At 32.1% G+C, this 69,883-nt stretch overlaps 8 protein-coding genes and 1 long non-coding RNA gene across 16 annotated transcripts; 1 reads left to right on the forward strand and 8 right to left on the reverse strand.

Annotated features, from left to right (window-relative positions):
• Window positions 1–2,719: 2,719 nt before the first annotated feature.
• LOC107932708 (transcription initiation factor TFIID subunit 6) lies at window positions 2,720–6,360 on the reverse strand. Of its 3 annotated transcripts, none has more exons than XM_041110696.1 (12): window positions 6,113–6,360; window positions 5,948–6,034; window positions 5,536–5,637; window positions 5,332–5,440; window positions 5,090–5,184; window positions 4,865–5,002; window positions 4,671–4,766; window positions 4,448–4,572; window positions 3,938–4,070; window positions 3,561–3,617; window positions 3,364–3,466; window positions 2,720–3,276 (listed from the first exon to the last, which is right to left on the reverse strand). In XM_041110696.1, the coding sequence occupies exons 1-12, from the start codon at window positions 6,236–6,238 to the stop codon at window positions 2,909–2,911; spliced, it is 1,539 nt and encodes a 512-aa protein (XP_040966630.1). In that variant the 5' UTR covers window positions 6,239–6,360; the 3' UTR covers window positions 2,720–2,908. The 3 variants fall into 3 exon arrangements, with proteins under 3 accessions (XP_040966630.1, XP_016720277.1, XP_016720278.1); XM_016864788.2 differs by having other exon boundaries at window positions 3,561–3,659; XM_016864789.2 differs by lacking the exon at window positions 4,865–5,002 and having other exon boundaries at window positions 3,561–3,659.
• A 1,526-nt stretch (window positions 6,361–7,886) lies between these two features.
• On the reverse strand, window positions 7,887–10,717 carry LOC107932720 (V-type proton ATPase subunit e1). 2 transcript variants are annotated; one of them, XM_016864807.2, is made up of 4 exons: window positions 10,592–10,717; window positions 10,267–10,394; window positions 8,893–8,940; window positions 7,887–8,167 (listed from the first exon to the last, which is right to left on the reverse strand). In XM_016864807.2, exons 2-4 carry the CDS (start codon window positions 10,362–10,364, stop codon window positions 8,101–8,103), a joined length of 213 nt encoding a protein of 70 aa, XP_016720296.1. In that variant the 5' UTR covers window positions 10,365–10,394; window positions 10,592–10,717; the 3' UTR covers window positions 7,887–8,100. The 2 variants fall into 2 exon arrangements, with proteins under 2 accessions (XP_016720296.1, XP_016720295.1); XM_016864806.2 differs by having other exon boundaries at window positions 10,496–10,634.
• Window positions 10,718–11,089: 372 nt separating this feature from the next.
• LOC107932709 (serine/threonine-protein phosphatase PP-X isozyme 2) lies at window positions 11,090–14,025 on the forward strand. 3 transcript variants are annotated; one of them, XM_016864791.2, is made up of 9 exons: window positions 11,112–11,379; window positions 11,587–11,698; window positions 11,936–12,088; window positions 12,166–12,228; window positions 12,306–12,333; window positions 12,439–12,608; window positions 12,689–12,957; window positions 13,034–13,112; window positions 13,676–14,025. In XM_016864791.2, exons 2-9 carry the CDS (start codon window positions 11,621–11,623, stop codon window positions 13,724–13,726), a joined length of 891 nt encoding a protein of 296 aa, XP_016720280.1. In that variant the 5' UTR covers window positions 11,112–11,379; window positions 11,587–11,620; the 3' UTR covers window positions 13,727–14,025. The 3 variants fall into 3 exon arrangements, with proteins under 3 accessions (XP_016720282.2, XP_016720284.2, XP_016720280.1); XM_016864793.2 differs by lacking the exon at window positions 11,587–11,698 and having other exon boundaries at window positions 11,090–11,379; XM_016864795.2 differs by lacking the exon at window positions 11,587–11,698 and having other exon boundaries at window positions 11,091–11,379; window positions 12,306–12,391; window positions 12,533–12,608.
• Window positions 14,026–16,468: 2,443 nt separating this feature from the next.
• Window positions 16,469–19,459, reverse strand: LOC107932718 (uncharacterized). Its single transcript, XR_001693476.2, has 3 exons — window positions 19,345–19,459; window positions 18,799–18,872; window positions 16,469–17,634 (listed from the first exon to the last, which is right to left on the reverse strand). It is a non-coding gene; the product is annotated as an uncharacterized lncRNA (long non-coding RNA).
• Window positions 19,460–23,711: 4,252 nt separating this feature from the next.
• LOC107932776 (protein HOMOLOG OF MAMMALIAN LYST-INTERACTING PROTEIN 5) lies at window positions 23,712–27,619 on the reverse strand. The gene is made up of 6 exons (XM_016864872.2): window positions 27,444–27,619; window positions 27,248–27,348; window positions 25,331–25,440; window positions 24,987–25,062; window positions 24,732–24,872; window positions 23,712–24,628 (listed from the first exon to the last, which is right to left on the reverse strand). Exons 1-6 carry the CDS (start codon window positions 27,535–27,537, stop codon window positions 23,861–23,863), a joined length of 1,290 nt encoding a protein of 429 aa, XP_016720361.1. The 5' UTR covers window positions 27,538–27,619; the 3' UTR covers window positions 23,712–23,860.
• Window positions 27,620–29,206: 1,587 nt separating this feature from the next.
• LOC107932768 (65-kDa microtubule-associated protein 1) lies at window positions 29,207–34,520 on the reverse strand. Of its 2 annotated transcripts, XM_041110698.1 has the most exons (11): window positions 34,366–34,503; window positions 33,510–33,561; window positions 33,320–33,390; window positions 33,010–33,213; window positions 32,605–32,856; window positions 31,949–32,164; window positions 31,716–31,871; window positions 31,322–31,633; window positions 30,909–30,996; window positions 30,430–30,578; window positions 29,207–29,686 (listed from the first exon to the last, which is right to left on the reverse strand). In XM_041110698.1, exons 3-11 carry the CDS (start codon window positions 33,383–33,385, stop codon window positions 29,384–29,386), a joined length of 1,746 nt encoding a protein of 581 aa, XP_040966632.1. In that variant the 5' UTR covers window positions 33,386–33,390; window positions 33,510–33,561; window positions 34,366–34,503; the 3' UTR covers window positions 29,207–29,383. The 2 variants fall into 2 exon arrangements, with proteins under 2 accessions (XP_040966632.1, XP_040966631.1); XM_041110697.1 differs by lacking the exon at window positions 33,510–33,561 and having other exon boundaries at window positions 34,366–34,520.
• Window positions 34,521–37,028: 2,508 nt separating this feature from the next.
• LOC107932773 (grpE protein homolog 2, mitochondrial) lies at window positions 37,029–40,166 on the reverse strand. Of its 2 annotated transcripts, XM_016864870.2 has the most exons (6): window positions 39,753–40,166; window positions 38,743–38,941; window positions 38,462–38,655; window positions 38,213–38,380; window positions 37,592–37,720; window positions 37,029–37,415 (listed from the first exon to the last, which is right to left on the reverse strand). In XM_016864870.2, the coding sequence occupies exons 1-6, from the start codon at window positions 39,888–39,890 to the stop codon at window positions 37,302–37,304; spliced, it is 942 nt and encodes a 313-aa protein (XP_016720359.1). In that variant the 5' UTR covers window positions 39,891–40,166; the 3' UTR covers window positions 37,029–37,301. The 2 variants fall into 2 exon arrangements, with proteins under 2 accessions (XP_016720359.1, XP_016720358.1); XM_016864869.2 differs by having other exon boundaries at window positions 38,462–38,941; window positions 39,753–40,053.
• A 1,105-nt stretch (window positions 40,167–41,271) lies between these two features.
• LOC107932714 (uncharacterized) lies at window positions 41,272–44,580 on the reverse strand. Its single transcript, XM_016864801.2, has 4 exons — window positions 43,965–44,580; window positions 42,990–43,439; window positions 42,595–42,910; window positions 41,272–41,662 (listed from the first exon to the last, which is right to left on the reverse strand). The coding sequence occupies exons 1-4, from the start codon at window positions 44,367–44,369 to the stop codon at window positions 41,526–41,528; spliced, it is 1,308 nt and encodes a 435-aa protein (XP_016720290.2). The 5' UTR covers window positions 44,370–44,580; the 3' UTR covers window positions 41,272–41,525.
• An 11,265-nt stretch (window positions 44,581–55,845) lies between these two features.
• LOC107932783 (ethylene-responsive transcription factor 3) lies at window positions 55,846–57,145 on the reverse strand. Its single transcript, XM_016864879.2, has one exon. It carries the CDS (start codon window positions 56,698–56,700, stop codon window positions 56,083–56,085), a length of 618 nt encoding a protein of 205 aa, XP_016720368.1. The 5' UTR covers window positions 56,701–57,145; the 3' UTR covers window positions 55,846–56,082.
• Between the last annotated feature and the right edge of the window lie 12,738 nt (window positions 57,146–69,883).

Genomic DNA, 69,883 nt, shown 5'->3' on the forward strand with positions numbered 1-69,883 from the left:
GTTTTATGCATGTCGTGAATGTATGGAATTTGCTTTCAATTATTACTTTCATGTCTGAAAAAAGCTTGTTACTTTTTATTTGGTTTTCTATGATTTTCTCTTTATATAATTTCATTTCATGCTTTTTAATTAGGTGGTTCCGATTGATTTTAGGTGGTGTGAATTTGGGTCGGATCAAATTTAATTTAAAAATTTTCGGGTTATTTCGAGTTTATATTATATAAAATTTGGGTTATTTTAGAATAAAATTATTTTGGGTTTGAGTCGGTGTAAGTTTTTTTTTCCTAGAATTAGAACTAAATTGATAGTTTTTATAAATATTGAGGGCTAAATTTATTGAAGTTTTTAGAATTTGAACTAAAATGATAAATTTTGTAAACATTCAGGGCTAAATTTGTTGATTTTTTTTATATTTAGGATCAAATTGATAGAATATGTAAACATTTGAGGGCTAAATTTGTTATTAACCTAATAAAAAAAGCCCACATCAACTTTCCTTCATTAAAATATTTAGTTTTGAAAAGGTTAACAACTAAATCAAAAAAATTAATAGTTGAGTAAACTTGTTCATGGGTCGGGCTACCTACCTAAGCCCAAAGGCCCGCCTGAAATTTGAGAGGGTTTGAGTAAAAATATTAGGCCCAAAAATTGGGCTTGGGCAAAAAAATTAGGCCCGCTTAAAATATGGGTTGGGCTCTGTCTTTAACATTCAAAGCCCGAGCCTAACTGGCCCGTTTTTAAGTGTATAATACTTTATAGCATGTAATTTAGAACAGATTAAAAAAATAAACTTATACTAAATATATAATACTACTCTAATGTAAATATTAAAATAATATTAAGATGACGATATAAAAAATTTCAATAAATAAAAAATGTATAAAATTATTAAATATTAAAATAATATAATATAAATATTTTTTTAAAAACGTTAAAAAATAATATGGGCATGCTTAAAATGAACTTGGTTTAGTTTTTTGTAAATATGGACGGGTTTGAGCGAAATTTTAAGTTCAAATTTTGGGTCGGGTCAGGCTTGGGCAAGCATAAAATACGTTAATATCATGCTTAGGCCCGCCCTATGAGCACCTCTATAGTTGAGTGAATAGAATAGAGCCAAAGGAATAGTTTAGTGACTATTTTTGTAATTGACCCATATGAAATTTAGGTTACTTCCTGCTATTAGTCCTTGTACTTTGCAAAAGTTGTGGACTTAATCTCTATACTTTAATTTGGTCATTTTTAGTTCCTGTACTTTTCAAAATTTTAAAATTTTAGTCATCGCTAAACAATAACTATTAAAGTTATTAAGTTCTGTTATTTTCAAAAAATGATGCGGCAAATATATTAGGCTTAACTCATAAATTGGTACCTAAACTATACTCTTTTTTCCCATGTTGGCATCTAAACTTATTTTTTGTCACAAGTGGTACCTAAACTACTTTTTTTTTCCCAAGCTACTACCTCCATTAGCCAAACCGTTAAAAGTCTATTTTAGAAATAAGCTTAACCCATAAATTGGTACCTAGACTATGTCATTTTTCCCATTTTGGTACCTAAATATTTTTTTGGTCACAAGTAGAACCTAAACTATTTTTTTCTCCAAGTTGGTACCTCTGTTGTTAGTCAAACCGTTAAGTCTATATAAAAAAATTAACCAATTAAAAATTGACATGTAGCAAAACAAGACAATATTATTTTCTTTATATATAAAAAATAGAGAGAAATAGTTCAACCAATTTTTTTAGCTTGGTTCAACCGATTTGTTTTGGTTCGTAAGTCAATCAATTCAACCCCCATCTCTGGACCGATTCTCAGTTCAATCGACTAAATCAATTTGTTTTGAAAACACTAGTTTTGATCGATGAAAGAACTTTTTCGATCCCATCAGGTCAAACAAGTAGGCGGTGAAATTAGAAACTAAAATTATTCGCCAACATTTCAACTTCAAGCGGGCCAATTTCGAACATTGTTGACATTGTCAAACATCATAAAGGAATAAAAAAGAAAATTTAAAAAAAATAAATGGATTAGTAATTATTTTTAAAAGTTTATACAACATACAATCTATTATTTGTTGGAATCTTTTTAGCGGATATAACATTTTGTTAAATGGAAAAGGAAAGAATAGTTTTGGTACAACCCGTGACAAAAAAAAGTTTAGTATTGTTTAGGTACTAATTTGTTGTTAATTAGGCTTAACAGTTTAATTAATGAAAATACCAATTTGAGGGGAAAAAAAGTAGTTTTACCACTTATAACTCGGAAAAAAAATTTAGATCCCAAAATAGAAAAAATGACAGTTTAAATACCAATTTGTAGGTTAAATCAATATATTATTATAAGTATAACGACACATCTGCTTGTTATTTTAGCACATACTTGCTAAAAAAATCAATTAATGAATAGCAACTCATTATTGAGATTTCAAAATTTAAACAGTATAAAGACTTAGAATGAGCCAATTGAAAAACATAAAAACTTAGAATGACCCAATTGAAAATTATGGATTAAATATATAATAGGCTACATAATACAAAACTAATAATTGAATTTAAACAAACATATTTAATTGTTATTATTTGGTTCAGGACTAAAATTTTAAATTTCAAAAAAGAAAAGGATTAAAATTGACAAATTCAAAAATTACAATGACTAAAATTGATCAAATTAAAGTATAAAGAATAAATCCACCATTTTCGTGAAGTACAGAGACTAATTGCAGAATTTAACCTAAAATTTAATATAAATAAAATCCAAAGTAGAATATATTTTTTGATAACTACATAATACATTTATGAGCAAGGAAAAAAGAAGACTTATAAAGATAAACACAGAAAGACTGAAAAAACTATGGAGATAATTTACACATTCCTTCAAAACCATAGCTTTTAGAGGTAAAATTTAATCAAAGGAAGAATGAAAGCTCAGGTTTGGGGGTAAATGATAACATACTCTCACCAAAAAGTTCAAATAATGATGCTAACAAGTTCCCTGGGTCTGTGTCTTCCTTCCAGGCCTGAGCTAGAACAGTTGATGTCTTTGAAACTCGACCCCCGACCTCCCTTCCTAGCATGTTATCGTTTGATAACGGCCGTGACATTGATGATACACCAATATTGGAACCTCCTACGGTGGTAGAAAAGCCGCTAACTGCCCCTTGTAAATCAGTTTGCATGGAATTTATTGGCATCATACCTATTGCACTCTCAGTTGCTATTTTCTTGGCAGGTGGTTGCTGCTGCATCAAGGTGTCCGTGCTTGCTTTTCGTTTATCTTGATTGATCAGAAAAAGGAATATCGTAAAGGGGGAGAAGAGACTTGTGGATTAAGTGTAAATATGATGGTTCGAAGAAATCATACTAGTCGCAACTTTGTTGTTGCTTTTCCAGACGGGACGAGTTGGGGGTGCTAGCAAACTGGGGAACATTTTAAGCCGATCATACATGCACAGTCCAGCTGCACGCTGTTAGTGGAAATTTTATGCAGTGTTGTTAATTCTACAGCAAATAAATGAACCGATGCTCATAAACTGGTACCAAATTTGATGTTAAACTTACCAGCAGAGCCCCATAAACACACCAGGCCTCGTGTCTTTTTATTTCAGGTTCAAGAAGCTGCAAATACGCTTCAAGATTTGGTAGTATAAGTAAACGAACCTACATATGGAAGAAGCAGCGTTAACCAAACATATGAAAGACAACTTTACAGATGCCATAATAAAGATATCTATAGAGAAACCGCATATTTACACTTTTGGACTATAGATTTCCAAGTTCTTTCTTTCTTCGGATCTTGCAGAAAAGAGTGACAAAACAGTTTTCTGAAAGAAATGAGCTTAAAAAGATAGCTATCATTGCAATTATCTTTGACCAATTGATCCCATAAACAAGTATCTTACTGTGTTGCTAGTAAATATTTGAGATTAGAATTATACCACACTGGGTCCAAGGGCTGCTAACCCTTGAATTGCTCCGTAATGCTGGGGAAATGTTTTCGTTGGGTCCAAAAAAGCGTGGAGCAGTGTCCTTGTCACACGTGGCTGAAGATTGTGATAAACATGCCCAAATCTATAAAATATTGACTTGTAAGAAATGCATGTAAAAATCTGCATATCCAAGACAAATAATTATGCTGGAAATTAAGTTCTAATCTTTTCCGCATTCAACCTAAAAGCAAAGTATATCGAAAATTGGATCATGTAAAAAAAAGTAGCCACACACAATGATCAAACATAGGCATGCTTAATGATCCACATGTAATTAATCTATGTATTCTGCATATAACATGCACGCTCGCACCATTTGTTTTGTATGTGTGAAATAGCATAAAAATGATATACGCATGATTTGAAGAATAGATCCAAGTTTATAACCAAAAAATCTGACACCTGAAATTCATAAAATCAAATATGCATGTATAAGTCCAAAAGAAAAGAAATCTTCACCTTTTGCAAATTGATGCCACTAGCTTTGCTGCGAAGTTTCTAAGTTCCCAATGATTTTCGGTGAATTTATTTCCTAACCTTTTTGCAACGAGGCATGTAATAATAGATGGCATCAACTGGTGTAACTGAAGAAAATTTTAAAAAATCAGATAGGTGGAAAATAAACCACTAGCATATTTGCATTAGTTCGTGTACTTCTAAACGATTGAAATAATAAACTCACGTAAGGTTCTATGTGCAAGTGTTCATTCTGGAGAAGACTCCGGGCAACACGCATCAAACAAAACATGAGAGGGAAATTGTTCAAATTCCGTGCAACCTGAGATAAATGTGGCAAAAATGTAAGCTTGAGATAACCAACCAAAAGTTCTTTGCAACACACATATATAATGAGGTATGAAAGATCTTTAAGACAACCTCATCAGCAATGAAACATGTAAAATAAGGAACTAAAGGATGTAATCCTGAGTCTGTTGCCAAACTCAGTAATGCTTGTTTAAAGAGAATCGAGACTGATTTATTCATGGTAATGTCCACGATCTTGTCAAAGTAAAGCTGCATAACAACCAAATTAGTCTTTTAATATCATTCTGTGCAAAAAGTAATTTAACATAAAAATGTTGCTGAAGATGTACAACATACTTGAAGTTCTCTAGATAATACATGCTTAATAGGTAATTTGACATCAACGGAAAGCCCATCTTCTTTGTATTCAGCCTTTTTACCATCAGAGGGTGCTGCATGGAAAGCAAAATACCAATTCCATGTAGAAATGAAGATAAGTAGTATTAGATTAAAGTGACAAAACCAGAAAAGAACATGAACCATGAGAGTCTTCAACACAAATAGCTTCGAGAGAATATTTAGGTTAGCTAAGACGGTACCTTCAATTGAAGCATTTTCTGGAATTGCTGGTTGAATGCCTTCAATCGCAAGCCAGTGGGATGTAACAGATGTATCAAGTGGTGCTTTTGGCAAAGGTGACTCAAGAACCTACATACATAAGGCAACATAGAAGAATTTAAGTGAAGACTTCTTTAATAAGGCAACATACAACAGAACCTCGAATATTGTTGATAAGTTCTTACTTCTTTAAACTCCACATCTTTGTCATCAATGTAGAACAAATCCTTATGCCCAGCGGCTTTCTTGAATCGTAGTGCATCACGAGAGGCAAATCCACATATCGGCTGATGCCAGAGAAACACATAACACAAGCCAATTAACCAAAATGCATAATCTAAAGCAGGAGGTTAAACTTAATATTCAAACTTCCAAAACTAAGTTATCAAAATTCCACTTTTGATAAATTTTATGGATTAATACACATGAAGTAGAAATTTTCACATTAGTCCAACAAATCAAGATATAGTACATCATTAAAAATTCATAAGATGCTAACAAAATTATACTAACAAATAACATTAATTAGCACTAGTTTCAACTAAAAAGGAAAAAAAAATACAATAAACAGAAAATTTTCGAAACTTGAAAATGTACCTCCACGTTTCTCAGATTAAGAGCACTGTCAACGTCATCAGTTGTCAGAACCGTCCGCCGTGAGTGGCGCATGCATTTAATTGCCTCCTACACTATGACTTGAATTAGAAAAATAATCCAAACATTTGAATTTATACAAAGACAAAAGGCAAAATTGAAAATTACCTGCATGATTTCTCGAACGCGATATTCAACATCAGGAGCCAAAGCAAGGGCGACATCTGGGGACAAATTGGTAATGCCAATGCTCTGTGCTATCACTTCAATGGCTTCTTTTGGAACGTTACTCATTCTTTCTTTCTTTTTTTACTTCAAATTTAATCGTGATTCTAACTTCAAATTTGGGGAAAAGGTGAGAGATGAATTGGGATTTTTAGGGCTAATTGATGAAGGGGATTTACGACAACGGTGCTTCTTTTTTTGGGCCTAAATTAGGCTCTAACTTAAGCCCATACGAATTCATAAAGGGTAAACTACCCCCTTAGTCACTTAACTAAAAACAATTACAATTTAGTCATTAATGTTTTTGAAACTGTTTTTTGGGTAAACTACAAAAATAATCACTAAACTACACCTTTGGTTCTATTTTAGTCTCTCAACTATTAATTTCTTCAATTTAATCACTAAACTTTTTGAAATTAAATATTTTAGTCACTCTCCCATTAACGAGTGATGCAAGGTTGACATGAACTTTTTTATTGGTCTAACAACAAATTTAATCCTCTAATAGTTACACATTCTATTAATTTGATCTTAAATATAAAAAAATTAATAAATTTATCCCTAAATATTTAAAAATTTATTATTTTAATTCTAATTCTAATTCTAAAAAATTAACAAATTTAACCTTTAACATTTACAAAAAATTATCCATTTAATTTTAATACTAAAACTTTTAAAAATATATTTTTAGCCCTTTTATCTTACACTTCGATTTTTTGGGTGAGCTAAAGTAAAAATCAAAGCTGCCGTCAAAATCAAAGCTGGCAACATGTCACCGAGGAATTCATATATTTTCTTCTCTAAGTTCAGGTAATTTCACCATTTTTTTTTTTACTTCAAGTTTTGTATGCACCTGAATTTTTTTTAATCTCGCTCTTAATTTGTTTTTTCCTTTAAAATTATCATTAGATTCAAGTCATTTCTGCTAATTTTTCTTGTGTAAAGAAATTTCATTTACGATCTAATTTATTATTCTTTTAATTTTTTAAATAATTTTTAAGTACTATGTGTTAATTGACATCTTTGAGGTAAAGGCGATGCTGCAACTACAGATTTATCGTCGGTGGTGTCGTACGTACCGCCCCAAATTCATTCTCCAAGTAGCTAGAGCCTGTTTATGTTCGAATTAGGAAAAAAGAACAAAAAAAGTGCTTCCGATGCTAAAATATCAAAAGGTGAGTTTAAAAGGCAAAAAATTATTATTTTTAATATATATCTTTTTAATTTTTAAAATTAGAACTAAATTGATAAATTTTGTAAATATTGAAGGTTAAACTCTTTGATTTTTTTTTATATTTAACATCAAATTAATAAAATCTATAAACAATAAAGGACTAAATTTATTATCAAACTAATAAAAAACCCATAACTAAAATATTTAATGTCAAAAATTTTAGTGACTAAATTAAAAAAAGTTAATAATTGGATGACCAAAATAGAACAAAATGCATAATTAGATGACTATTTTGTAATTTACCCGGTTCATATTTACATTTCTTCTTTTAGATACTAATTACCAATCACAGATTTTGTGCTTATATATAATATATATATATATATCTCTGTCTGTGAGTGTGCATTATTTGGGGGTGAAAAAGCAACAATTAACAAGAGATGCCATATATTTTATTTCAAGCAATTATTATTTTATCAAAATTACACACATAATTGATAGAATAACATTAAAATTTATAAAAATTTAATAAAATCATAAAAATATAACAAATGAGAAACTAATAACATCAAAGAACCAACACAATTCCAATTCAAAGCACATACAAAATCAACATATGAGAACACACTGAATCATCCATTCCATTAAACAATGGAATTCAGGTATTCCCTCAATGGCCAAAATCCATAATTGCTGATTTACTGATAATCTTCCAAATGATTTTTGTGCAATATATATATACACACACACACACTCTTCACTCTCCTTCACTTAAAATGGGGACAATGAGTGGTTTCATTTGTGCTAGGTATACAATTGCCCACCTATCAAAAGCAAATGAAATTTAACATCACAAAACTAGCAAGACAATGAAATAATAAGACATGTGATGCATTATGTTACACAAAACTCCTATGTGAGTGTCAGATGCAAGTATGTTTAGTTTTTTCAGAGATTTTCGTGTATTTGGAGAGTTCTTGAAGGATCATCTCCAGTAAAAATACCATGGAGGCCCTTGTACTAGGTCTTAGATTGCATTTTGCTTCCTCTACTAAAAAAAGGGGCAAATTAGCTCCTGTACATTAGATCAAAGAGCAAACTAATCCTTTCTGTTAAAAAATTCTTCCATTTCTACTGTCAAAAACTGGTATGGCTGACAGAATAATCAAACAATGACACATGGCAAGCCGGGTGTACCTTATACCAGTTTTTTACGGTAGAAATTGTTGAATTTTTTATTTACTTGAATTTTGAAATATGAGAAGTAGAGACTAAATTAGAATTCGGTTTTTAGGGGATCGAAACTTAGTAATATGCCACAATGCAGAACTAGAATTAGAATATATCCTAAGACAAAAAAGTAGTTTGTCACAGCAGAAATACGTAGAAAAGGCACTGCCATTATATTCTTCATCCAACAAAAGTTGAAATGACAACATAGCCAAAAGATGCCCTCTAATACATATGTATGTGTTTGTGTGTATATATATATGTATAAACAGTATGTATGTGTTTGTGCATACATATATGAAACTAAACATAAACTTACATCATCCAACAACAGACGGTTGCTGTAATGACCAATGTTAGATGTAACCTGTATGATAAAACAAGGAAAAACCGGTTTGTTCAATGAGAGCAAAGAAAATATAGGGAATCATGGCAGGAGATGATAATCAAACAAAAGTGAACTTCCCTAGTCTCTAGATAACAAACCAAGCTATACTAAATCATGATGAAAATCCGGGAATATCGGTTTCCGAGGATCACCAATCTCCTATCCAAATCAATAAGGTTCATTCAAGTTCGGAGTATACAACCATGGCAGGAGATGATAATCAAACAAAAGTTAACTTCCCTAATCTCTAGATGACAAACCAAACTATACTAAATCGCGATGAAAATCCAGGAATATCTGAAGATCACCGTTCTCCCATCCAGACCACTAAGGTTCATTCAAGTTCAGAGTAAACAACAATGGCAAGAGATAACAATCAAACAAAAGTGAACTTCCTAGTCTCTAGAAGACAAACGAAGCTACACTAAATCACGATGAGAAATCAGGAATATCTGTTTCCAAGGATCACTGATCTCCTATCCAAATTGAAAGGTTCATTCAAGCTTAGAGTAAACAACCATGGCAGGATATGACAATCAAACAAAAGTGAATTTCCCTAGCCTCTAGATGACAAACCAAGCTATACTAAATCACGATAAAATCCGGGAATATCGGTTTCCGAGGATCACCAATCTCCTATCAAAATCGATAAGGTTTATTCAAGTTCAGTGTAAACAACCATGGCAGGAGATGACAATCAAACAAAAGTGAACTTCCCTGGTCTCTAGATGATAAACCAAGCTATACTAACTCAAGATGAAAATATGGGAATATTGGTTTCTGAGGATCACCAATCCAAATCGATAAGGTTCATTCAAGTTCAGAGTAAACAACCATGGCAGGAGATCACAATCAAACAAAAGTGGACTTCCTTAGTCTCTAGATGATAAACCAAGCTATACTAAATCACGATGAAAATCCAGGAATATTGGTTTCCGAGGAACACTAATCTCCTATCAAAATCAATAAGGTTCATTCAACTTCAGAGTAAACGACAATGGGAGGAGATGACAATCAAACAAAAGTGAACTTCCTTAGTCTCGAGATGAAAAACCAAGCTATACTAAATCACGATGAAAATCCGAGAACATCGGTTTCCGAGGAACACCGATCTCCTAACCAAATAGATAAGGTTCATTCCAGTTCAGAGTAAACAACCATAGCACAAAAAATTTTCAGTAATTGGTTCACAATGCTAACTATTCAATCTAAAATACCTACTTATGCAGTATACCAACTTAAACATATATCAATCACAATACAACAGATTGTACAAAGGGGAGAAATTTTTAAAAGGGTACTTACAGATTAGCAGAGGGACCTCTGTTACAACAGATTCTGGTACAAAGTGATGCAATTACCGCAATCACAGAAAAAATTAGGGTTGTTACTAAGAAACCCATATTTCAGATCTCGATTTTACACAAAATTTCCTGCCAAAGAAAAATGAGAAGAGTTCTTTAAAATAAAAAAGGACCAATTTGAGTTCAGCAAAGCCAAATAGTAAATTCGGATCATATATAATTTCGCTTACCTTCTGTTTGGTTTATGAGAAAATGCAAGAAAATCTATTCACGTGTATAAATTAAATACAATCTAACTTTTACAATGACCTTCCCGATAATTTTACCTTTCGAGTAGTTTTGGTGCGATGATATGCAAGGAGACATATCATTGCATAAATCAATTTCTTTTAATATAAATACGAAGTTTTGTTTTTGAAGTTATAACTTATAACATTATGATTACATTTAATTATTACAAACATTTAATTAAATAATTAATTTAATAACTGAATTGAATAATTAAGTAACTAACTAACTATAATTAATTTAGAGAATTTACACATTTTACGAACGTTTTTTAAAATAGATAAGTGGTCGAATTAGTCAGACTATCAATTCTTAGTTCAACCAATTTTAATTATTCAAAACAAATAAATTTAAAAAATAAATTTCATATCTCTCACTAAACCGAAACCTTCAACCAAATTAATTATTATAAAACATAAATCTAAGATTTGGATATGGTGTCATCATTAAAAAGAAATTTGAAAGGGGGAAATTGAAAAATTGACAAGAAATTTGGGGTCAAATTTGAAATTTTCTTTAAATACAACACGTAAACAGGCAAAATACCAAAGCAGCAGTGACACCCAAAAAACGAAACTGACTTACCCAGTTAACAAAATCATCCCGAGATTCTCAGATTTTGGGGTTTAGGGTTTTAGCCTTTGAAATCTCGGCTTTATACGATTTCTAGGCTTCCCAAAACAAAATGTCAGACCTAGACAGGCAAATAGAGCAGCTAAAGAAGTGTGAGCCTTTGAAAGAATCCGAAGTGAAAGCTCTTTGCCTTAAAGCCATGGAAATCCTCGTTGAAGAAAGTAATGTTCAAAGAGTCGATGCCCCTGTTACTGTAAGTATATTAATTAAATGGGTTTTTGTTAATTTGTTATGATTATGATTTGTTTCTGGCTATTAGGGGTTTGATTTATTGAAAGTAAAGCGTTTTTTTAGGTTATTATGAATCCATTGATTCGTCAATGGGTTTTTAGCTTTTTTTATTTCTGTTATTTTTGTGTATTTGTATTTTGGGAACAAGAAATGTAATGGAATTGATTAGGGTTTTGAAGGTGAATTAATTGAAGAATTTAACAATGGTGGAAGGGTCATTCAAATTTTGGTCAAATTTGGATTCTTTATTGAATGGAACAGTGTTGCCGATCGCATTTCAGGTTCTAAACTGATGCTATCTTTTCCTTTATTATAACTTAGAGCTTGTAGGATGTCGTGCTCGACTAGTGTAAGTCCTAGGCATAAACGTTAGTGCATCTTTTCTGGTTGTTTCGAAAACTTGAGCAGGGAATAAAGCTAACTCGAAATAGTTTATCGAAGCTTTGACGACGTTTTTAATTTAGATGAATGCCTATGCGCTTTGGAATACTTACAATTCTTTGATTGTTTTTCCGTAGATATCCGGCGATATCCACGGGCAGTTCTATGATATGAAAGAGCTTTTTAAAGTAGGAGGCGATTGCCCTAAGACAAATTATTTGTTTCTCGGAGATTTTGTCGATAGAGGGTTTTACTCGGTGGAAACCTTTCTACTTATGCTAGCTTTGAAGGTAATCTATATATATACATGTGTGTATTCGAAAGGTGCGTTGAAAGTTTCTTCTTTTGATAATTTGAGGATCATCAGGTGAGATATCCGGATCGCATAACACTCATTAGAGGGAACCATGAAAGTCGTCAAATCACACAGGTTAAACAATTTTATTTGGTTACACTGTTGAATTATCGTGTTTTACGGAGTACTGAATCACTGTTGTATCTTATCAGGTATACGGATTCTATGATGAGTGCCTGCGTAAGTATGGCTCGGTGAATGTTTGGAGATATTGTACTGACATATTTGATTATTTAAGGTTTGCCTATTTCCATTATTAGAAAATATAATCAGCGGCATCTGTAGGTTGGAGGGCGAGTAATGTTTCCGATTGTCAAGGGCGAGTTTTAAGTACCATAGCTGATGATATTTTATGTTGTCATCGATTATTGTATGTTAGTCTTTCAGCCCTTATCGAGAACAAAATTTTTAGCGTCCATGGTGGTCTCTCTCCTGTAATATCAACTTTGGATCAGGTCAAAGAAGTACTATCTTAAATTATTCAGTTATTATCTGAAGCTTTATATGGGCGGTACTAATATGTTATTTCTTCCAGATTCGGATAATTGATCGGAAGCAAGAAGTACCTCATGATGGTGCCATGTGTGATCTGTTGTGGTCAGACCCAGAGGAGAATGTCGACGGTTGGGGTTTGAGTCCCCGTGGTGCAGGCTTCCTCTTCGGCAGCAGTGTCGTTACTTCGTTCAACCACACAAACAATATTGACTATATATGCCGTGCGCATCAGTTGGTTATGGAAGGGTACAAATGGATGTTCAATAACCAGATAGTCACGGTCTGGTCCGCTCCCAATTACTGTTACAGGTAAATGATCAACTCGAGATTTTTTTTCTCTTCCATTGTGCCGTGGCTTAATGGTTGGTTCTTGCTCGTGTTACAGATGTGGTAATGTTGCTGCAATCCTTGAGCTGGATGAGAATCTTAACAAGCAATTCCGGGTTTTTGATGCAGCACCACAGGTTTGTACATAAAATACTTACAACCGACTGCCAAATGCAAAAATCACATGAAACAATAACTAGTTCAATGTTTTTTGCATTAGAAATATGCTACAATCAGTAAAAGTATCATGGAGACCCTTGTATTAGGAGTTGGATTGCATTTTGCTTTCTCTACTAAAAAAATGACAAATCAGTCCCTATGAGTAAATTGGTCTTTCTGTTAAAAATTTATCCATTTCTACCATTAAAAACTGGTCTCTTTATGTTAACATGAGGTACACATGGCACGCCACATGTCACTATTTGGTTATTCAGACAATTATGCGAGGTTTTAACAGTAGGAATAGATGACAGTTCACTCTTTGATCTAATGTAGAGGGATTAATTTGCCCATTTTTTTAGTACAGGGGGAAAATGCAATCTCCTCCATGGTATGTTTACCGTTACAATTTAATGTCTGAACCATATTTTCCTCCTACCGAACAGCGTATCCTCAAAAGTTCATGAGCCATTCACTTTCATTTAAATAGGTTACATCATACAGTTTATTGGACTTACCCAATGTTTATTATCAAATGTAGGATTCAAGAGGTACTCCGGCCAAACGACCTGCACCCGATTACTTTCTATGAACCAGATGTGAAATCCTACCTTTAGTAGTCTGCTCCACTTAAATCGATCGAGAGGATATAGTCACTTTGTGCATATACATTCTCCTACGAAAGTAGAAAAAAATCAACGACAATGATGAACAGGATTTGTGATGAGATTGTTTCAATCAGCTTGCCGTTGTTTTTCGATTGATATGTGCTTTTTATTTTTTCAATTGTTGGTATAGAGAATGATTCTTAAACTAGAGATTGTATAGGAACAACACAGGCTGAATTGTCAAAACTACAATTCTTAAAAGGTCTAATTTTGGTTTTGGTCCCTTCACCATCCATAAACCCTGTTCAAACTCCTAAATTGGAGGATATTATGCGCATAATTACGTTCTACTTTTATAATTTAGTTTTATTAAACTGCTAACATGGAGTTTTTTTCTTTTCCTGACACAAAAAATCTCTTAGGAAGATGAATTGGAATGGATGCTTTTCTTAATATTAGAAATTCCATTTATTATTAAGTGGAATATCGCAAATTTGAGCATGATAGAGGGATAAAATTATAATTTGACCATTTCTCAAGTTGGTTTTTTGCAACTGATTTTTTCTGGGGGGATTAATAATAAGAAATGTTTTAATTAAGAAAATGAGGTGCTTTGTAGATTATTTTTGAAAATGTATCGTTTTAAACAGAAAAAATTAATGTCATGTTGTCAAGCGACACTGTTCCAAAAGTACATTTATCATTACTAAATGATTCTAATTAAAAAAATATTTTAACTGATGTCTTGATCCTATACAACACCTAAAAATTATTGAAATACGAGAATTTTAATAAATACAAAAAATAGTACGATATATTGATGTCGTTTAATTAAATAGCGACATCAATTTAAAATTTTAAAAAAAAAATTATGTAGTGTATTAGGGGAGGAACTGTTGTGTCTGATTGATCACATTGACGGCAAAGGGCCAAGTTAATGTTGCCTGAATGTGACCAATCGGCCAAAGCAGCCCCTGCCCCAATACACATATCTTCTTCTTCTTCTTCTTCTTTTTTTCCTCAAACCAATATTTAAACATTAGTCCCTTCCCCTCCTCCCACACATATATTCAGCATGAGCAATGGTAAAAAAAAATTTCTCACAAGTTCGGAGTTTTGGACATTTTATCAAATTGGCAATGGTCAATTTTCTTCTGTTTGTGATAATTTACTTATTATATGTTTATGTTTATATTTATTTTTAATGTTTAGATTTAGGGTTTAAGGTTATATTATATGTTTATAATTTATTTATTGGAGTTTTGGGCAATTTGTGAAATTGTTTGTTAGAAGTTTTTGGTTTTTTTTAATTTTCATAGTTGTAATTTATATATTAATTAATTATGTTTATATTTTATTTATAGTGTTTTTGTTTTAGAAGTCAACTTATGAATCAGTGTGTAATTGAAGTTTTTGTTTTTATTATTTTTTATGTTTTTAATTTATATTTTTTAATAGATTTGTTATGTTTATATATATATTTAATAAAGATATTTATATTTTAATATTTATTTGTGCAGAATAGGAATATTTAGTTGGTGATTAATATTATTATGTAGATATTTTATTTAAAAAATATGAAAAAAATATTCACGAAAATAGATTAAGATAAAATTTATTTACTTATTAAAATAGGTTGAGTTGAGAATTATTTACGAGAATGTTGTTATTATTTAGGGTTATTAATCTAAAAAATACTAAATACCGAAAAAGGGTGGGAAAAATTGTTTACTAGGATGTTTGGAAGAGTTACATTGTATGTGCTTATACATTGAAATGACTTCATTGATAAGACCAATTGATCATACTGCTTTGATAATTAATGTTACTTGTTATTTATTTAAATAGGAATGTTATTTATTTAAACAAAAAACTATGATTGATTATTAATATTTTAATTGGCATATTTAAGTAATATAATAATTGGTTATGGGCAAGGTGAGCATAGTGTCTTGGGAGTGTGTGTCACGCTCCGAGCTACGAGCTGGACAATCGTATTTTCTCGTATTTGAATGTTGTGAGATTTAGGAGTGCACCATCACTTTAGAAGATGTTGTATTGCAACTTTGACTCCCAGTTGACAAACTTGTGGTCACGAGTTCAAGTAAAGTAACCGATGTTGTGTCGCTTTGCTATCAGTTGCTTGGACGATCACCGACTGATGGTGCTACTAGATTTAACACTTTAAAATTTTGATGGCTCAAGCAAAATTTCGAAACTTTATCGGATGATGCCTCTGAATCAGAGAAAATGTGCATTGCTCGGGCGTTTATATTGGGGGACTCATCTAATAATAGTCCACTTGATGTACTTGCCTCTGTTTATAGATTTTTAAATTTTCGATTCGTACAGTTGGGGTTCAGTAATATTAGCTAAGTTATATTGTTATTGAACTCGTTTCTAAAAGTCTATGCAAAATTTTAATCCCATTAATTTGTGCACGAAACATATACTCACTCATATTTGACTATTTGGGGATAAATAGGTGGCCTCTAGTATTACTGAGCTCTTAGGTTCCTATGAACATTGTAACATCTCTTAGCCGTATCTGATGCTGGGACAGGATACGAGGCATTATCGGATTTATAACTCAAACCAGAACAGTAAGACTTTAACTTATCAATCGTCAACATCATTCAACACTAATCCAACATATCATGCTTAAAACAATTATATAAGCTTATACTAAAGTGACCATTCTATGTAGTCACATATATACAAGCATCTAAATACCACTTACAAATTAATCACATTTCAACATTCTTATCAACTCATCCATAATTACATATCATTCAAACCAAAATACCAATTATAAATTTTAACACTAAATGCACACATCATATAATGCTTTCGTATCAAACCAACTTTTCTCATATCAAGTTATATCACATAGCTTGATCATAATACTCAAAATTCATCTCACATTCATATAAACAAGTGACCATGTAATCAATTTATTAACTAGCCTATACATGCCATATTACCCAATTTCAAAGAGTTTAGGAATACCAATTGCCTCCTGGATAGTGTGATGAAATCTTCAATGACTTCCAACCTGATTGAGCATTCGAATAACTGTAAAATACAGAGAATAGACAGAGTAAGCTAATAAGCTTAGTAGCTCACATAATTATCAGCACTGTATAAAAGATTTAACATTAAGCTTGTCATTTTAAGCAATAAGATTGCTTTTAAACCAGCCTCATCTAATTCAATATTTATTTCCTTAACAGTCATGTAATTCATGTGTAATTTATCACATCTACTCACGTGTCATATAAATTTATCAATGTCACTTGCTTGTCAAGTGTACCATGTATACCTGTACTGATTTGTATCATCATTTCTATTCTCGCAGCATCATAATTACAGTTGAACCCTTGAGACCAACATCAAAAACCCTGTATCTTGCATACTAAATGCCATAAATGTGACTAAACCATTTATATCACATATCACCAATACAATATTAATATCATAGAATTCATATAGCATTAGGTCGATTTATTTCATTACGTATAACCTATAACACCTTTATATAACCGATAGTAGAATTATACCCGTATAAATATTAACTCATCAGTAACATCAATAATTCATAATTTGTAACAAATAATCATTTTACTTACTTACCTAATTTTGAATAACAAATAAATTAGGTCATATCTGACCATCCAACTCGTCTTACACATTCCGTACCACATTGGCACCCGGTGTAAACCTGCTAGGAATAAGCCTGATAAAACTCACCGACTCAAGGCCTGCTAGGCTTTTAGCCTGAATCATTCACCGGCACAAGGCCTGCTAGACCCAAGGTCTGATATTTATCCACCGGCAATAAGCCTACTAGGCACGAAGCCCGATCAAATTCTCCGACACATAGCCTGCTAGGCTAGAAACCCGAATATCATTTATTCACAATCAACTCAAGCACACTTTCATTCATAAGAAAATTCGATTATCATACATTTTCCATTCAATTTCTCAATATCAATACTTAATCAAAACAACTCAAACATTCCCATTCTATCCTTACTACATTCGGCTATTATTCATTTAGCCATAAATCCAAAATTAACATTTTAAACAAATTGTTTTATTCAAACAAGAACATTTAAATTTCTTATAGACTTGCTACATGGTATCGCATATAGATATATATAATCATATCATTTTACTCATCCAATTTGTACATCTATCATGCAACCTTCTTTACCATTATCAATCACACAGCTTTACGATCTATAATATTAACCCTATAGGTTTGATAACCTGCTCAAATTCAAATTTATAACTCATAAATACTTCTCAAGAAATTCAAGGAAAAAAATACTTTCAATCATTCCCAATTACTCGAAAAGTCGCACACTTAGTGCCAATAGTTATTCAACATTATATATCGAATTCGCACACTTAGTGCTAGATACTTAAGCTTGCACACTTAGTGCTCAATTATCAGACCCGCACACTTAGTGCAATTTTTACATCTATATCCTTTTATACTCGCACCCTCTGTGTCGAAATTCGATTACTCACTATTCATCAATTCAAATTTATCAACTTTATTTGCATTCGGCAACCTCAATTTTTTTTTATATATATACATTTCAATTTGGCACATATGTGTATATATAGTATTTAATTTAATCAACAACAAATATTTCCTTCGTAACTTACCACATACAAGGCATTTAATTTATCATATATTAAAGCTCAATTAACTCCAATATACATTTACTCAACCACATAGTACTTCATTACTTTCAGACACAAGATCGAATATATATTATGGCATCCCATCATCATGTAAATTAATATAATCAAGTACAAAGCCATTTAACATATCTACCATTACATACTTAAATTTGGCAGATTATCCATCATCTCTTATATCATATAATTTTTTTATCAATTTAATCATATAATTCAATGACTGCAACATATTCATAGAGCCGATAAATTTTAGTTATTTATTCATTCTGTAAACAATTAACATCAATTAAAAACAATTTTAGTAGCTAATAATTCGATTTTTTTTTTAACCATACGAACTTACCTCGTGTATCCGTCGACTATTCGTCTACTTTCCGATTTTTCCTCGATCAAAATCTTGAATTCGTTTGGCTTGATCTAATTTAACCAAATTTAACTCAATTATTCACTAACATAATCAATTAAATACATATACAAGTATTTTGGCCATTTTGCAAAATAACCCTTAAATTTTCATACTTTAACAATTTAGTCCTTAATGCATAATTATGCAAAAATACACAAAACCCCAATATACATGTATTTAGCCGAATTTCTATAATATTTAAACAGCCATAATTTCATTTTATTCACATTTCTAACCACAAAAATTCTATCTTTTTCAATTTAATCCCAAATACTCAATTTCATCAAAAATCTCTTTATAAAACTTGTATATCTATAAACAACCATCAATAATTTAACAAGAAATATTAAAACAAACATGCACTCATCAATGGCACATTTCAAAAACACAACCAATTTCAGAAATTGAGGTACGGGTCAGTTAAACCGAGCTACAACGAGCTCAAAAACATAGAAATCATTAAAAACGGATCAAAAACCGTACCTTAATCCCTTAGAAAGCCATGGCCGAATGTTAAAGCTTCCAAAACCCTTTCTTTGTTTAATTATTCGGCTAAAGATGATGAAAACATAATAAAAATATCATATGGCTTTATTTTATTAAGCATTATTCTAATTTACCAAAATACCCATGTTTAATAACCAAATAAATTATGAAATTCAAGGTCCACTACCGTCCACTCAAATATGCAACGGTATAATTTCCATGCAAGGACTCCCATTTATAAAGCCATTATCAAGTAATTCATTTTACTAATGGCACACATAGTTTTCATTTTACGCTATTTAATCCTTTTTACCTAATTAACTATTTAATCGGTAAAATTTCTTTACTAAACTTCACACAGTAATACTACCACACTGTAAACATTATTAAAATAATAAAAATAATATTTTTACTCGGTTAAGGGGTCCCGAAACCACCTATTCCGATCAGACTCGAAATTGGGCTATTACAAACATTATTTTGGGTCGAAGTTTACATCAAAGAATTGGTAGAAGAAAGCACCTCATCATGGGATTTGTAGGTGGTCGCAACTTTTTTTCTAATAATAATGCACAATCCATCTTGCAGTTGTTGATTCCTACAGTGCCTTCCAAGGTTGGCTACTCCACAATGAGTTGAGTGTTGGTCTCCATAGATAGTTTTGGTGATTTATTTGAAAAATCAAGACTCTACCTAAGGTGGAGACTTGGTCATGGTATTCTATCCATTGCGGCAAAGACTGTTAGTACTATAATGTCAAATGATCCTTCTATTAAGAGATGTGGGAATGGATTAAAGGATATTTTGCATGCTCTTAAGGTTTGTGCTTATGCTAGGGAGGTTCTTACATTAAGAGAGTTACATCAATTGGCTTGAAAATGTAGTGAGAATCGTGGTCAGTCATGCTTACTCTAGCTTTATTGTTTTTCTTTGGCAAATATGGAATATGCATAATGAGTTTGTGATGCAAGGAAAGACGACTCCTCCTAGAATGGCATTTGATCATGCATAGATACTGCAAGCTAACTTTACTTGCACAATTTCGACGACTACATGTGAAGTGGGCTCCCTCTATTAACTCAATGTGGATGGTGCTTACTTTGTGGGCGTGGTCGCAAGGGATGTAGATGGCTTTGTTACTAGAGGCCTTGCACATTCGATTCAAGTAGATTTTCCTACTAAACTAGTAGAGGTGAGGCCCTTCACCTTGGCTATAAAATTTGCTAGGTAGGGAGGCTACTCCAACATTATTTTTAATAACCATAACAACCTTTTCTGTGCAAAGTGGATACTCAGATTATTGGATGTAAAAGCAGTCTCGATTCTCAATCCTTTTTTGCGAACCAAGAAAGCGAAGTCTCAGTTGAGCAGGCCCCCTGAAGGTGGAGCAAGTAACATGACCACACCTTAGCTTGATGAAGATGGCGTGGTAAAAGTTGTAGCGGAAATAGGCTTCATCCTATGATTCTACTAAAATCAGCGAAAAACAATGGCAAATGTAGTTGTAACATCCATTACCCGAGTAAATTCATGCAATAAATGTTATATTTAACATTGAACATACATTTACGATTTCAACCACTTTTAAATAATGATTTCAAGGCCTTATTATACTTTTAAGAATATAGTTAGACTATTAATAAAGATTAATTGTGTATAAAATTTGTTTCAGGTCCCGTTTAATTCCAATAAAAAAATTTAGTTGCAAGTTCATATGTCTCGAGACCAAGACCTACATGTCCCAAGACATAGCCATGGCACTATAGAAGTTTAGTTTCAAAGTTTCCCTGTCTTAAGATAAATGAGTATATGTCTCAAGACAAAATCCTTTATATCTCGAGACATGGCATTATTATTATAGATTTTTATCTTTGAAGTTTCTATATCTTGAGACACATTCGGAATGTTTCGAGACTTGAAATAGGGGACTTGAAAAATACGCATTTAAGACACTTCTAAACCACACTTAAGTGTCCAAAATCAATCCAACCATATACCACAACTCACGAACCGTATAATATATTATATTCAACAATCTAAAACATATTAAACACAAGTGTGAGATCAACTAAACACTCACTTTCTTATACAAATACTTCACCTATGTACATACCATATATTGGGATCAAAATAAAGGAAGGTTTCATACTCTTTTCCGAGTCTTTGAGATGTGAAGAGACTGATCCTCAATAAATCCTCATTTCACGTCTTTACCTACACGTTCAAAATAATGCGGTAAGCTTGTGAAAGCTTAGTAAGTACAACGAGAATTAAACCTACCTTTTCATAATTAAATGTAAAAAATACAAAAATGTTATAATAAATAATTTAAGAACTTAATAGCAATAGAATTTCTATGTTATACTCCATTTATTATTCTTGGATTCATTATTATTTCAATCACTTATTAATCTTGTCATAATGATCATAATTCTTTTAAATTTTATCAGATGCTCAATGTCGACTTAATAGAACATGCAAGATATACAAAAGTAATACAGAGATACACTAAAGTGCAATAATAGTACAAAATAGTATCGGAGTGCAATGTCAGAACAGAATAGCACTGAAGTGCTTAATCAAAACAGAGTGACATTGAAGTGCATTAACAAAACAAAAAGCACGTTAAATGCTTCCTAATGGCATGTAATCTAAATTCTACTAGTTCATATTTTGTCTAGATAGACAAATATAACAAAATCAAATTCCTATCTGCATTTCAGAATAGAATTATATACTTTTAAATTATTTTCAAATTAATTCCCATCAACTCAATAATCACGCTCGTAGCAATTCAATATGGTCTCACAAATCATTTAATAACATACATCACTTCATATATATATATATATACATGTATGTATGTATCTTCTTCTTCTACAACTACTCTTTGGCTAGCTCTTTGTATTTGTCATCAACTTGTTCATTATCTTCTTCTTTTTTCTTCATTTTCATATCAAAATATACAATATTTACTTATCGAAATTATAATTAAATAACAAATCTATGATCTTTGAACAAAACTAACATGAAATTCATTAAAAAAAACTTATCATACTGACCTTAATTTCTTATGATCAAACCCTAATACTTATTTTCTCTCTCCTCCAAGACAATTATGGATGCACTTCTCATGAAACTAAAATAACTACTAAGTTTATTTCACTAAATATTCATGAAGGAAATTGGAGGACTTAAGCTTAGAAAGCTTGGAGATGGTGGAAAGGATCCATTTGTAATAAAAACAAAAGTTGTAAAGACGGAGAAAAGAGGGTGGCGTGAGAATGAGAGAAAGATATCATTATCTTTTCTACACCATTCTAAAATAAAATCTATTAATTTAATAATTAAAAATAATAAATATTAAAATATTTCCACTAATTATAAATTTATACCAATTTAATCCTTAATCATTACCATGTCAGAATTATTTAAATTATAAATTGATCATTTAATCCCTCAACTTTCTCTACAATATATTCATGAGTCATGCTGTCTTTTAACAAAATTTCACCTCTAGTCCCTCAACTTTCTCTACACTTTATGCCAAGTATTTACCCTTCCAAAGCTCGCCACCTCACCAATAACAAGGACCCCTCCGAGGGCCACCTGTCACTTGTAAGGTGTGTCGACCCATCATTATGTAGATTGGGAGGATTTTGTGAAACAACATATGGCTTAAGATCCTAACATATATATACTCTTATTACGAAAAGGGAACATATTCTCTCTCCTTAATCTCTCGACACAATTAACTTCTCTCTCCTTAATCTCTCGACACAATTAACCTTGTGTGAACCTTCATCAACTCTAACCGTCTAAACTTTTTTCTTTTTCCTACTCCTACTTTGTGTCTGACATGTCTGAAAAGCATGCTTATAAAGGGTTATACACTTGTAGGATCGAAATGATTTCAATTCAAGTCAATTTAAATCTTAAAATTTTCAAATTATTTCAATTTGGTTTAGTTTCATGTCCAGACCAATTTTTTTTTCAAGTCGTATTATATTCAAGTTTTAATCTCAACTATTCAATTGAGATCATTTAGGGTTCGAACCAGATCAAGTTTGAAATATTCCAAATTTAAATCATTTTAGATTTAAACCATTTAAATCATTTCGGATTCAAATGAACTTCAACTTCAGGTCAACTGGACAAATTTGAATTAAAAATCTTCTATGATCAAATAAAATGGAGTGAAAATTAAATTAAATTAAATTGAATTAACAAGTCTAAACGATTGTTACTTGACAATATATCAGATTTTCTTTAGGCTTTTCCCTCCATATGCATAGTTTTGGATTTCTCTTGTCGTTTTCTCACTCTGAATAAAATTGGCTGAAAAAATAAAGACAAAATTGTAATAAAAAAACATGATGAAACATGATCTGATTCTCGAATGAAAATTACAAGACAAGTAACAGTTGTTCATAATCTCCAAACTCTATTTAAATAAATAAAAACCCTTCACAAATCAACCCATATAATTCAAAACACCAGAAATGGGTAACACTTAATGACTGGCCGATGGATTAGTCAGCAATTCAAGTGATTTCTTTAAGTGCTCGACTGCCGTCGACACTTCATCAAATGCTAAGGCCCCAACCGCAAACCGAGCAGCCTTGTGTGCCTCGGCGATTTTCTCCGGCGGCGGTTGGTAATTGCTGTCGTATTGGTATTTCTCAGAAGGAGGTGGTGAAGGTTCCGCGATTTTCCCGTTTCTGCTACTTGAAGAGTATTGAGCGGTTGTTGATGGATAGCTTGTTGTCGGAGGAGCTGACTGGGGAGGATTGTAAGGAGTCTCAGAACCTTGATAGGATGATGGATAGTGAGACGGGGCCGATTGTGGAGGATTGTAAGGAGTCTCGGAACCTTGATAGGATGATGGATAGTGAGACGGGGCTGTAGGTAAACTACTCTCCGTGAAACTCGGATATGACTGGAAATTAGCAAATGAACAAGAGGCAGAAGATTCGTGGGGTGGGTAATTAACTGGCATATGCGGTGGCAAATCTTGTCGATAGGGTTGATAGAATGGTTGATGAAAGTCTCGTTGGGGTTCGTGCTGGTGCGAGGAGGATAGATCATGAGTAGGGTAACCGTCAGAAGGAAATGAAGGAGGTGACGGTGAAATATTCGAAGAATGCTGACCATCAAACTTATCATGGAATTGAGATTGTGGTGGAATATAACGCTGGTTATTTACTTCATCATGAAACTGAGGTGATGTACTGGACATTTGTCTCGGACTGGTAACTGCAGGTTCGTGCTGTCCGAGATCCTACAAGGACAAGCATAGATCAAGATTATTGAGAATTTTGAGTATCTGTCAGTGACATTCAGTTCATACAATGACTAAAGCATTGTTCTGATTGGAGACATACATATGCAACACCAGGTGTAGCTGATGGAATTGACAAATCTTCATCACCATTTGGAGGGCCCGGGATGGGCTTCCTTCCTTCTTTCAAAGCTTTCCTAATATCAGCAGCTTTCCAAACGGCATACTTCTGTTTCTGCTCAAGCTGCAGAAGAAAACCATAAAAGTCTCGAAACTGAGAAACACCACTAAGACATTACAGTGCAAGCGATCACCAGCATTACAGAAGAAGAGAACATTATAACAAGTAGAAACTCACATCAGGCTGAAGTTCACCAAACTGGTTTAAAATCTCGAAGAAAATGCTGGCAGCGTAAAATGTCTTTGCCGTATTCCTGTACCAAGCTCCAAAGTTAATCTTATAACACTTATAGATACATCAAACTACTAAAGTAAAAGGGTCAAAGGTCGCAATTGAAGGAACTTTTCAAATTTAGAAGATAATGCGATATAAATTTAACCAAAACTGCAACCATGCTATTTAGCTCAATAAATGAGCTGATTGCCACAGGTTCCTCGTACCTCCAAAAAAGATAAGCCTCAAAGGCATGGAGACAAAATAAGATCTAATACAATGGCCATATATAATAAAGATTCACTTACAGGTCTGCTCGTCCAGCACGATCTTGTTTGTCTGCCTTTCCAAAGACATTCAATGCAAAGCCCTCTAGATGTAAATGATCTTCAGGTCCCAACCTCAGCGTTTTCTTATCCTGCAATGCATCAAATATCCTTGGATATCAAAATCCTCTAACAATAACGAGGAGAGATATATAGTTTACATAAATAAATAAAAAAATTTCCTCCTCCTGAAAGATAACATTGATTACAAATGAACAAAGAACCTTTAAACAATGTAAGGGCATTACAGGCAGCATAAACATGGCATAAAAGTAGATGCTGCAAAGTGGATCCCACCAATTGATTTTGCATATTAAGTTAAGCCACCAAGCAAATTTTAACTAGTGACTTGGAGCCTCAGTACTAGTGCATAATTTGGATTTAACTTATTACTTAAAGTTCCCTAAACTATGACCCTGAGATTCCTAAACTATGAGCCCAAGTTTCCTAAACTACAAGCCTCGGTACTAGTGCATAGTTTGGATTTAACTTATTGCCTAGAATTTCCTAAACTATGAGCCCAAGTTCCAAACTTCAAAATGTTCCAATGTATCATTATCATAGCAATTAAGACCAATCTAGAACCAAGGCATTGTTCAGGGACACCTTGCACTATTAATCCAAATTCATATATATCATAAGACAACTGACTGTTAGGATAAACAACCCCATATCCATGATCAACAAAAAGCAATCAGTTCATAATAAAGAAATAAATATATTTTCCTCCTGAAAGATAACATTGATTACAAATGAAGAAAGAACCTTTAAACAATGTAAGGGCATTACAGGCAGCATAAACACAGCATAAAAGTTGATGCTGCAAAGCGGATCCCAACAATTGATTTTGCACATTAAGAGTAAGCCACCAGGCAAAATTTTAACTAGTGACCTGGAGCCTCAGTACTAGTGCAGTCTGGATTTAACTTGTAGTTTAAAGTTTCCTAAACCATGACCCTAAGATTCCTAATTATGACCCAAAGTCCCAAGCTTCAAAACGTTCTAGCATATCGGTATGGTATCAATTAAGCCTTTTCATCAGTCTAGCCATCAGCTTAGGTGTTAAATGTCAACGCGGATCAGATATGGAAAATATTTAAAACATGTGAATCAAATTTTAAACACATGTATACATATTGTATGGAAATATTAAGAGAGGGAAAGAGAGAGAGCTTTGATCAATTGTTTAACTAACTTTTGTCTTCTACTGCTTTTTAACATGCCATATTCAAATTATCCATATAACAAGTACAAACATTTTTAAAATTTGATCACATGCTCCATATTATATTCAAATTCACATTTGACGGGAAAAGCCAGAACGATATAGTACTATACTGTAAGGCCTCAACTAAAACCTTTTGAAGTTTGGGGCCAATTTCGAATCAGGGCATAGTTTGGGACATCTTGTACAATTAACCCAAATTTATATATATCAAATGACAAAATGGTACAATAAACAATCACATAGTGATGATCAATACAAAGCAAACCGGTAACAGAAAGGAAATATATTTTCCTTCTTCTGAAAGATAACATAATTACAAATGAAGAAAGAACTTTTAGACAATGTGAGGGCATTACAGGCAGCATAAACAAGGTATAAAAGTCGACCCTGCTAAGCAGATCCCCAACAATTGATTTCGCACATTAAGATTAAGCCACCAGATAATTTTTAACTAACAACCTAAAGCCTCCAAGGTACTAGTGCAAAACAGCAACTCTCAAAAAAACCAAAAATTAGACCCAATTGATTAAACAGTTCTAAGATCAATCATAAAATCGCATCAATCAATCATAAACATCTGATTCAACATTATAGATCAAGTTTTGTCATAAAGTAAACTATACCTAAATAATTAAACAATTCAAATCAAAATACCCATAATTTAAAACAACCTTTTCAAGCTGCTTCATGAGAGAAACAAGAAGAGAATTGGTGGTTTTGGTTCTTTCACTCTGGGGTATCCTCAATCCTTTTTCCATTGCATATAAACGACCTTTAACCCAAAAAAAAAATCAAAGCCTTAAAAAACGATCTAATTAGCTTCCACAAATAAATAAATAAAAAGATTAACAATAAAAAAGGATTTACAGTAATAAGCAACGAGAGGCTCATGTTTTTGAAGCTCATCGGCTCGTTGAAGGTACGGTAACAGTAGCTTCGCTGGCTCGTTATCGCTTGCCATTGCCTTCTTTTTTCTTTTTTCTTTTTTTTTTCTTAAACCTGTAATCAAATAAGGAAAAAAAGAAGTGTTTTGAGAGAAATCTCAAGAAGTGAAAGAAACAAAACCTACGTCGTTTTATACGAGCAAGAACCTTCGTAGTTGAAAGTTATGACAAAGGTGAAATTCTGGTTTTAATCCCTGCAAAATGCTTAACCTAAAATTTAGTCCTTATACCTTAATTTGGTATTATTTGGTTCACCTATATTTATTAATGGGTAAAAGTACATCGAGGCTCTTGTACCAGGAGTTCGATTGCAATTTCTCCTTTTACTCAAAAAAGGATAAATTAGTCCATATATATTAGATCAAAAAGTAAATATGTACTTCTGTTAAAAAATAGTCCATGTACGTCAACATAATGTACACATAGCACGCCACATATAACAGTTTGGGTATTTCATCAATCGTACCAATTTTTAGCAATAGAAATGGATGAAATTTTTAGTAGAAAGGATCACTTTGCTCATCTAATTTACATAGATTAATTTGCTTATTTTTTAATATTGTCTTAAAATGCAATCTAAATCCTAATATAAGAGTCTTCATGGTACTTTTATCGGTAATATTTGGTACACCAATATTTATTAATGTTAGTCCTTAGTCCAAACCATTAATACCATTAAAAAATCTTAATTATTCAACTAATATAAGTTATTTTTTAGTAAAATGATACGAAAATGATAGCTTAAGTATTTTTTTTTAAAAAAAAACTTAAGTAAAAATAATATAGTATAGTTTAGAAGACAATTTTGTAGTTAAGAAAAATTAAAAAAAAAAAGAAAACAATGCTTTCTTTTTACTTCAATTTATTCGTCGTATTTTTTAAAGGTATAATGATAAATTTAGTTTTCAATATTTATATTTCTATCAATTTGGCCCTTATTCTTTTTTTTATCTAAATTTAACCATTAACCTTTAAAAAAGAGCCAAACAGCTCTTCTTTAAAGAAATGTTGGCTAAAACATTAATTTTTAATAATGTTGGTGTTGCAACCCGTGTGACAATCCATGTGCATTTCATGCTAAATTCAATAATTATAGAAAAAATAAAAATATATATATCAAATTTCAAAAAATATATAAAAAATTCATAAAGATTAAAAAAAATAGCATGAAGTACATGAATGCTGCCATGTTTTAAATTTTAACATTTTAGTCCATATTCCCATTAAAAAAATCAATTAGACTTTTTATTAAAAGGGCAATAGTCAAATTTGACTATTTTTAAAAGTTTAAGGGTCAAATTTAACTCGAATAAAGAATAAAAACCAAATTGACAAGAAATATAATCATTAAGGGCTAAATTTGACATTATACATTTTTTACCGGATCAATAAAATTGAAATAAAAATAATGTTGGTATTTCTTTAGTTATTAGTTTGTTAATTTGGTTCAAATCGAAAATACAAGACGATTGAATAAAACCAATGATCTCTTAGTTCTATTAGCAATAATGTTGAAGTTTATAAGTCATAGAAAATCCAAGTTCTGAGTCTCATGTGTAATTACCATTTATGAGCTCAACAAAAATCCTTCAAACCCTTAAAACGAAAGATAAGACAGTAATTACCATTTATGAGCTCAACGAAAATCTTTCAAACCCTTAAAACGCTTGAAACTGAGCAAAAAGATGAAAACCAACTCCCAAATGCTAAATATTTATATCACATTATTAAGCAAATATAACAGTATATAGTATACAATCCAGTCACTAACTATATCCCTTACAAACAACAGCTCTTGGATTCAAACCAATACACTAAATAAACAATCTGGTAATAACAAGACAAAAGGGGTTGTTAAATCTCTCATGGTGATGCCGGAACCGAATCCGTTCTCGAAACGTGGGAGGCAGCGTCTTCTTTTGAAACCGTAACGATGTTGGCTGGAGCTGCCAACTTCATACTGTCTCTCTTCCCGTCTTTTCCTGCAGATCTGTTGCCATGTTGATTAGCATTTAGAGACAACCGCCTGCTCGGGGTTCCATTGGCTCCTCCATTTGCTCGAGGCCCCACCACCTTCTTTGGACCAGCTGGCCGAACAGGGCTTAGCCTTGAACCAAAGGCGGTTTCTTGCTCCATGTTTTGCTGCTCACTGACCTTTTTCTGACCCTAAATATGAAAAATGTCAGTGTTAGCTGAAAAATCTTTTTAGTTCACCTTCTTGGACTTCTAGAACCTGACCTAATCTCATTTGACCAACCTAAATCTGAAAAATGATTCAAACCTAGAATGACCTGCACCCAAAATAACTCGAACTTGACTGTCAAACCTGAATGATCTAACCCCGAAATGATAGATAAGTATGTTCAATGCAGAATCATACCTCATACTCATGACTAAATATGTGTCGTATAATGGTCTAAAGCATTGGTACTATAAGGAAAATGAAAAGTCGGAGCAACATAATTCTTCAAATTAAGATCTAGGTTCATGCTATAAGTTATATAGTATGAACTAATAACAAATCAAAACTGGTAAAAGTATCATGAAGGCGACTATATTAGGAGTCGAATTGCATTTTACCCTATCTACTCAAAAATATGGGTAAATTAATACATATACGATAGATCAAAGAACAAATTAATATTTCTTTTAAAAATTTCATCCATTTCTATCGGTAAAAATTGGTCCTCATACATCAGGATGAGGTACACGTGGCACTACTTAGCTATTCCATCAAACACGCCAATTTTAACAATACAAATGGATAAAATTTTTAATAGAAAAGACTAATTTGCTCTTTAATTTAATGCATAGGGACTAATTTACTCATTTTTTTTAGTAGAGGGGCAAAATGCAATTTGACTTCTAGTACAAGGGTCTTCATGGTACTTTTACCATCAAAACCATACCCTAAGCCTCCTCTTTTCTTCTTCTCGTTCTTGCCTCAACATTGCATATTCATCTAGCATGGCAAGAAGGGGAACACCATCATACATAAACGATATGCCACGATCTTCTTCCCAAGCTCGAGTTTTGGCAACCAAAGTGTCAACCATACCTACAGAAGCCCAATAATACCAATGAATAAAAAAACTATTGCCATGCATGCATGCTAAACATCATTTCATCTCTCAAAATTTGAATCCCATGCAATAGCAATATGATGACCATCTTAAGGTATATACACGAATTTTATTCACTATCAAACCTCCATCTTTGATATATGCATACATATGTACGTGTATATATATATTGAGCCTCATCAAAGGTAGATTACAAGGCAATATATTGAATCGCTAACAACAGTTCAGGGAAATACAAGAGTGCACATTAGCCACAGATGGAATATGAATCAACATCATTAAACTATTACTCTAGATAGTCCTACCTGGAATTTTGTTGACCAGAATCCGAGCTTTCTCAGCACGCTTGAGATTTAAGTGTGCACCCCTACTTGCATTGTACCGATTCTCGTCCTGTTTCAGCAGGAAAGTATCAGTGGAAGCAAAACACTTAATTTCAGATAGAAGAAATAAGCTTATGAGCATTCACAAGGAAGAACACCAGCATATCGGTGTCTTTAGTACTATTTTTATACTTAATGTACCATATTTGAAAAAACAAAAAATGTTTATAAGTGAACATGGCACTTCAGGCCAATATTCTTAATTGTATTGTGTTAGGATGAAATATAGGACAACTGTATAAAGACACAAATCAGCACACCCACCGACAGGGAAAAGAGCGGTGGCAGCAAGAAGTCAAAGAGAAACAAAGGCTGATGAGTGATATCGTAAATACCCGATTGTAGTCTTCAAGCCAACTTTCTTCTTCACAAGCTGACATCCACTTTTCAACCCGGTCCAATATTTCTTTTCGACTAAGGGCTTCTTCTTTTGCTTTCATTATCTGATTATCCATGTCAGCTAGTAATTCAGTAGGCTCAACATTACCAGAATCAATCAGAGCCATAATTTTCTCCCTAGCAGCTTCCGGATCTATCTCTATATGAACCGAGGCAAATATCTTCTCAAGCTCCAGTTGTCTTTTCAAAGCTATTTCCTTCATTCTGCTTGACTTTAGCTTATCGAGCCTATCAACTTCCACCTCCGCCTTAAGGACAAGAGAAAATGAATTTAAATAAGCAATTGTTCTCGCTTAAACTTACAAACAATCAAGCAAGAAACTTGATTACCTGCTCAATCAGATCTAGAGCAAGAGCACCAGGAACAGTCACTTTATCAACCAATGCAGAACTGTTGCAGGTAACATGATCGAATAATCTTCTTTCTTCTTCGGGAGTGTCCATCAGATTCCAAAGATCAATGAGCTGAGTAGCTAACTCTTGAAGCTGCCAAAAGAGGAAAACGTTGACTTCAAATTTTAAAAATGAAGAAGAATATATTCGCTATCAAAAACAAAAGAGACCTTATGAAGCCTCTGCTTCTTATCTTCATTTAGAGCTGAAACCGTCTTGGCCAACCTCGATAGTGTATCATTGCTAATGCTTTTTGACTGCACACCAGTAGAGTCACCTAAGCTTGGATGAACTTCAGTTATAGTACTAAAGAAATCCATTCCGAGGACAGCACAGAGATCATGTACAGTGCTGACAAATTCAAGGACTTTATTAAGTCTATCACTCTGCAATGCAATGAAAAAAGTTAATGGTATTGGTTTATATAAAGACTAGATACCAAGATATTGGAAAAAATACCATTGAGGCCCCTATACTAGGAGCCACATTGCATTTTGCCCCTTCTACTAAAAAATAGACAACTTAGTTCCAATACGTTAGATCAAATCTGTTAAAAATTTCATCAATTTGTATTGTTAAAAACTAGTGTAGCTAACGGAATAATCAAGTAGTGACATATGACGTGCCACGTGTACCCTCATGCTACTGTACACAGATCACTTTTTAATAATAGAAATGGAAGGAATTTTTAACAAAAGGACCAGTTTACTCTTTGATCTAATATACATGGACTAATTTGTCCATTTTTTGAGGGGACAAAATGCAATCCGATTCAAGGGCTATCATGGTACTTTTACCACAGGATATTTAAGCCAATGAATTTTACCTTCTCTTTTTGAAGTTCTTTCAATTTTACTTGATACTCATCCAACTTCTTCAAGGACAAATCGGATTCATCGACCACAAGAGCACCTGTCTGTTCACTGCCATTTCCAGCAATTTCCCCACATATCTTCTGAATCTGAGACCGTACATCGGAAAACTCCTTAACTCTCTCCTCCTTTTGTTTCCATAGCCGTTCAAGTGCTGGTGCTATAGCAGCAAGTTGTTCCTTGATTGTTTCGGATGCCTTCTCTGGCTGTTATCAAACCCAAACGAATAACATGGGCTGTAGCTCGAACTATTTTACAGTAAACTTATAAATAAACATTTATTTTGCATACCAAGATTAATAGCTCCCCACTTATCCGTAGCAACTTTGAATATAAGGTGAAATTAAGTGATTACTCACAATGCCAACAGAACTTTTGTCTCCGAGAGCTGATACAAGTGTTGAAAGCTCGAGTTTGGCATCGGATAAGACCTGAAGAAGTTGTGCTCTCGAATTTGCAGCTTGCTCAACCTTCCTCTTGTACACATCCAAGCACTCTTGTTCTATCTGAAGAAGCATCTTGTCTCTCTCTTCATAACTTTCACCCACTTCATCCCAAATTTCCTACGATCAAATGGATAACATTTTACCAGCTATATTTCTTACAAAAACAAACAGGTGCTAGAAACAAAGATTTTATCGGAGAAAGCAAACTTAGAAGCCATATTACCTGCAGTTTCTGCATTAAAGAACCACAAGTGATTTCTCCTAGAAGTGGGTTTTCAGCATCTGCCATTTTGCCTGCACCATGGGGAGCATTTAATAAATATTACTACGTTTTTCTTTAAAATCTTGAAGCACACACGAAAAAAAGCAGCAAGGAGAAAATAATATATATACATGCACACACAAACACACACCTTATTGACTAGCTAGAAACAGCACTTTACTAGACTGAATGACATAAAACACCTAAAGCAAAAGTCACAAACAATGGCAAATCATTAAATTAGAAGAAGTTTCGAGAATTATAGTAGTAACTAAAGCATATAGGCAAAAGTATCATGGAGACCATTGTAGTAGGAGTCAATTTGCATTTTGCCCTAATTACTCAAAAAATGAGCAAATTAGTCCTTGTAAGTTAGACCAAAGAGCAAACTGATCATTCTGTACAAATTTCGTCCATTTCTGCTGTTAAAAACTGGTCCACGTGTTAACATGATGTAAGTGGCAACAAAAGTATAAATTCAAAATGTACAAAGCTAGATAAAAGAACCTCAAAAGGTGTATAAACAATGTGAGATTCAACTATGCCACTTAGCAAAGAAATTATATTATATAATGCCTCTAACAAGAATTGAAATAAGGTGAGTAACTTGAAGTATTATAAAAAGAACCAAAGTGCAATTGATGGAGCAATTAAACCAGCAGAAAATTTACAAAGAATTTTATGCAAGAACCTACAAAAAGTAATCTTGAATGTCTTGCTCCAAGAATCTTTACTTCAAGAACCAATAAAAACTAAACTATTGAGCTTCCCATATGTTCACCAAAAAAGCAACACAAAAACAAAACTTATTAGCAATATGAAACTCCATTATCACATTCTTCACTCAAAAAATCAACAAGCCCTTACTTCAATTTCATTATAAAACCAAACAATCAGCTTCAACAATAAAAACCCAACTTCACAAATTCACAACTTTCTCACCATTTGTACTAAGATAAAGACGACTGAAATGCAGCAAATATAAAGAAAGAAAGTATAATGCATACCCAGATCTTGCTTTAAGAAGAGATTTCTGGGTTTTTAACTTTTTTCAGATCCAAAGCTTTGATCTTTACGGAGACTGAACAAAGTTTGTGGGAGTGAGAGAAGCAGAGACAGAGAGACGCGAAGCCGAAAAATGCAGAGGAATGGGACCCTTTTTCCTTACAAATTCTTGTGGTGGATAAGTACCCGTATTTTTAGGAATATTTACGAATATGACACTGTCAACGTAAGAAAATTGCTGAATGTACTTGGTAAAGTTAGTCCTAATGCCTATAAAATAATTCTATTTAAATAGAAAATGTTAATTATGTTAAAATTTGGTATTATTTAATTTTTTTTATAGTATAAAAATTAAATTGATATTTCGTAAATATATTCATCTAAAAAAATAAAAAGTGTTATTGAGTTTTAGTTCGATTGATATGGGCATTGTTGTTAATTTAAGATGACGTGAGTCTGAGTGCGTTAAAACGCATTATCCTCCTATTTATGGGTTAATGGTGAGTTATAGGTAGTTTTAGATATTAATCACCAAACTATTCAAATTTTTTTTCATCACCAATTGGCTAAGGTAAAAAAAATGAAAACACCAAAAAATCCAAGATAATTGGTTGACCAAAAAAGACAAATTTGAATAGTTGCGCGACCATTTTGTAACTTTTCATAGTTTGGTGACTAAAAAAAAAAGAAAACCATAACTGAGTGACTACTAAAGAAGTTTACCCAAATTTAAAATGATGGGTAAACTACATCTTAGGTCAATGAACTATTAATAAATTTACATTTTGATCACTCAACTTAAAAATGTTACAAAATCATCACTGAACTATTCGTAAATTTTTATTTAAGTTATTGAATTGTTAAGTTTTTTTTTTAAGTCTACCTAATGAGCTTCAAGTGACAATTCACGATCAATATGGTGGATCAATACTCATCAACGAATAGAAGAACATACTTCATAACCAAATCAATCTGACGATTGGTTTCAAAGAGTACAGAAAAAAATTATTTGGATTTTGGTTCGTAAATTTGTAGCGTTCGATTGGTACAATCGGTGCAAATGTAAGCCATGCAATAATTTTAACAGTCTAATAACTTAAATGAAAGCTTTCAAATGGTTTAATAATTATTTTATAGCTTTTTAAAATTAAGTGATCGAAAAGTAATCTTACTAATACCCAACAAAATTAACTCGGACCATCTTAAGTCATGCTTGGACTTAAAATTTTATTTAAAAAATTAAATTAGAAATCAATCCAAATCTATCGTAATATAAACCATAATGATTCTAAAAGTAATTAAACTTGTACATTGCACGGGATAAGAAACTAGTTCAAAATTATATGATTATTATAATATAAAATTTTAGAATTAAACCAGACTTTACATTCACATCATTAGGTAAAAAAATTTATATAATTTTCGTTCAAACCAATTTTGATTATTTTTTAATAATTAAATTATTCTATGGTTTTAAAGTTAATGAAAATTAATCTTTTTGAGGATTTGTGTTAGGGGAGGACCCGTAAAATATAAAATTTCATTTTTGGCCTTTTAAATTTTACAAGATTTTAATTTAATAAATAATAAAATTATACTTTAATCCCTAAAAATATAAATTTTTGATTTACTTTTAAAAATTATAAAAATTTAAGCTATTAGAATTGTCAAATGGCACTTCAACTCTAATAAAAATATACAACTTAATTTCAACTCCCCAATAATTTTTTTTTTTTGGCTTCACCTTTGCTCTCAACAATATTATCTATAAAGTTTGAATTTACATTTCTTCCTTTAAAATATAATATATTTTACTACTATACCCAACATTTATTGGTAACTTCGATTATTGTTATCATAAGACAAATCCCACGTAACAACAGCATATTTAAAGCCTAAATGATATTAGCATTCCCTTGCGACTAAACATTACATGTAACTAGCGTACATGTAATATCACTTTCAACCGGATCTTAATTCAATTGTGAAATTATTAAAAATATAATATTTTTATAAAGCCACAAATATATTTTTTAAGAGTATTTTCTTTTTAAATACATTTTAAAAATTACATACACATAATAAAATCTAAACTTTGGACCTAAAAACCGTCATACCTCAATATTACTATTTTAACCAAAGGCACGTATTTTTTTTTTCATTATATCGTGAGTGTACCATAATTTATTATAATGTTACAAACTTGGCATATTAATTGAGATGGAAGATTTGGATATTTGCATTGTTTTTAGACTTGGTTCAATCTGAGTACTGAACCAATCAATCGGATTAGTTAAATTCATTTTTTTTCTATTTTAATAATTTATTTAATTCAATTAGGCAACTCGATTGAACCAATCAAATCATACACTAATAGTTTAATATTATTTTGAATAGTTTTGAATGAAAGATAAATATGATGATTTGAATGTCTCTTTTTTTTTAAACGATAATTTATTTTAGATTTTTAATAAAATAAAATTAACCATCCAAAATCAACATTTTCTACATTAAGTGATAAGTTAAGAATGAGAAACTACATTGATTGCTACTTGAAACAGTTTTTTGATGCCATGGTACATTGATTCGTTTAATAATAGAAGTACTAATTTAATCCAGTCCCTGTAATATAGGGACCTACTGGATAGGTTCACTTAAAAAAAAGTTAAAAACTCAGATCAATTTTATCAGTTACTCAAGCACTTTGTTACAGCTGACTTGATAGCTCGAATTGCTTAAGTTTAGCTCAAGTTTAGCTCAGCTCGATAATGATCGAATCAAGAAGTAGTTCATTCATAACCCAAACCCTAAACAAGAGATTGATGACCAAAAATATAGATGAATCTTAACATAGAAAACCTTCATATGTGTATAGTTCTTTTATCACATAGGCAAAGTTCTTGAAAATTTGCCATTAAAAACTCAACCTAACCTACAATCAAACATCAGAGACTTTGTCACCTGTGTTATTCTCGGTTGCACCATCATCCGTTGCTTGAGTAACACCAACCTCAGCCGGTCGAATAACTCGATCATAGAGCATGTAACCTGCCTGTAATAAACAACAGAAACATACATTTACCGGTAACTAAATTAACTATGAACATTTCGGTCATTCAAATTTCAAACGGCAAATTGTGGTTAACAGAGACAAGGGACCTTGAGTCAAATAATGTAATCGGTTACTAATCATATTTCTCGACACAAAGTCGGATTAGAAGATAATACCTTCAAAACATGAGCAACCGTGCCAGGAGGCTTGGAATTATCCGGTATTTGGAATACCGCATTGTGCCTGTGTGGATCAAATGGTTCATTTCTAGGATCGAATTTTTCCACTCCAAACTTTCTAAATACCTGAAAGCAGTAAACATTCTAACTGGTCAGTAATAAAACTCTAATATGTTATAGAAACAGATATTGAGGCCAAACATTGTCCAAGTCAGAAGAAACCTATGTTACTTGGACTAGGATATAATGATCGGACACGGGTATATATTTGACATGGGTATCTACAAATTTTTCTCTTCTTTTTCATGTAATTAGAGAGTCCTTAAGGGTCTCCCCAAACCCAAGTCTGAAAATGTGTCGAACAAGGAAGAATTCATAACTTGCAGGATTAACTAAGCACACATCACTGTGTAAACACATTTTCAGATGAAGTTCAATGATTTAAGAGGAATCCAATTCACCAAATTTGTCCCATTTACCAGTAAACAGATGCGATAATTGAACCCACAAAAGTTCGAGTATGAAAATTCTAACAACTCAGCTTCATGAGAACTACCAAAATTATAGACAGGTTCAAAACTAACAACCTGAGTTTTGGCGAAATAACAAAAAGCCTACCTCTCCAAGCTGCTTCTCAGTCATTTCAACTCCTTCTAAGAGTGTTTTAAGGAGCGGTACAGCCCCAGCAGTGTCATTGGATTCATCGATCTTAGAGAAACTACCTTTAACATGTGTAGAAGCCCTTCCTAAATTGTCCGCAACATCAAGTAAGCCCTTTGCGAAATTCTGAAGCACAACAACAAACAATTAGAATCAATTTCAGATATCCCAAACAGAATTGGGTGGTTTAATGATTCATCAACCTACCTGTATTGCAAATTTTTTCGAGTTCTCCGCTTCCCGTCTTGTCCTAGCCATAACATTCTCCATTTCTGCAAGAGTTCGAACAACTTTGTCCTTCATTTGTTCAATCTCCGTTTGCTTGGTCTTCAAGAGTTCTTCTTTTTCCTCCACGAGTTTCACCATATCAGCCATCGATAAGTCACCATCGCTCTCGGAATCTGAATCAGAAAACGCAGTTCGTTTAGCGGCTTTTCTCCTCCTTTTATCAGATTGAGGCATCGTATTTTGGGATTCTGAGTTAAAACCTGATTCTTTTGTAGCTTCAGCTTCTCCAGGATTTGTATCCTCACTCGGCTTCACAGGATCTTGACCATTATTGTCTACGGCACTCCCATGTTCCTTTTCGGAAGGCTCGGGTGAGGCCGACGAAGAGATCCCAAATCTTCGGAAAGCGTTCCAATGGAGGTTCGAATGATGCAGCAAACACACACCGTTTGTAATCACCTGCATAGATAAACTAAGTGAATGCAACATACAATAATGCACCATAATTCAACCAAAATGCACTAAAATGAGAAATTTTTAGGTAAAAGTATTATAAAGACCCTTATACTAGGAGTCAAATTGCATTTTGCCCCCTTTACTAAAAAAATGAGCAAATTAGTCATTGCATATCAGATCAAAGAGCAAATAGGTCTTTTTATTAAAAAATTCATCCATTTTCTACCATTAGAAACCGGTGTGGCTGACAGAATAACACGCCAAGTGTACATCATATCATTCTAACATATACCCGTTTTTGACAGTAGAAATGAATGAATTTTTAACAGAATAACCAGTTTGCTCTTTGATGTATAAGGACTAATTTAAGAGGGGAAAAATGTAATTTAGCTCCTAGTACAAGTGCCTCAATGATACTTTTATCGAATTTTTATCAATATGTATGAAATTGATTATGCTTTCAAGGAATCAATTTATAAGTTTAAGATCATAATTCCTAAATGGTCATTCAATATCTGATTAAAAAAGAAAAAAAAATGAGAACCTTAGAACCAAACAAGATACTGATAAAAATGAACATGAAAAAATATGAAATTCAAACTAATAAATCATTAATAATGCAATTAGTAACATTCATTTCAATAACAGAAACTGAAATTCTACTTCAAAGTGCTCAACTTTACAAATCAGAACACATAATTTAAATAAAAAAAGCAAAATCAATAGTAATAAAAAAAAGAACAAATCCCTTAAACCCTAGCAAAACCCTACCAGAACTAACCACAAATTCATTTATTGTAACTAATTTTTGTACCTTATTCGGAGATTCACTAACAAGAGAGTGAAACTGAGTGGAAAGGCTTGGAGATTGAAAGCTCTTCGGAGCAGAGAGAAGCAAAGAGCGTGCACCAACGCTCCTTGAGACGCGTGACAGAGCCCTGGACATCAACATCTCGGAACAAGAAGAAGGAGGTTTAGGGTTTTAGAGGGTCAAAAATGGGAAATTCAAAAAAATATTAATAGGGTTTTTAGAGAGAGAAAAAAGGGGAAAGAAGGGAAAGAAGGGAAGAAATTTAGAGCGAGAGACCGTGAACATAGAGAAGAAAAAAACGAAGTTGGTTTTATTTATTGGTTGACTAAAGTATCCTCTTAGTAGGATTGAAAACGACAACGTTTAAATAGTTGGAATCGGTGAATTTGAACGTTCTTTGAGGGTGTTATTGTCTTTGTATTAATTGGTCGTTAGTTCTTTTGATGTATAAGAATTTAGAAGCATCGAGAAGGTTTTTATTTTTTTAATTATTATTAAATATATGTGGTCAGGACGTGTGGCCAAAACGGTAGCGTATGGCAAACTTTAATGCAAGTGAAAATTTTGTATGTTTTTATTGTATTTGGATACTTACATAATTTTCATAAAGTTTTTATTAAATAATTTTTAACATAATCTTGCATTTGTGGAGGTTAATTTATTCTATTTATATGATACGATTTTTGGATTTGACGTCTTAGGTAAGCCTCATACATGTACACGTATTTTATTTTAAGGTTAACACGTGTTTTATAAGCATGGGTTCGCTTACATGATTATGCGAACCCACCACGTACGAACTCATGTAAGCGAACTATGCAAATTATCACTACTGAAGTAAGGAGGATTGGGTCGGTCCTAGTCGGATAACGGCTTGGTAATGGCGAACACCATAACAAGATAAAATAATATTTAGTATTTTTTTTTTGTAATTTTACTTTTCTTTATAACATTAAAGGTTAATTTAAAAAATATATAAAATTATTAAAATTATTATCTTAGATTTTTAGTGTTTTCATTTTTGGTATATTTTCGATTAAATTTAGTTGATAAATTTATTTTTTTAACTTTATAAATGAAAAGACCATAAATAAATAAATAAAAAGCAAAACTACAAAAAGATTAAATTACACAAAATATAAATTTTAAGGATTAAATTTTTTAAAATTAAGAATAAAGTGACACAATGTATAAATATTAAGAGTTAAAGTTGTTATCATGCAAAATTTAAAAGCTACTATATTATCTTTTCGTTATCCATTTAGCAACTAGTGGCCAAAAAAGATGGCCAAAGGTGATTATTTTATAAATTTTTCATAATTAAGTGACTAGAAAGAAAACTTAACAATAACTGAGTGACTACTAATGAAATTTACTTTTAATATTAAATGACTAATTTATAAAAATTGGATAATTTGAATAGACACTTAGTAAAACTCTAACAGCAACGCAGCTAGTGCTACTCAAACCCAGATTACAACTAGGATAATAAACATATTGACCATCTGACTAACACACGGGATTCTCTTTTAACATTATATTTAAGTTCCATTATACTTCTCGTAAAAAAATGAACAACAATATGGACAGCTAAATGATTTTACAAAAAGAAAAAAAAATACAAGATGAGATAATTGGAAATAAACTATATAACCCAAATTTAAAAAGGTAAAAAAAAAAACAAAGAAAAGAAAAACTCTAGAATACCCTCCAAACACTATGAACCTCTCACTCCCTCAAAGAGGGCAGTCTTGGAATTTCCTAATGTGTGAGAAATCAAGAAATACCAATGGTCTTGGAAAGCAACCATAGAACAAGAGATAATTCAATGCCAAAAATGGTGTGAAGTGTGCTCCTATCTAACATGAACCCATAGATTGTAATCCCGGCTCTGTTGTTCTCAAAATATGTCACTGCAAAATCATCCCCACAAAAACACCATCAATGGCACATCAAATAAGATCAACAAACATTACACTTAGACAATGTGTCGATTGAGTAGGTCGAGTTAATTTGGTTTAAGTTAACAAATGTCAGATCAATTGAGAGTTTAAATTCTTTGAGTCATTACAAGTTTGAATCATTCCAAGTTTAATGTATTTCAGGTTCAAGTCATTACAGGTCATTTCGAGTTTGAGTCATTTTAAGTAGATCATTTTGAGTTTGAATCATTTATAAATAAGTTGGGAGTTTAGGTTAACTTTTTATGGCCAAAATGGGTTGTTTATCTAGGTTGTTGACTTTCTATGGTCAAACAAGGATGAGTGGAGATCATATTTAGATTAATTGGATCAGAATTAACAAGTTTCTATAGTCAAGTCATTTGAGGTTGTCATTTAGGTTTGACATTTAGGTTTAGAACATTTCGAGTTCGGGTCATTTCAGGTTGTAATTTTAAGTTCGAATCATTTTGGATTTGAGTTAATTCGGGATTGGATCTTTTCACGCTTGGGTCATTTTGGGCTCAGACATTTTTGGTTCTAATCATTTTTAGGTTTGGTTCGAATCATTTTTGAAATATTTTGAGTTTGGGTCATTTCAAGTTAAAATCCTTTTGAATTTGAGTCATTCCGAAATTGGGACTTTTCAGTTTGGGTCATTTTGAATTCTGTCATTTCTGGTTGGAATCATTTTAAGGTTTGGGAAGGGAGAGCTCGGGTTAACTTTTTATGGTCAAACTGGGTCGTTTTTACGTTCGGGTTGGGCAAGTTCAAGTTGTTGACTTTCTATAGTCAAACAAGGATGAGTTGAGCTCATATTCGGATTAACCGGATCAAGTTTCTAGACTCAAATCAGAACTAACAAGTCTAACTACACTAAAAGAGAAACCAGGCACTTCTCTTACCTAGAGCGTGTCTTTTCTGGTATGAAATGGTACTATAAGCATAAGCTGGGATCAACTTATTGTTATCCAAGTCATCTTCTTCTTCCCCGACATCTTCACTCTCCGATTCACCATCGGTTCCCACATTAGGAAACGATTGGCAGACATGAATAGCCGGTGTCCTCGGCGTCTCACCATCGTTCACGTCGAAAGAATCTAAGGTTGCACAAACATGCCATTTTGAAGCAAGGCACGTAACCGATTGCGCTTTGTGTGTTATTTTCGTCGCGCTCCGTAATAATATACAAAGTCCGGTGACAAGAGTTAAAGAACACATCTACGAACAATAAACCAATAAGAAGGTTAGATCGAACCCAAACTTTATAATAGATTTTTGATGAAAATGAAACACTTACAAGAAGTTCTCCAGCTTTGTAAATGTTCAATTCCGAAGTAGCCTTCAAAGTTACAAGCAATGAAGTGAATTGGCTACCTGTGACCAAAATCAAACACCATAATATGAATGAACGATACCGATGACTAATGATCCGTAAATGCCTCCGGATTCGTAGGTGTTCCGACAAAACCGAACCCACATCAGAATCAACTTGGAAAACCTGCGCGAAGTCTTGGAGCCGGAGAACTTGGAGGTTACAAACGAGGTGGAAGAGGACGCATACGAGGAAGAAAACCGTGGTCCGATAAAGCCATGAGCATAGCTCCATGAAACAAGCTACACTATCGCTCAACCAGACGATACCGAGGAAAGGAATTTGCGAAGCGCCCGAGGCGTACCACCATACTTTGTATGCCGTCTCGGCTAAGAAACACGGAATAACAAAAGACGATACGATCTTCAACGATCTCTGCAAATGAAAAAACACAAAGATAAATCACATTAACACAAAGAAATTTGAACTTTTTCAAATGTTGATCATCCCGAATCTTCAAACCCCATAACCCAAAACAAAAAGAGTTAAAAAGTGAGTTGGAAGAGACAATTTTACAGACACTTGGGGGGCACCATATTCTACCTCCTAATTTAAAACTACAGGCCAAAAGAACTACTTCGAAACTAAGACTCAATCAAGTTGATTTCGATGTAAATATTTAGACTAAAAGTGATTCGAAGCAAAAATAATTCAAACTCGAAATAATCTACACTCAAACTCAAAATGATTAACTTGAATTCATCCAACTCAGAAATATGGGATATTAGTCAAAAACCATGATCATGGCTGTAATTTCAGTCAATTATGGATCTTTGACTTCAAATAATTTCATAAAAACAGAATTTTTTTCAAAATTTTAAAACCAAACCCAGAAATTAAATCAAAAACCCATATAAAATCCCCCACCCCCCCAACAAAAAAAAAAGGAACAGAACTTACATTGAGCTTAGCAGTATATCCTTTTCTAACAATCTCACTTTCATTACAAAGCTTGTCGAAAAACAAGAACCTTTTCAACCCATATTTCTTCACAAAACTAGTTAAACAAACAAACGACATGGTCGAAACACTGCTCAAAGACAATTGAACCACCCAATCATAAGGTCTAGCATGTTTAGCATCACAAGAAGAACAAGCTAAGAAAAAATGAGACAAACAAGGAACCACTAGTCCTAAAACGATGAACAAAAACCAAGACAAAGTAGTTGTCCAAATGTTGGATTGATCTACACACATCCAACGTAAGTATGTTCTAAAGCTGTGTAGTTCATCTTGGGCATGGGATATGGTTCTTTGGAACCTGGTTGATCGGTCCATTAATGGTTCCATAGTAGTATCTCCCATGAAAGGACTTGTTTAGCTGTAAAAAGAACAAAAAAAAGTGAGGACCTTAAAGGGAAGGGGGGACGGGGGGGGGGGAATTAATGGAGTTTCAAAGATGTTCTAAATCCTATAAGAGGAAAACAGGTGTTGGGATTATGAGACAGGAAATATGTGTTTTAAAGGAAGTGTCTGAAACTTGTTCTGGTTTGGCTTTTTTATTGAACAATCATTTATAAATTGACAATTTTTTTTGGGTTTTATTTGGAAAATCCTAACATGTTGTGATTATTGTTTTTCCCATTGGTAGAATTATTAAAATTTATTTATTTTATTTAAAAATTTATTTCAAATCAATTGTATTTTTCATCAAAAGTTTTTTTAATTAAAAATTATGCTTATCGAGTACATAATTATTTGAGTAAAAGTAGTATAAAGGTTTCTGTATTAATGGCGAATTTGGATGGGCGGTACGTTTAACTGCAGTTAGTGTAAAAACAGCTGTAGCAGTGAGATTAAATTCTATAACAATACTGTAACATAAGACAAAAAGTAAATTAAACACATCACACCACAACTCACAGCCCATCCAAAGACTTTGATTGCATTTTATCCTATTTACTTAAAAAAATGATAAATTATCCTTATAAATAAAATAGCAAATCGGTTATTCTCTTAAAATTTTCATTAATTTTTATTTAGATTTTTTCATATATTTTAATTTTTTCCAAATAAAAAATTAATTCTATTTTGAATATTATCTTCCACATCAAGAGTGAATTTGTAATACCCATAGTCCCTCTCAACTCATATATAGGAGGATAACAAGCTTCAGCGCGCTCAAACCTACATACTCCTATATTGACAATAATACCTAATGTCAATCGAATTAAGACTTAATTAACAATATACGGTAATTTTTTTTAAAAATAAAAATACATTATATTTTGAACAATTTTATTAATTAATTTTGGGTTTTTCAGCATCAAATCAAGTGGTTATAATCTTGTGAAATCATAAACTTGGATTTTGGGACAAAAAAGCATAATGATACTTTTGATTAAAGGATTAGAATTTAAGGTTAAAAAACATCATAATCACCATGTTTTGAGGAGGCATGTTAAATTTTATGTTCCAATTAAGACAAATTGCATTTCTTTGACAATGAAAGCTATACATTTTAAATGATATATAAATTGATTTGATTATTAAAGATAAGATTGAATTATATTGAAATTTATAATCTAAATTTTAAGATATTTTAATTAAGTTATCAACATATAATTCTTATTAATCAAATCTTGTTAGTCAATTAATACTAACATATTATTTGTTTTATTATTCATAAACTTTATTAAAACTATTTGTCGAGATTAAATTTGATGAATCAGAACTTAACATAGTTGTCAAGGATTTAACCCTTTATTTTTAAGGTGAAATTGCCCGTGGTACACACGATTTTAGTACCATTGCCTTTCGATACTCCGTAAAAATCGATAACGAAAAAAAAAATATAACAAAAACTTTAGAGAACCAGAGAGGAAAGAAAGCTCTGTAATCAAATTTTCTTTTCTTATAAGAATAATAATGGTAAAAATTTTATGAGAGAGAAAATAAATTACTTTCAAGTTTTATTCGAAAAGAAGAATGAACTACTACTTATACTAATAAATTAGGGAGAAATGACATAATGATTATTAATTAAACTTAAGTAACTGTTAGCGTAAATTAAGGTTGATTAAACTTAAACCGAAGGTTTATTTAGATGGAAAGGAAAATTGGAGTTAACCCTACAACACTTTATGGTGGATGGTAGTTTGTTTTGAAAGCATTTTAGAGAGAGCTTTGGGGGTTAGAATGTCAAAAGTCTCCGAATGAGTTGTGAGAAATCATATTTATAGGTGTGAGGAAAAAAATTTACAAAATCAAGCATTTAGTAGGAGTAACGAGATTAACTTTTTCAGTTATGAAAGCATTAATGATTTTTTTTATTAGTACAAAATTGAAGTTGTTGGCGGTGAATAATTAACAAGAGTTTGTTATATTTATGAAAGAAGAAAGGAGAAGCATTTAATGTTACGGAAAAATGTTAAAGAGAAAACCTTTTAACTACCTCCATATTTGATCTACCAAACATCTGAAGAGTAAAGTTACCTTAAGAACCCTACCATCTTCTAGGGTTGTTTCATAAACTAATCTTTAAAATGAGGATGTTCCGAAAGGTGTTCTTGAATAAATGTTATTCTGATATATTTTAAACATAAGTTGTTCTAAATATAAATGTTTTTAGTAAAGGTTATTCCGAACCAGAATAGAACTTAAAGTTTATTAATTTGATTTACTATCAGTACAATATCGACTATCATGATTTAACGTATAAAAAAGAAAGTAGACTATTTTTTTTATCTCATTATAAGTTTAAAATTATCCATAATTCCTTCCTAACTCATAAATAGAAGGATAATGTGCTTCAATGCAATCGAACTCATATATTTCTGTATTTACAATAATACTCATATCAACCGAGTTAAAAGTAAATATTTTTTTAATTTAATCCAAATCTCTAGAAAATAGTATTTTCCCCAACCAATTCTTTCTACTTTATTGTTGGATTCTTTATTGAACAAAGAAAGGTACTTCCCATGTGAAGCAAGCTAATTGGCATTGAGACATAAGAAAAGACAGCTGGTGTAGGGACAAGACAAGCATCATCAAGTTGCGACGTGTAATGTGAAGCCGTCATTCACGCAAATCCCCCACATTTGACATTGCCAAATGTCTTAATGTTTTTATTTAATCTTGTATTAAATACTCAACATTTGACTCTTACTTGTCCATTTTGCATTCAAAAGAATTTCATCTTAGTTAATTAGGGAATAAAGTTGGCAAATTAAATCCCCTTTGTTGTATTCATTTGCGTGATGGGGTTGGTTTGGAATTTTGGATTTAGTCCCTATAGTTTTTATACTTTTCGAATCGGTTATTTTCAGTATTTATACCTTTTAAATTTTCAAATTTTAGTCCCGACCCAAACATTCAATTATTAGTATTGTATTATGCATAAAGTTGTAGATTTAGATCATATTCTGTGATTAAATCATTTTAAGTCCTTATACTTCTTGAATTTTAAAATTCTAATCTTGACACAAACAACCGTCAGTAATCTATGAATATAATTTTTGGTGAGTAATATATGAAAAAAAACAAGTTGGCATGACATTACACATATGAAAAAATCTTTGCCGCTTAGATTTTGAAAATAGTACAACTCAACATAATAAATTTAAAAGTTATCGTTTGGCGAGGACTAAAATTTTAAAATTTGAAAACTACATAGACTAAAAATGACAAAATTAAAGTATAAGGATTAAATCCATAACTTTTGTAAAATATAGTGACTGATAGTAAAATTTAGCCTTTTTCTTATGTGGTACATGTGTTATTTTTTTGTTCAATGTAGTACCTTTATTAGACAAAAATTATACATTTGGGTACTTAATAACGGTGTTAACTTTTTAGTGCTTAATTTGGGTTTTATATTTTGACTCGATGAAAATTCATAATCAACTAATAATTCAAATCGACTTTAAGACCCGAATTATATCATATCTATCAAACTGTATTTAACAGATTAAACAAATTCATAATTAACACCAAATTTATTCTACTAATTAAAATAATAAAAATTTTAAATCAAATAATATTAACAATTAATTTTAATCCGATTAATCCTAAAACTCGAATTTTACACTAAGATATATAAAAAATAATATTAACAATTATCCTTTTGTTTAAAGTAGAAGTGAAAAGTTACTTCATATTAAAGTATATTTAATTATAAATTATAAGATAAGTTCGAGAATTTATCTAGATGTACAAAATATTATATAAAAAATAAAATTTATTGGTTTATTTTTGTTTGAGTCCCTTTTTCACTGTGGAATTTGGTATTTAGACTAAAATAAAATAAAAATTGAATTGTTTAATTGAGGAATAAAGTAAATCGGATAAATATAAAAATTATATTTGAATTTTGATTTAATATGAAATTCGATACGCAAATTTTGATTTTTGTGTAATTATATGTATAAAACTTTAAAAAATGGTTTAAATATATACATAAAATGTTGATTTTGATTCAATTGTGCATATTTAATTTGATGCTGCGTAAGTATAATAATTTATGCATGTAATACGTAAACGTAAAAGGGTATTTATCGATAATGGTGCTAATAATTTGTAAAATTTAAATTTAATCAAAAATTTATGTATAAAATCACGTATAATTAAAGTTTGTGTATCAGATTGCAAATTAAATTTCTATTTTTTTTTATGTCCAAATTTTCAAAAGTAGGTTTGAGGTGGTGCATTATGTGATGGTGATTGGTTTGGGAATTTTGAGATTTGCTTGGCTTTTATATTATTTAGATTTTTTTTATTAGATATGGTAGGCCATAAAATATAAGATATGATTTTCAAAGAATTTAATATTAAAAATAATTAATCAATATTTATTTTTAAATGTAATAAATTTACATAAAATATAATTTTTAATATTTGAAAAAAATTAAATTGTACCTTTCGGAAACACGTTAAGTTGCCCCTACTCTGGTGGACAATTCTTCAACATCAATTCCATATATTCTTGAACATTTTGAGGACGACATGATGGAGGACACTCCTATGGACAATACTTGGGATCTTTAAACTTCCCTTACTTTTGAGGATGATCCTACACCTGCTGCTGAGAGGATGGTAAATTCTGCTCGTGCTCAAAAATACGCAGGGAACGCACGATAACGCTACTCAAACTCTCCTCCGTGAACCTCTTCATAGGCCTCCTTATTCTATGCGGAGCTAGCTCCAGAAACCACAACAATATATAAAGGAGATGAGTAGGAAAAAGAAGAAGATGCCATGAATCTTGGGCTCATACTGTATTTTTGAAATTGCATGAATCTCTGTTGGATTTAACTTGGATGAACTTTTAACTTTTTGTTTGTATTATTGTCATGTTTCTTCAACAGCTGTGTCCACCTCTCAGCAAGGGGCACTACTGTTGGGAGATGCAAGTCTTCAAAGTATGCTTTTCCTATTGCCTTTGTTTCAACAGTCCAAGTTAAACATGATTAGGGCAAAAATAGTTTAGCCCTAACCAAACTTGTTTATTTCCTTTGTATCACCCTGGACATACCACGTAGCCAATAACAAAAAGGTAATATCCCCTAATATATGGAATTTCAAAAATTTACAATTTAGTCCCTACTATTAAAATCATGTAAATTTTTCACAAATTAGTCCTTGATTTTCAAACTATTAAACTTTCATATTATGATTTTAGAATTTTAAATTCTAAAATAATATAAATCAGTCCTAAAAATCATGTTTTGAAATATTTACAATTTGGTCCTTTTAATTTAAAACATGCTAATTTAAGTATAACTTTTCCAATACTTTAGATATCATATTCTTATAGTCTTATCATAAAAATTCAAACTTTGAGTTCTCTGGTTAATTCTTTGATTTTGAAATTTTGCATGATTTTCAATATAGTTCTTATTTAAATTTTTATTAAATTAATCACTAAAAATCATCCACCAAATTATTCATAAAATCATTCACGATTCACGTCATACATGAGCATAATACTTTCATCACTTAGAACATAGAAAGTAATCATACACACTTAATTCCAACAAATTCACATCAAATTATACATTCAGATAAATATTACATAATAATTGGAACAACGTACTTTGACTTCAAGCCTCCATGGTTGGTTTCATATGAAAGGACACTCTTGAACTAGAATTGGATGTAATATCTCACTTTAATTTCAAAGAATTTTAGGCTAGAGATATGCTTGAATACGAAATGGGCCAAATCGAAATAAATGGAAAAACATATTTTTCCTCTCTCTTCCCTCCATGCACCCCACGTTGGGTCTTAATATAAGAGAATAATTTCTCTTCATATCTCTAGACTTTTCTTCTTCTTCTTCTTCTTTTTTTTGGTGAAAAGATAGAAATACAAAGAAAATAACTTAGATCCTCAAAGGAGGATCTTCAAACAATTTTAAACCTAGGCTCCTAGTATGAACTAACTTAGCCAGACTATTAGCAAATTAAGTTATCCTCTCTGGGAATATACTGAATTTTCCACTGATCCATCTTTCCCAAAATGAAATAATTTTTCCTAACCAAAGCAGAGCGAGAGAGTTCTGGAGAGTCCTCCAAGATGGCATTAACAGTTTTAATACTATCAGTTTGGATTAGAAATTTTCTGAAACTCCTATCCAGAATAAGATTTAGCCCATCTAGAATTCCCCAAACTTCTGCCTCCAGAATAGTGTAATTGCCCAAGTATTTGGCGAACCCAATGATCCATTCACCATTATGATCTCTCACACAACCACCATCTGCAACGAAGCCTTCATCGAACCTCACCGAACCATCTGAGCTCAAACTCACCCAGCTGTTAGGTAAGGGCCAATGTTGAAGATGATTTCACGCTTTATGAGATGAATTCCTTAAAAAGGAGGAAAATTGTCTCGCCCAACTGTAAGAGATTTTAATAATGTCGTTAGCACTCCATGTAATGCTTTGGAAAATGGAAAGGTTCCGGTTTTTCCAAATACGCCACACGATAATCCTAAAGAGACATGGCCAATTGATTCCACCCCAAGAAGAAGAGTGGCTCTGAAGATTTCTCCTCATCCAGTCGAGAAAATATCCGGAATAGAAAGCAGAAAGATATTGCTGTGGAATAAGCTTGTCCCAAATGCCTCTGACAACATTGCAATCTCTGAGTATATACAACACATCTTCATAATTGTATCCACAAAGGCTACATGCACTATTACTCCCAAAGCCTCGTCTTACCCTCTCAGCATTTGTGAAGAGACGTTGTTTAAGAGCCAACCAGATGAAAAATCTAATCCGATAAAGGCCTTGATACTTCCATAGTATTTCCTAGAGCCGCTCTTTTAAATTAAAAGTCCCTCCACGAACTTTCTCATAAACGCTTTTAAGAGAAAAAGAGCCAGTCAATGTAGCTCTACAAATAATCTAATCTGGACCTGGCGAAGGATGAGGTAGTGGAACGGTTACTATTTTGTTGATAATCTCCTCAGGAACCCAAAGTCGAAAAAAATCAAGCTTCCAAGAGCCATCACCTGTAACCATACTATTAAGAGAACAATCTAGAAAAGGGTTAGCAGAATAAGGGATAAATTTAAATAAGGGACCACAATTGGGAATCCAGCAGTCATGCCAGCACGTGATGCTATTTCCGTCTCCAACTGACCATATTAAGTTCTTATGGATAAGAGGCCACACCTTAGAAATGGATCTCCATAAAAAGGAACACCGATTCCTTGACAAATCATCCGATAAACTACTAGGGATTTTATATTTTGACCGAAGAACCTGAATCCAGAGGGCATTAGCATTAGAAACAATGTTAAAACCAACCTTATCATGAAAAAGGTGTTGTGATCCTTTAGCTGTCTAAGACCAAGACCTCCGTGAGACTTAGGTTGACACACGGAATCCCAACTAACCAAGGCCATCTTTGAACTACCATTGTGAGCTCCCCATACAAATTTTTGAACAATGCGCTAGATCCCATCACAGACACCTTTGGGAACCATCATTATTTGTATGAAGTAACTTGGAATCGTCTCTAGACTTTTCTTTATTTAACATTTAATTACATGATTTTAATCTAATGGTTTTAATTTCTCCCATGAAAATATCTTTCTCTTTTATAATTTAAAATTCAAAAATAGTATTTAATGACAAAATAACTAAATTACCCTTTAAAATATCTTTTGTCGTATTTAAGACATAAGGATACAATAGTCTTTTTTGAAACATGGCATATTTATTTGTCCTAAGCATGTAAATATTATTTATTTATGGTATAATTACAATTAAGCCATTCTCTCATAAAGTGGTAAAATTACACTTTAGTTCTTATACTTTTCACCACTTTCTAATCTAGTCCATATCTTAATTTTTGGACTTCACCTATCAATTCATATCCATGTCACATTCATAAAAAAGATATTTCTTAAATTTTTCTCTTTTCCTAAACTAGTAAATTTGCACTTCTAATCCATCTTTCATAAATTTCCAATTTAATCTTTACTAAAATTTCACTATTCATATATTTTTTTCTCAATGTCAAATTTTGGCTTTACTATCATTATTTAATTGATAAACACTTGCTTTTTGGGAAATTTTGATATTTATGTTTCGAAATACTACTATTGGCGACACTAGAATTTTTAGGGTGTTACAATCAATTTTTGATCACTCCACTGATAATTCAAATGACACATTTGAGTAGCATTATTGATTATGAATGTACATTAAAAAGATTTTTAGATAGGATTCAAGTCTTCTGGATAAAGAAGACAACTTCAAGAGAGTTTTGTCTCCTATCTAAGCATTCAATCAATTCAACTCAAAATTTAATTAGAATTTATAATAAAACACATATTATGATAGTTAAGTATCACATTAGACATTTTCAAAGTACATGTATCACATTAAAAATTTTATGAAAATACAAACACCATAATAAAACACATTTTGATAGTTCATGTATCACATTGGATGTTCATTTCAAAGTATAAGTATCACATTGGATATTTTATGGAAGTACATGTATCAAATGTGACATTATCCCTTCAAAATTTAATCAGAATCCAATATAACTATCAATTACACAATGTTCTATAATAAAAATTAAATAAATATATAAATACTTATCCATTTTGAATCAAACTCGGATAGTAAAATAAGATTGTGAGATGGATCTGTATTATATACCATAATGATACAGTTACCAAATTTGTACTCAAAATTCCCAAAAATGTGATGCAATAAATATGAATATATATTCATTTATTTATGGATAATTATTAAATTTATACATCAAAATTTGTCTAATTTAATACATAAATTTGTTTTATTGTATTAAATCAATTGAGTCTTAATCCAGTTAGCATTGTTATTATTGTCAGTGTAGGAGGATGTGGGTTCGAGCGGTGCTGAAGAGCATTTATTCTCTTATTTAAGGGTTGGGATGAGTTATGAGTAGTTCTAAGTATTGTATCAACTTATAAGTTATAACCTTTTCAGTTAATTCACATATAAATTAAATCATTTATTAGTAAATATATAAATCTATACAGTTAGTTTTTGCTAATTTATTACGTATAAATAATTGGACTTTTAATTTTTACTACTTCTTTAATGGTACAGTAGAGTTAATTGAGTTTTAGCTTGACTAACATCAGCATTGTTGTTAGTGCAGGAGGACGTGAATTCGAGTGCATTGAAACGCATCATCCTCCTATTTAAGGGCATTGTATAAAAAAACAACAAATATGATATTTAAATCTTCCCATTTTTAATTCAATTAAAGCCTTATTTTATTTTTATATAAATTTTTGATAAATATAACTTTAATTTTTATCTCAAGTTTTATGAATGATTTCTGAGTAAAAAGGATCAACATTCACTTAATGCATAATTAAGTACTTGAATTTCATGTTTTTTAATGTGATATTTGTATTATGTTATTTTTTAAGGGTAACTTATACAAACAGTCACTCTGGTTTCAATTCAGTCACTCAACTTTCGAAAAATGACAGATCAATCACTAGCGTTATCGAAAAATGACAAATTAGTCATCGACTAACATTTTCCGTTATAGACTTAACGAGACAACTGAAGTGGCTAGTTAACTAGCCATATTAGATATATCTATGGCAGAAACCCACCCAATTTAAGAAGAAATTGAAAAAAAAACCTAATAACAAAAGAAAAAGAAGAAAAAAAAACAATGAAGAGACTATAAAATCTCTTTCAAAGTCTCCAATGGCCCCAATACAACCGACCCCACAAACAAACAAACAACACCAATGACAAGTGCTCCAACCTCTACCACTTGCACCACCATTAAAGTGGGTTAGGGTTTTTTTTCCCATATTCTTCTTCTTCTTCCTTTAGCTGTTGTTGTCGTGGATAAATTTTAATCTCCCCCAACACTTCATCCCATCAACACACAATCGAGTATGGGGAAAGGCCCTCTCGTAAATCCCAAAAAAAATTACCTTTGACAGCCTCCTTTTACAGTATAAATTGGAAGGTGAGAAATGAACGACATCATTGACCAAGAACCCCAGAGCCATCACCACTTAGGGCTGGAGGGCCATTTGTAAATTGATAAACAGAGGTTGGGAGAACGATACTTGAGGGGATCCAAGGTTTCTGGTTGAAGAAGATTCTTATTAGCTCTCCATCCACACAAACCATCACGTAAGATTGCTTTATTGATTTCTGATTTCGTATTTCAAATTCCCCCTCTCCCCAAATAAAAAATTACAAATAAATGGCTTTATTATGATTTGCTTTTTTCGGTGACCTAGACACACAAAATGATTAGCAGAAGGAAAAGAATGGCAAGGGTAGAGGGGAAGGGTTGTATTCTTGTAAGGTAAGAGATTTGGGATGGAATGCAGACTACTATTGATGAATCAAAGGTGGCTTAAGTAGGGAGTTTTTTTTTTCTTTATTCTTCTTTTTATTCTACTGCAAGTTAAAAGGGGATGGCACAGAGGTCGTCGTTTCCACATAGGATGCCAACATAGCAAATTAACGAGTCACCTTAGCTTTCTGTTACGTCTGTTATGATAGTAATCAATTTGTCATTTTTCGAAAGTTGAGTGACCGAATTGAAGCCAAAGTGAATATTTTATCAACTGCATCAAAATTGAGTGACTATTAGTGTAATTTACCCATTTTTTAATTCAATGTAATACCTATATTTAAAAAAATTATGCATTTTACTATCTAAATATAACTGTGTTAACTTTTTAATATTTAATTTAAGTTTTGAGGTTGATTCAATGAAAATTCATACTTAATTAATAATATTAACAATTAACTTTTACAAAATCAATCCTAAAACCTGAATTCAATCACCCATCAAATTGTATTTAACAAAATAAATATAAAACTACACAAATTTACAATTAATAAAGTAATGAAAAATACAAACCTAATTTTATTAATTAACTTTTATTCAATCAACCTTAAAACTTGAATTGAAAACATTTGGTACCAAAATATGTACAAATAATGAAAGCTAAGAAAAAAAAATTCGCAAGAATTGGGGATTTGGATCCATTGTTTTAAAGTTCTAAAGTAACATTTATATACAAAACAAAACCTTAAATCATCATTACTATATATTCCTAATTACAAATATTTACAATCATCAAAATGGTAAAACACAAAATCCCTTTTTTAATCTTAGTTTCCTTCAAACAAAAATAAGCCCCAAAAAAGAAAAAAAAACAGAAAAAATGGGGTTTTTACTTTTTAATCCAGTTTGTGAAGGGTTGAAATTGAAAAAAAAAGAGAAAAATTTTATACAAATATTAAAAGTTACAAAAAAAGATGAAGAAAAAATCAGATCTGAGATATAATAATAACATCACCAAACCCTAAATCATATATATTCTCTAAGAACAAAGATAATAATCACCGTTTGATCGAAATCAAAGGGCTTAGATTTCATCATACTCATAAAAAAGACTAGGATCATTTTTTTTCCATCTTAATCATATATCTCTTCTTCTTCTTTTTTTGCTTAAAAATAGCAAAAATTAGAAAAATAGATTTGAATAATTCTTCATCATCAATCATGATCATCATGTTGATCAAAGACATAAAGCAGTGCAGTAGAGATCATCAACTTCATCCAACGGTGGAAAATTGAGATCAAAAGGCATCAATGTTTGATTTTGCTTACATGAAGAAGAAGCCATATCCCCATCGTCGACGACAACCGACGATGATGAATCACAGTCACTGTGAAAATCCTCTGGCAACACCGGCGGTTTCCGATGATGATAATGTTTCCGGTCCAACACAACTGATTCCAGCGGCGGTTGGGTTGGTCTTGGTCCACTAAAAGACTCCACCCTACTACTCATACTGCTCCTCGTCGGTCTTTGTGGGTTCATTTTCGGGTCTTGAAAATTACCCATCAGGTATAACCGACGGTGGTGGTGATCGATCGGAAAAGCGGTAGTATTCGAGGGATTGATTGGGAAATTCGTTTTGGCTTTCGGTCCACGCAGTGTCATCGCCGCCGTATCGTAAGCTCGAGCTGCTTCTTCGGCGGAATCGAAAGTACCTAACCAAACCCTGGTTTTTTTCCACGGGTCTCGGATCTCAGCTGCGAATCTACCCCATGGTCTTTTCCGAACACCTCTGTATTTGGGTTCTTCTCCATCGGGGATGACGGCGGCGGCGAGACCCCTCCCTCTCCTCATCGGAAAATAAGTAAAAAAATGGGTTTTTTTTTTCGAATCTCACAAAAGGGTAATCGAAAATCAAGTGTATAAGCTCAAAATATTAAATAAATGGTAATAAATGTTATAGAAATACAAAGGAGATTGATGATGAAAAAAAGATTATAAATAAAAAAGGAAGTAAACTGACTAAATCAACCCAAACCAAAACTAATATATTCATAAATTTTATATAAATTTAAAAAAGAAAAGAACAGAAAAAGATTGAAGATGAAAGAGAGAGAGAGAGAGATCAAAGAAAACCAAACAAAATAACTGGGAAAAACAATTTGAAGAAGAAGGAGATAGGTGTGGGATGGGAACTGGATGGCACCAAGGTAGGAGGGGGAGGCCAACCCTTCTCATCTACACATAAATTATTTTTATTTCTTTTTATGAAAGGATTTTTTATTTTTTATTTTATTTTCGTATGGTTTTTTTATATCATATTAAAAATCTTTTAATTTATATTGATTCAAAAGTTAGAATTTGATTAAGGGAAAATTAGATAAAAAAGACGTTTTTTAAAAATAATTAAGGATTTAGGCTTTTTTTTAAGTTTTTTTGTTTTTCTCTTCAAAATGACTTAATTTTTTTAAATATGAAAAAAAAACTTAAATCTCTAATTATTTTTTAAAAACGGCCTTTTTATTTAATTTACGCTTTGGTTCATATATTATTGGTAAAGATGAAATCGATTTGATTAAGTTGGATTTTTTAAATCATTTATTTTAATTCGGTTCAGTTATTGATATTTTTTTATAGTAATTGTCAATAAATTTTAAATTATTTTAACTAATTTAAATATAAATATTTATTTTTATATAATAAAAATTAAAATAAATTATATATTAAATAAAAATAAATTTTCGTTCAGTTTCGTGTAACTGCGATTTTTAAACTTACATTCTATAAACCATCCAAACAACTTAATTTGGGTTGATTTTTGGTTTTTCATTTTTTCTTATTCAACCCTACTTTGGTGCAATATTTTAACTTTACAAACAAATTTATATATCGTTATATCATTTATTTATTTTTTGCTAAAGTACACATGTAATCATTCAATTATTAGTAATTTTATTGGATAAATTGAAGAAATATATTATTTTTTTAATTTAAGTATTTAGGCGGTTTTTTTTATATTTATCGGGATATGTTGTTTCTGGAGAGAAAAATGAAAACGCGTCCTACAGAACGTGCTTTCACTTTGTTAAAAATTGTTTTTTTTTCTTATGGTTGGAAATTAGAAGTTTAAAGATTTATTCTTATCTGTGTTTTAGATAGACATTGTTATAGTTTTAAGGTATGTTTGAATTTACATTAATGCCTTGGAGCATGGTGACCTACAAATTTCATCTGCCATTTGAGGATGGATCCATCATCTGAGAAGTCGGGATTGCATTGCGACTCAAGGTCCCAGTTGACGTTGATTAAACGGTCAAGGGTTGAAGTGTACCTAGGGCTTCAAGTTTACAAAGGTTACGCTGTCAAGGGATGAAGTATAACTAGGGGCCTAATTGACAGTGGTTATGCAAACACATCAATGAGTTTCACCTCATCAGATGAGGATGCTTTATAAAACCCATATAGAAGTCTAAGATCATAATCATAGTGAAAAACACAAGGGCCTTTCAGTATAATCAAGTTATTTATTTTATCTGTCTCTACCAAAGGCGGTAAGCTCATTACGGTAACCTATGATAGAGTTGGCGGCAACAAGGTTTCCAGCGGGAAAAAGTTATTGTGCAGTGCATAAAAGATGAAACGTGAATCGGGCTAGCATCAATTGTTTGTTGACATACATGTGTTGTTGCAGGTATGTGTCATGGTTAACAATATCGATTCCCATTTTGACCTTTATTCGAGATTCTATTACGTATGGTGAGGTACTTATGCTTTTTAGGCATGTCGAATGATCATCCAAAATTGGATTCAGACATGATATCTAACTTTATATTACTTACGGTGAAAGCGAGTCCTAGGATCCCGATCCCAATTTTGATCGCACACATCCGTAGCGAATATGATTACAGTATGTTGTACCACAAGGCATGGTTGGCAAAATAGAAGATGTTGGATAAGATACATAAAGGGTGGGAGAAATCATATAATGATTTTTGGCAATGATGTCAGGTACTGGAGCAGTACGTACTAGGTTCCGTAATCGATCTACAAACGAAGCCTTCGTATTATCGTGATCGCTTGGTCTCTGGAAAAAAAAGTTTTCCATAATTTTTTTGGACTTTCAAACAATGCATAATTGCATTCTAGTATTGTAAGACACTTGTACAAATTGACGACACATTCATGTACGAGGGATACCAACATCAGTTGTTGTTGGCTATTGCATAAGATGGTAATTGAAAAATCCTGCTAATAATTTTTACAATAATGCCCGAAGAATCCAGAGATGATTGAGATTTCTTCCTGACTAACCTGAGAAGGCATGTTGTGCCGTAACCTAATATATGCATAATTTACGACAGGGGAACCGGAATACAAGTTGCAATCGATTGATGTTCAAGCCTCTGGAACCGTGCACACTATAGGTATTGTGTATAACATAAAGGGTCTAACTACATGGGCCGATACCATAAGGATGCAGAACGGTGACATGTCATTAACATGTGTATGTTGTGCATGGTATTTTCCATATCACTGCTTAATATATACATTGGGTTGCAATGCATGGATATAATATTTATTGTCTTCAGCAGGGTAAGAGCTTGTCTAACATTGTTTCTATGAAATGCTGCAGAAATTGTAAGTTGTAAATGAACATAGTGCGATGTACCTTGATAGGATACCCAAGGAGTAGTAGACACAACAGTATTATGGAGGACTACGATATAGGCACATGACAACGAACCTAGTGAAATACATTAATTTCGTACAAAAGGGGATGCGTCATTTGCCGGTAACCTCGATGGTCAAACAAATGTATTTCTTATTAGTATTCGTATTTCTAAAGCGGGCTGAGAAATACGAGGGACAGATACAGGGCGCTCACGTTTGGTGCGAGTCGGTGTTAAAAGATATTGGAGAAAATGCAGAAAGAGTGAACTCATTGTCTTCAGTGTGTCACTCGTGTCTAAATCAAATATTTCGGGCTATAGAGTTCCGCAAACCCGACGAATGAGTTATTGAGGGAGTTTATCGTGTAGACCTGAGACAAAAGACCTGCGATTGTGGGAGATTTCAAGCACTTTGTTATCCATGCAGACATGCAATTGCGACATGTACCTCGGCACGTGTAGATTGCATGACCTACCTTGATGAAGTTTACAAACTACAACGTACATATCATGTTTGGAAATCTGAATTCCCACCTGTCCTAGATGAAAGCATGTAGCCGCCTACCTCGCACAATCCTTTCGAGTTGGTACTAGATATTAACTTGCGGCGCAAGCCAAAAGGTCAGCCGAACTCAGCTCGGATAAAAGACAATATGAATATTCGAGAGTGGACAGAGCAACCGAGATTATGCGGTTACTGTAGGAGCCTAGGGCACACTAAGCGAACATGTCCACACCTGGATGGAACATCAAAGAGAAGAGTTAATTAAAACACTAACTCATTCATTAATAAACATAGAAAAAAATACAAAAAACCCATATAAATTCCATATGTTTATTTTATTCATTTATTTTTTTTGGAAATTGTAAGTTAATACTAATTATTAAAGTAAGATAATTACAATACGAAATCAAATATTTTAAAACAAATCATTTCTTTTTAAAAATATTGTAATTGATAAATGGAAAAAGAGAGGCTTAAATGAAAAAGTAGAAAAAAATGAAAAAAAATGATTGGAACTAACCATACGATATGGTTCAAAACAAACCAATTTAATAAATTTGTTGTGTAGATTGTAAATAAGTGTCTATTTGGAATGTAAATAAAGTATACAATTTGGTGTCAATAAAAGTAGAACAAGTACATTTTGGGTGGAAACATTTATTATAATATAGATTAAAATTTAACAAACTAAAGAATGAAATATTTGAGAAAAAATTACAAATAATATAATCATTATCATTTAGAATGTGTGCCATAGCCAGGTGGGCATCGGGTATGCCTAAGGTTCTATTGAACAAGTTGGGGTGGCGACTCCTCATTGTCTACGTCTTCGTCTTCATCTTCACATGGACCTTGATATTGATCTCCATATTCACCTCATTTCTCTATGGTTGACTACGTTTGGGTCCTAGTTTCCCATCATACATCCCCCTGTATGAATAGGCTGTTGTGAGGGTAATCCTCATCGGTAGAACAACAATGTTAGGGTTGTTTGTGACGCTATCAATGGATAACTATATGGCCTTGCATAATCCGATTACTAATTAAAGGTGAGAATTGTTAACGATATTGGATACGTCGGTGTTGCTGGTGATATCGGTGAGTAATATGGTGCGGTGGGTGGCGGTGGTACGAAATATACACTTGGATAATGTGTTGATGCAGTGAATGATGGTGTGTGTAGTGGTGCTTGTGTAAAATAAATTGGATTAGCACCAAAAAAATATGAACCATATTAACTAGGACGTTGCATAGCAATTGGGTCCCTGTGTGGAGCTAGAGCAAATGTTGATCCTCTCGCTGCATATTTTCCTGACCTAGTATTGATGGGCCGTCGTCTTGGTCTCCTATGACGATGTTGCCTACTCCTTTCTGCATCTGATAGTAGATACGACTTGTTGTTATAGCTGAACCAATCAATGTAATCTAGACATGTCGTCAACTTCGGTGTGAGAAATGTTTCACGCGTTGGCAAGTAATCATACCTACGCTACCACACCTCGATATATTTTTTTGTGGAATGTTGACAAATCTTCCTCGAGTCTCCCCTACAAGTCAATCTTTTGTAGGTCATCGAGCTCCTAAGGTGGTGGCAAAATATGTTGCATACACCCAAACTCCCGTATCACTTAGTCGAATTCGTGCATCTCGACCGTTGCAAAAACAATCAATGGCACTTTGATGTACCAGATGTTGCGATTGACCAAAAATTCGGTCGGTACACATTCTTTAATTTTTATATCCGCATATGGCATCTATACAAACTATAGTAAGAATTTACAAATTGTAGCACGTGCTTATTATTTAATTTCAAATGCTGGAATAAATATTATATACATTTAAATTTCATAAACTAATCTCCTCTGAAGATTGTTGATTAAAGCTAGCTGAGTATCCTCAAGCTCGGACGGTATACCTGTGTGCCTTGCGCAATTGTTCCACCTATTCAAATCATATATTACAACAATGAAAAAAATAATAGGATAAATGATATTATGAAATGAATTTTACCATATTACGAGTGGGAATTCATAAGGGGGTCCACTCGAGGCCGTAAAAATGGTAGTCAATACCATGCCCCCGATTAAAGAAGGAGCATGCAACCACCAATTTTAACTTTTTTTAAATTTGTTGCTCGACACATTTCTCGGTACAATGTCCCCAACACCGCTAATCCTCAACTAAGTTGTCCCGCTTCTTTTAAGTCAACTAATAGTATTAGCCACTTTTAATTTACCAGATTTTGAGATTTATCTGGCATAAGCATTACCCCAATCAACCTTAAGATGAATAGGCGCATGAATTGTTCTTTTTCACCCTAAATTCTAACACATTCCCTAGTAGTTGCTTGAATGTTGCGCTCCAATCGACACTTGCCACTAGCCCCGTAATGACTTCCCCATCGACCAGTAGACCGAGTTGTAAATCAACATTCTTGAGTGTAATTGTACACTCACTGCAGGGAAGATGGAATGTATGTGTCTCGGGTATCAATCTTTCCACCAAAGCATTGATAAGTTAGGGGTCCAATTTAGTCCCCCCGAGCATGCGAGCCACGTATAAGAATCTTGTATCTCGCAAGTGTCCATGAATGGCAATTGATGCACTTCTACTTAAATTGTATATGTACGTCTCCAAAATCCGATCTTCTGTCTAAGTATATAAACATAAGAAATAATGATGTTAATAACATAGTAATTAACTAATTAAAATTAAATAATTTTATAATATTTTCTTACCATTTGTAATTGAACGCTAGAGATGTGCTTGTCATCTAAACGAATAAGCTGATTTGCCATTTTACAAATTATAAGGAATAAAATAAAATCGAAGAGAATAGGATTCAGAGAAAGATTTAAAACAAAATTATCGAGAGAATTAAGAATTGAGAATTGAGTTTGAATTGAAAATAATGAAGTTTGAAGGGGTTTATATAGGAAAAAAATATGGTTGTTGGGGTGTAGTCGTTGGAATTGTGAACGTTGGAAAAGTTATCGTTGCCCTGAAAACACGTCCTACAGGTGTGTTTTCATTGCCTTGTCATTGAAAACGTGCCTGGTAGGACGCATTTTCATTTCTCTCTCCAGAAATAGCATACCCGGTAAATATATTAAAAAAGTCTAAATACTTAAATTTAAAAAAAAATCAACATATTTCTTTAATTTACCCTTTCTTTTTTGGTCATTGGCCATTAAATGGTAAACGAAAAGATTACGTGTTCGTTAAATGATTACTCGGTATTTATACATTATGTCAATTTAGTCTTGATTCTAAAAAATATTAACCCTCAACATTTATGCATTGTGTAATTTGGTCTTTTTTGCAATTTTATTTTTCTTTGTGAAAATTTCACCTAAAAAGGTAAAAAAAAAAGAAAAAAAAGACACATTTATCAACTAAATTTGATCAAAATTTTACCAAAAAATGGAAACACTAAAGAATCCAAGTTTTTCTCATTGTTTTAAAATTAACCCTCAACATCGCAAAGAAAAACAAAAACTACAATAACAAATCAAATTACACATTATGTAAATGTTTAGAATTAAATTTAGAATCAATACTAAATTAACATAATGTACAAATATTGAGGGTTAAAGTTGTTATTATGTCAATTTTAAAAACTATCAAATCATCTTTCCGTTATCTTTATATTTTAGTAAATTTATTTTTTTTTTGTGAAATTTTTCATAGGATATATATCAAACTATTTGTGCCTAACATAATATTCATTTGGTGAGTCGAATAAACACATCTAAGGCTGTTTGGAGAGGGATGGCTTATTAAGGGTAGCTAAAATTCCCCACTTAGAAATAATTCTGAAGTTGATTGCCGCTTTATTTAAAAAATGGAGGTAGAAAATGCATACTTTCCATTTTCCATGCGAGAAAGCTACTATTATATTGAGAGATGTATCTTTAATAACCAACCTTCTAATTGATAAACAACCAATAACCAAAGAGAGCTATAAGTTGCAATTATGCTAATTTTTAAAACTGTCAATTTATCTTTCCGTTAACGTTCGTTGACAAAAAAAATTTTGCATAATTGGTTGACGATTTTGTTACTTTTCATAGTTAGGTAACCAAAAAAGAATCTTACCAATAGTTGCGTAACTACCACTATAATTTACCCTTTATTTTTTTAATATTTAATATTTAATTACTTACTAGTCTCGAATCAAATATGTGCTACTCTTTTAATTTTACTTGTGGAGTTTAATCAAATAATTTTCTTTTAATTGACTCCCATCTTTGATTTATTCCAATAAATATTTTTTTCCATTTAAAATTTTAAACATAAATTAAAATTTTAGATTCATTTTAATTTTTTAGTAAAATTAAAAATAAAGATGTCATTGAATGTTTCTTTTTATCAAAATGTTTTGCATTTATAAAAAAATAAAAAACTTTTGAGATTATTTCTCAAAATAGGTTTTTTTAGATACTTCGACATTTATGAGTGTTGTGGTTCCTAAGATTAAATTCCACATAAAATTCAAGTGGCTTGATTTGAAAACACTAAGAATATGTGCACCGGTTAAATTTTTTACTTTTCTCTCTCCCATTTTAACTCAAATTATTATTTTTAACTCATTATTCTCTAATGCTCTATTGAGGTTTCAATATGAACACAGCTCCTCGGGCAAGGCTCGGGCCGGACCTAAGTACAATATTAATATACTTTATACTTACTCAAGCCCAGCCTAGCCCAAAATATGTGCCTAAATTTTTGCTCGAACCCGCCAATATTTGTAAAAGACTAACTCAAGCTCATTTTAGGCCTGCCCATATTATATTTTAAAATTTTTATATTTATTTTAATATTTACATTAGAGTAATATTATATATTTAGTATAGGTTTAATTTTTTGTAATGTATTCAAATTACATCATATATAAAAATAACGTAATATAATGTATTATAAACTTAAAAATGAATCGGGTTGGGTTGGTCTCATACCTTGAATGTTCAAGTCCGAGTCCAACCCATATTTTAAATGGGCTTAATTTTTTCCCAAGCCTATTTTTTGAGCATAATATGTTTGCCCAAGCCCTTCCAAATTTCAAGCGGGTCTTTGGGCCTAAATAAATAACCTGACTTATAAACAGGTTTAGATGGATATCGAACTATTTGTGCCTAACATAATCTTCATTTTGGTGAGCCAAATAAACATATCTAAGGCTCTTTGGAAAGAGATGGTTTATTAAAGGCAGCTAAAATGCCCCACTTTGAAATGATTCTAGAGTTTATCATCACATTATGTTACAGATGGAGGCCGAAAATGCATACTTTTTATTTTCCATGAGAATTTTTTTTTTATGTTAGGAAAGTATCTCTAATAACCGACCTTCCAGTCGACAGAAAACCAGTAATCGAAGAAAGTTTAATTAACTTCTTATCATTATGTTATCAATCATTGGATGTTGTCCTAAACAAGGAGAACAAGGAATGCGATGGGAATATGATGAAATTCACGATACAACTTATCAATTTGGCCCCTGATGATAATACAATTGTCAAGAAAATGGATCAATATGCCACAGATTGGATGTTATACATGATAGGAGGAATGATGTTAGCAAACAAGTTTGACAACTTAGTTCATTGCATGCATTTGAATTTATTGTCTAATTTTGATTTGGCCAGCGCATTCAACTAAGGGCAAAACTCTAACATTCACTTTGCAAAGTGGCTCGACATCATATCGATGAAATAAATTATTTTTATATGCTTTTATAAATATAAGCATGGATGTAGATGTCGTAATTAGCTCTCATCGCTTTCTAACCACATCTAGGATCTCATGCTGAATCTACTAAATTTATCCAGCTTGAAGAGCCGCAGCCATCTATCTAGCATTACAGACCTAAGTCACTCGTTAAAGTTGCTTACTTAATTGGATTTGCCATGTTTGTCTCTGCAAACTATCCAAGTGCATCATCATCCTCATATTATTTTGGGGAGAGATTTAGTCAACCAAATCGCATAACTAATGATGGATATGGCAAGTATCAGGGCGGATTTTAAGTCGTTCACACCACAAACTCCCCATACATTGTAGCATTATTTGGCAAGGGATCACCTGGGTTTGATTTTTCTCATTAGCTACTCGAAGGAATGAAGCTGGATGCGAAGATAAAGCTCCGATCCACTCTCCACCGTGATGGAATCCAGTTTGTATCTGTCAGGCATCAAGTTGTAGAATGCATTTGCTTCAACGCCACCGATCATTGTATTATATTTTATAATTTTTTTATTTAATATAGAAAAACATTACGTAGTTATTTTTAAGTTATGTAACTTTTTTATTTAGCTGACAAATTCACTTACAAATTCTCTAAACCCTAAACTTGACATGGGAAGATTTTTGAAGGGAGTGGGGTGGATCCCCTTCAAGTTTGGTTCAAAGCAAAAGAAGGAATTGTGAACTTTTGCAGCTGCCATTCTTTTTCACAGAACCTTCATAGAGCCTTCTCTTCAATGGAATCTTCCTCCTCCTATAAGTGGCGGGGCTAGAAATTTTTTTGGAAGGATGGAATTAAATTGTATATTTTTATGATAGTAAAAATACAATTTCACAATTTTGATAGTCTATATCTTTATAATTTTTAAAGGATTAAATCAATTTTTTTATATTTTTTAGGGTCAAAGTGCAAATTTAACATTACCAATTTAAAATTTTATAAATTATAAAGGGTCTAAATAAAAAATTTTTCATTTTAAGGGAGACCGAAGCCCCTACCAACCCTCTTGGCTCCACCACTGCCTTTGATGATACTAAATAGCGACGTAATTTCAATAGTTACAACAATGAAGCTAGTTAGGAATAGTGGTCTAAGACAGGGAGAGCTAGATGGCAGAGGGTGACAATGGAAGGATTCTTGCCTCCGGTTCCTTAGTTCCTAAGGCTCAAGCAATTTGACCTGTCACCAATTCTGGTGGTAGTTTAGGTACATTTCGGCACTTAACGAGCTTGTTTTATAGCTCTTTGATATTTAATTATTACATTTTCAGCTTTAGTAGCTTAGGTTTAGATTATTAGAAAAATAAGTGTTTTTACGCAATAATTGATGTTAGTTGACCTATTAAGCCAATGTAAGCCTTATGTAGTGCTAATCAGTCTATTTGAGTGTGCTAATCAGTCTATTTAAGTGTGTAGGATGTGTATTTCTAAGCCCAAATGTAACAACCAGAAAGTTAGTGGTGTTAGAACATGTAGTTTCTGAATCCTATTTCCATAAATTGGAGTCGTAAATATTTTTGAAGTTATATTAGAAGTGAACTGAATTTCAGTTAAGTAATTTTATTGAATTAGGAATTAATTAAGGTATAGAAATTAAATCGCATAAGTGATAAAAGTGTGAATTGTTAAGGATTTATAATTAGAAATCAGTGTAAGTAAGAGGCTTAAATGGGAAATATACCTTTGGTTACATGATTATTTGGCCGGTTGGTAAACTATGGGGTATTTATATTATATTATAAATTATTAATTAAAGTAAATTAAAACAAAACAAAACATTAGATTAATAAAAAGAAAGTGGGAAGGAAGAGAAAAACATGAAAGTTTAATGTTTCAACCAATTTTGGGAGAAGAACATAGCTCGACGCACGACCTTAGGGTCTAAAAGTTTCAACCTTAGTTAAATTTAGTTTATTTATTTATTTATAATTTTTATGTTTTCAAAATTCCGGGAATTTAAGCTAGTCGACTCATATAGTACTTTTTAGTACTATTAAAGATTGTGGATATTGTCATTGATGGATAGCTGAAGTTCTAGAGATTAATTTGATGGATTTTAAGTTTAGAATTGAAAAAGGACTAAATTGTAAAGTAAAATGATGATTTTGTGCAACAAAGACTAAATTGTAAAAATATCAAAATTTTGAGGTAGAAATGAGAAATAGGGATTTAAATTAGTCCTAGAGTGAAATTAGTTTTAAATTTTGAGGTTAAATGTGAAAGCTATTTTAGTATCGGTTTTAACGACTAAATTAAATAAAATACAAAAGTTGCATAAATTAGAAATTGAATGTAAAATTTGATTGTGTATTGATGAAATGTCTTGTTGTTTTAATTCGTAGTTAACGTCAACCTGGATCCCTCGAAAAATAAAGGAAAATATAAAGTTGTCGACGAATAGCTCAAAGTTCATGGTTTGTATTTCTATATTATGAAATATTCCAATTGTTGCATATAAACATTGCATAGTATGGTAAGTTTATAAAGTGACTTAGTTCTTTGGAATTATGTGTGAAATGCTAATTGAATTGAATGGATTGTGATTGAATGATTAGTTGTGAAAATAGACTTAATTTGATAGTTATGAAAATAACATATATTGAATTATGTGTTGAATTGAATTGATACAAGAAATGAACATTGTTGACAGATGCATGATAATGGATTATGAATTAATGGAGACTTGGTTTGATGTTGAGGATCTAGTATGTTGATTTGTATCGAGAAACATGTTACCCTATTAATTGTTCGGGTAGGGTCAAGTATAATTGGCATGCCATAGGATAGGAAGAGTTCAAGGTTATACGACTATGTGTCGGGGAGTGCTGGGCACCACATTTGTCAGTTATAACGACCAATGCTGAGCACATTTATTTGTCGGTCTTTACTAGCGAACGCATGACAAAATTCATTATTACGGATTTATCCATTAGACACTGGGTGCCAAATTGGTTTGTTGGTTGGATCCGCGTATCTACCTAAGCTCGAGTCATGCTAATAGGGAATTAAAAATGAAAATATGATAGCGGAACATTTGAGTTAAGAATGAATGTGAACTTTGAATGTATTCAATGGCAAATTATGAGATGGACTGTGCTAAGATATGATTTGATTTACCAAATGGTATATGTAATGAATTTGCCATGTTCTATTGGTAATAATGTGATGGTTTTGAGAAATTAAAAAGTGAATTGGTATATATTAATTGCTATGTTGCATCTCATTATTTTTGTTAACTTATATATCATTTTGTGTTAGATTAGATATTAATATTTGGATTATTGAAATATTATTGAGTATACTCAACGTACGGTTTTGTTTCCCATGCGCAGGTTAGGTAGTTTTTAATTCAATCATCAACTTCAACATCCAACAGCAATCCCAAACTTAAGTGTTGGTGATGTATTCGTTTTGGTCTTGGCATGTACCTAGGACATCTAATGGTTATGATGAACATAGTGTATTTTGGTTGTCATTTGGGAGTTATGTATATAAGTGTATATGCATGTGATGGAAATAGTCATGTTGTTGTTATCTTGTTAGGTAGTTTGGATCATATGTTTAATGTTTAATAGGGGAGAAAATGATATGTTATATTATATGCTTTGATTGATGCTTTTGGAATGATGATTGGTAAGTTTAGGTATGCTTGAAATGAATTGGTAAGCTTGGTGACTGAACATGAGATTGTTTGAATGGTCATTTGATGTTTGATTTAAATAATAGTGAAAGTGTCATTAAAGGTTTATTGAATTGGTATATATATGTGCTCTTTCGATTGTTCTTAAAAGGGTTGAACTTGTTGATGTGCCAATTGTGGCATATTAGTTAGGTACTTAGGTTGGTTGTTAACATGATATTTTTTATATGTTGGAAATAAATAGGAAAGTCCTTAGTTGATGATTTTTGTGTTATAATTGTATTTATAAGGTACCATTTAAGTTTAGGTGATTTTGGCATGAAATGGACATTTTAAAGATATTGATATTTTGGCATTTGGTATCGATATTTAACTATATGAACAGTTTTAAAACAAACAGAATGCCAAAATGGCATTGATATTTATATGAGTATCGATACTTTTCATTAAATATCGATACCAGAAAATAAATATCAATAC

Source organism: Gossypium hirsutum, chromosome A04 (genome assembly GCF_007990345.1).
Source record: "Gossypium hirsutum isolate 1008001.06 chromosome A04, Gossypium_hirsutum_v2.1, whole genome shotgun sequence".
NCBI classification, from domain to species: Eukaryota; Viridiplantae; Streptophyta; class Magnoliopsida; order Malvales; family Malvaceae; genus Gossypium; species Gossypium hirsutum.

What these genes read in the sequence shown, in the direction of transcription:
- LOC107932708 (XM_016864788.2), bottom strand. Translation starts at nt 6,238, where the DNA reads ATGAGTAACGTTCCAAAAGAAGCCATTGAAGTGATAGCACAGAGCATT. An exon ending in TTAATCTGAGAAACGTGGAG is followed by an intron (nt 5,638 to 5,947) that starts GTACATTTTCAA and finishes CTCTGGCATCAG; the next exon opens with CCGATATGTGGATTTGCCTC. An exon ending in CATGTTTCATTGCTGATGAG is followed by an intron (nt 4,767 to 4,864) that starts GTTGTCTTAAAG and finishes CATTTATCTCAG; the next exon opens with GTTGCACGGAATTTGAACAA.
- LOC107932720 (XM_016864807.2), bottom strand. Translation starts at nt 10,364, where the DNA reads ATGGGTTTCTTAGTAACAACCCTAATTTTTTCTGTGATTGCGGTAATT. An exon ending in AGAGGTCCCTCTGCTAATCT is followed by an intron (nt 8,941 to 10,266) that starts GTAAGTACCCTT and finishes TTTATCATACAG; the next exon opens with GTTACATCTAACATTGGTCA. An exon ending in ACCGTCTGTTGTTGGATGAT is followed by an intron (nt 8,168 to 8,892) that starts GTAAGTTTATGT and finishes TGCTTTTGATAG; the next exon opens with GTGGGCAATTGTATACCTAG.
- LOC107932709 (XM_016864793.2), top strand. Translation starts at nt 11,239, where the DNA reads ATGTCAGACCTAGACAGGCAAATAGAGCAGCTAAAGAAGTGTGAGCCT. An exon ending in TAATATCAACTTTGGATCAG is followed by an intron (nt 12,609 to 12,688) that starts GTCAAAGAAGTA and finishes TATTTCTTCCAG; the next exon opens with ATTCGGATAATTGATCGGAA. An exon ending in GCTCCCAATTACTGTTACAG is followed by an intron (nt 12,958 to 13,033) that starts GTAAATGATCAA and finishes CTCGTGTTACAG; the next exon opens with ATGTGGTAATGTTGCTGCAA.
- LOC107932776 (XM_016864872.2), bottom strand. Translation starts at nt 27,537, where the DNA reads ATGGCAAGCGATAACGAGCCAGCGAAGCTACTGTTACCGTACCTTCAA. An exon ending in GCCTCTCGTTGCTTATTACT is followed by an intron (nt 27,349 to 27,443) that starts GTAAATCCTTTT and finishes TTTGGGTTAAAG; the next exon opens with GTCGTTTATATGCAATGGAA. An exon ending in TTGGTGAACTTCAGCCTGAT is followed by an intron (nt 24,873 to 24,986) that starts GTGAGTTTCTAC and finishes TTTCTTCTGCAG; the next exon opens with CTTGAGCAGAAACAGAAGTA.
- LOC107932768 (XM_041110697.1), bottom strand. Translation starts at nt 33,385, where the DNA reads ATGGCAGATGCTGAAAACCCACTTCTAGGAGAAATCACTTGTGGTTCT. An exon ending in ACAAAAGTTCTGTTGGCATT is followed by an intron (nt 32,857 to 33,009) that starts GTGAGTAATCAC and finishes GTTTGATAACAG; the next exon opens with CCAGAGAAGGCATCCGAAAC. An exon ending in CTCTAGATCTGATTGAGCAG is followed by an intron (nt 31,634 to 31,715) that starts GTAATCAAGTTT and finishes CTTGTCCTTAAG; the next exon opens with GCGGAGGTGGAAGTTGATAG.
- LOC107932773 (XM_016864869.2), bottom strand. Translation starts at nt 39,890, where the DNA reads ATGTTGATGTCCAGGGCTCTGTCACGCGTCTCAAGGAGCGTTGGTGCA. An exon ending in CGAAAAAATTTGCAATACAG is followed by an intron (nt 38,381 to 38,461) that starts GTAGGTTGATGA and finishes GTTGTGCTTCAG; the next exon opens with AATTTCGCAAAGGGCTTACT. An exon ending in CTGAGAAGCAGCTTGGAGAG is followed by an intron (nt 37,721 to 38,212) that starts GTAGGCTTTTTG and finishes TACTGCTTTCAG; the next exon opens with GTATTTAGAAAGTTTGGAGT.
- LOC107932714 (XM_016864801.2), bottom strand. Translation starts at nt 44,369, where the DNA reads ATGGGAGATACTACTATGGAACCATTAATGGACCGATCAACCAGGTTC. An exon ending in GATATACTGCTAAGCTCAAT is followed by an intron (nt 43,440 to 43,964) that starts GTAAGTTCTGTT and finishes TTTCATTTGCAG; the next exon opens with AGATCGTTGAAGATCGTATC. An exon ending in CCAGAAAAGACACGCTCTAG is followed by an intron (nt 41,663 to 42,594) that starts GTAAGAGAAGTG and finishes ATGATTTTGCAG; the next exon opens with TGACATATTTTGAGAACAAC.
- LOC107932783 (XM_016864879.2), bottom strand. Translation starts at nt 56,700, where the DNA reads ATGAGGAGAGGGAGGGGTCTCGCCGCCGCCGTCATCCCCGATGGAGAA.